The sequence below is a fragment of the Gordionus sp. m RMFG-2023 genome, chromosome 2 (genome assembly GCF_954871325.1).
Source record: "Gordionus sp. m RMFG-2023 chromosome 2, tfGorSpeb1-WG-v2, whole genome shotgun sequence".
In the NCBI taxonomy this organism is placed as follows: Eukaryota; Metazoa; Nematomorpha; class Gordioida; order Chordodea; family Parachordodidae; genus Gordionus; species Gordionus sp. m RMFG-2023.
Window position 1 is genome coordinate 13,389,151 of NC_088776.1, and position 60,948 is coordinate 13,450,098.

General features: G+C 26.5%; 4 protein-coding genes across 5 annotated transcripts in view; 3 read left to right on the forward strand and 1 right to left on the reverse strand.

Moving 5' to 3' along the window:
- The window catches only part of LOC135925495 (lysophosphatidylcholine acyltransferase 1-like), a 20,116-nt gene extending 1,447 nt beyond the window's left edge, over positions 1 to 18,669 (forward strand). The window contains exons 4-13 of one of the 2 annotated variants that reach the window (XM_065460854.1): positions 7,243 to 7,434; positions 14,136 to 14,194; positions 14,252 to 14,286; positions 14,403 to 14,457; positions 14,521 to 14,603; positions 16,969 to 17,127; positions 17,628 to 17,892; positions 18,172 to 18,249; positions 18,294 to 18,408; positions 18,453 to 18,662. In XM_065460854.1, the coding sequence (XP_065316926.1) occupies positions 7,243 to 7,434; positions 14,136 to 14,194; positions 14,252 to 14,286; positions 14,403 to 14,457; positions 14,521 to 14,603; positions 16,969 to 17,127; positions 17,628 to 17,892; positions 18,172 to 18,249; positions 18,294 to 18,408; positions 18,453 to 18,550 (1,139 nt within the window). In that variant the 3' untranslated portion in view covers positions 18,551 to 18,662. Of the gene's footprint in view, positions 1 to 7,242; positions 7,435 to 14,135; positions 14,195 to 14,251; positions 14,287 to 14,402; positions 14,458 to 14,520; positions 14,604 to 16,968; positions 17,128 to 17,627; positions 17,893 to 18,171; positions 18,250 to 18,293; positions 18,409 to 18,452 lie in introns of both variants that reach the window. The other variant, XM_065460855.1, reaches the window with a different exon arrangement.
- Positions 18,670 to 30,372: 11,703 nt separating this feature from the next.
- LOC135924649 (all trans-polyprenyl-diphosphate synthase PDSS2-like) lies at positions 30,373 to 36,099 on the forward strand. The gene is made up of 5 exons (XM_065459740.1): positions 30,373 to 30,559; positions 30,599 to 30,733; positions 30,770 to 30,956; positions 30,998 to 31,228; positions 35,701 to 36,099. The coding sequence occupies exons 1-5, from the start codon at positions 30,393 to 30,395 to the stop codon at positions 35,926 to 35,928; spliced, it is 948 nt and encodes a 315-aa protein (XP_065315812.1). The 5' UTR covers positions 30,373 to 30,392; the 3' UTR covers positions 35,929 to 36,099.
- A 1,872-nt stretch (positions 36,100 to 37,971) lies between these two features.
- Positions 37,972 to 38,979, forward strand: LOC135924088 (all trans-polyprenyl-diphosphate synthase PDSS2-like). Its single transcript, XM_065459136.1, has 4 exons — positions 37,972 to 38,093; positions 38,308 to 38,485; positions 38,545 to 38,760; positions 38,962 to 38,979. The coding sequence occupies exons 1-4, from the start codon at positions 37,972 to 37,974 to the stop codon at positions 38,977 to 38,979; spliced, it is 534 nt and encodes a 177-aa protein (XP_065315208.1).
- Positions 38,980 to 46,786: 7,807 nt separating this feature from the next.
- Positions 46,787 to 57,045, reverse strand: LOC135923542 (17S U2 SnRNP complex component HTATSF1-like). The gene is made up of 7 exons (XM_065458342.1): positions 56,869 to 57,045; positions 56,314 to 56,824; positions 56,067 to 56,269; positions 55,837 to 56,024; positions 48,241 to 48,337; positions 48,094 to 48,183; positions 46,787 to 47,157 (listed from the first exon to the last, which is right to left on the reverse strand). The coding sequence occupies exons 1-7, from the start codon at positions 57,037 to 57,039 to the stop codon at positions 46,951 to 46,953; spliced, it is 1,467 nt and encodes a 488-aa protein (XP_065314414.1). The 5' UTR covers positions 57,040 to 57,045; the 3' UTR covers positions 46,787 to 46,950.
- Positions 57,046 to 60,948: the final 3,903 nt, after the last annotated feature.

Consider the following 60,948-nt stretch of genomic DNA (forward strand, 5'->3'; position numbering starts at 1 on the left):
CCACCTTCTCATCATTAGCATGAAAGGAATCTGCCAAACCTGTCACATACTTATTAATATAAAAAAAGATGACCATCTATACAAACATGGCCCTCCCTTGCTCTTGTTCTAATACACTTTGCACAAAACTAATAGAACCCCCAATCAATACCAAACACATACAAGTAAATAACAAATCACTAGAAGAATTTATATTTATTAAAAAAATACCAACAATAAAACACATCCTATCTAGTGTTAATTACCAAATCAATGACCATCTTACTAATTTATTTGATAATATTAACAAAGATTTGTCAAATTTAAATCATTGGAATAATCTCTTCACATTCCCTTTCAAATGCCTCTCAATCCCAAAAGATAACAAATTTATCAAACTACCTAACCTAATAAAAGACAGACTCAAAAATTTGGAAAAACACTATTAGAATATGTTAAAAATCCCAATAATTCTAATGAAAGTTTCAGTAATACCTGCAACAAAATTTCCAAAAAAATAAATGAAGGTGACATATGTGGTGCACAAAAATTAATCTCTTTACAAACAAAACTCGCCCCATCTAACAACGAGACCCTTAACAATCTAAAATCCCTTCATCCACATGCCTCTTATACTGGCTTACCAAACCCACCACTCAATATTCCCCCATTCATAATTATAAACGAAGATATTCGTGATACATTAAGTGAATTTAATAAATTTTCAGCAGCAGGCCCGGATGGCTATAGACCTTCTTACTTCCAAACATTTTAAAAATCTCATAATTCCAATATATTTTTTAACTCACTTACCACCTTCCTTAATAATATAACTACTAAAGATATTCCCACATTAGCTCATCAAATTATATTTGGAGCTAACTTGATAGCTTTTGAAAAACCTAATGGTGGCATCCACCCAATCGCAATCGTTTCATTTTTCAGACGCCTGATAGCTAAAATTATAGCAAAAAAATAAAATCCGATACTCATTCCCTGCTAAGCAAATGCCAATTAGGATGCGTAACTAAAGGAGGCCTAGATATAGGCTCTCACTGCCTACGAATCTACCTCCAACATCCACCAATAAACTCCGTTTTATGTAAAATTGATTTTAAGAATGCTTTCAATACAATCTCTCGTTCCTCGGCACTTGAATCTTTTTTCGATAATTTCCCTCAATACTCGTGCTTCATAGACATCTGCTATAACAATAGCACTCCCCTCATCTTGGTAGCGTTATATACTCTGAAGAGGGAGTACAACAGGGCAACCCCCTCGGCCCAATTCTTTTCTGCTTAGCTATCTATAATATGATGAATCTTAAATCTGATTTTGATCTCGACCTAAACCTATGGTACCTTGATGATGGCACCCTTTGCGGTAATCCACATTAAATAAGTAAAGCCCTTAACTACCTTGAAAGAAAATGCTCTAAAATAGGATTAGAATTAAATAAAACTGAAACTGAAATTTGCTTCCTCAACCCCGTGATTCCCTTAGATTTATTAAAGAATACACTATTATCGGAAAAGAAGATATCCAACTATTAGGCACCTCATTACTTAATATAATAATAATATATCCGAAAAAATTATCGATAAAACTTTTTCTGAGATGCAATACTAGGAGTAGTTTATCAACCACATTCCATCACACCAGCTTTTTTACTTATTAAAAAAGTGTTTATATCTTCACAAAATCTCACATATCTTCCACTCATCTTCCTCATTCACCTCCTCAAAATTTTTCATTCAACATAATATTCGCTTAAAGACCTTTATAGAAAGGATCCTCAACTTTTCATTATAGCCAAATTACCCGCCAAACTAAGTATCGACTTGATCCCCTTAGAACTTCTTTCCCTTTCTCTATATCAAATCGCCTACGCTCAATTCTGCGATCTCATTATTCATCGCTCCCCATGATGATCTTCTATCAGTAGCAATAGAAAGATGGAATCTCCTAACCCCAGACGGTTATACATTTTTATACCGAAATCTCTAACAAATCAATCATCGAACCCCTAATAAAAAAATTACAAAATAGTCTTAACCCTACTGAAATCAGCAATATACAACTATTACATAATAACGATAAATACGGCGGGCATGAATGGCTCGAAGCACTTCCAAGCCAAACTTTAGATAATCTCTTAACCAATGACCAACTAATAGTTACTATAGGCTTTAGACTTGGATGCTCGCTTACACATTCACACTCTTGCCACCAATGCAGCCTACCCATTCAACCTAACGCCAGATACGGTCTAAACTACACCCGCAGCCAAGGACGCCATTTCCGGCATAAAGCAATTAATAAAATCATACATAACGATTTTAATAAGGCTAAAATACCCAACCTCCTTGAACCTACCAACCTCTCATTACAAGACGGCCTCAGACCCGAGGGCTTAACCTGCACCCCCTGGTCCAATGGGAAATCCCTTATTTGGGATGCAACCTGCGTATCATCCTTTCCTTCATCAATTAATACAAACCCTCTTACTTGTTGGGGAAAATAAAAAAATTAATAAATATTCAAAATTAAATAACTTTATATTTCAGCCAATAGTCATTTCAACTAACTGCAATTTTTCAGTCTACATATATTTTTTTAAAAACTTTATCGCTAAAATTTTTTAGCATAACAAAAGAAAATCGTGAATCCTTATAAACAAAAACTTCAATTGGAAATTTTTAAACACAATTATACTTGCTTTTTAGGTACATTTTCATTATTAAATTAAGCTCTTTTAGAGCCTTCGATACTATTAATATATATTTTTATTTAGTAATTTTATATATTTTTATAGAGTTGTTTTAATATTTTAGTATTTTATCTTCTTATTTTAAAAATTATACCAATATCAATATTATCAAAATAAAATATTAAAAATACACATGATGTATAATAGATACACGTATATTTTATTTATTTCTATAGTTAATTTTGTCAAAAATGAAAGTCAGCTATCAATATAAAAATTCTAAAATACATAGTTTACAACTTTTAAATAGTTGCATTTTTTCCTTTTTTAAATTATGTCAATTCTCTTGTACAAATTTTTAGAACAGGAAATTAAAAATCCTATTAAATAAAGGTAAAAGAAATGTTTTATATATAAATAGATTGTTATATTCATTAATAGTGTTTAAAATTTAAATTTTAAGGTAAGTATCCAGATACATAATGCGCTCAAACTCAATATGAATTTAAGCTTTTTTGATTATTTTTTTTATATTATTAAATGTTCTTTATTTGCTATCCATAGTCAAAATGTACTGTATTCCATAATAGTTCTGATTCTAACCTTAGTGGTTCATTAGTTGAGGAAATTCTTGATTAAAGATCAGCAGATGTTGATTCTAGCGGAAATGCGTATTTCAACAATCAGTACCACTAATTTCAATTTTAAATTGTGTTATGATAATTGGTTTTGACTTTAAGTATCACTCGCCCAAAAGGGAGTATTGCTACAGCGAGATATATAATTTATAATTGCCAGTTTCCAACTGAAAAAGAATTCTAAAAGATGGAGTATGGGTTGATATAAGATCACATAAATTGTATCACCGTATAGTATTCCATATACTTGATATGATGCTAAATCTTGGTTAATGTATGGGCTAGATTTTGTAGCTTTAAAGGTGCCGGTAAAAGAACAGATGCCATTATTAACATTTAAAATTTCAATTGCATATACTCTGTAAATGTAACAAAATATGAGTGCTAGCGTAAAAAAACGAATATCAATTGACACCAAATATAAAGAAAAATCTAGCAAGGGACCGACAAGTCTTATTACGCACAAAGAAATAAGACAGGATATAGCACATTGGCTAAAATATAGTAAAAAGTCTCTATGCAAAAACCCTGGATGTAAATTGGTTACGGAAGTGATTTGTACCAAACTATGGTGTATCATTATGTTTTACTAAAAAAACGATTTTTTAAAATTATTTCATGAAAATTAATAAAATTATATTTCTTTATTTTGTAATAGGTTTGAATTTGAAAAATATGATACTTTTTACACGCATTGTGTATTTAAATACACACACTTAAATTTAGGGATGTACCGATATTTTTATCGGATCGATCGGGCCAATATTTTACTCATTTTAAAATATCGGTTATCGGCCAATATTATAAAATTTTCCGATCCGATCCTATATAAAATGGCATTTTTAACAAAAATAAAATGTTATAAAATTTTTTAAAAAAGTTATATCTAAAATCATTTATTTATATAAATAAAATCGAAATCCATTTTTATGTTAATTTTTAAAATAATAGTAATTAATTAATAAAAATTTGCCATATTGTTATTTTTTTGCGCATTCTGTTTATAAAAGTGGACAATAATCTCTTCAGAATCTGGTTTTAGTGAAGCTGGATATTGTCAGTTACCATCGCCGCAAGCTGACCTCTGATAAATTGGAAATTTTGGTATTTCTAAAAAGAAATCAATATTATTTTAAATATTTATTTCAAATTTCATAATATAGTTGTTTATTACATATTATAAAAGTGATTTAACAATGAAAATATTTTATATACTTTTAGAATTGCAATTGAAGTGAATATAAACTATAACTGATCATTATAATATATTTAAATGACATAAGTTATGGTATAGTTAAATTATAGATGTTACACTAATAAAAAGTATATTAAAAATTAAAACCATTGGTATCTTTACAGAATACTTAAATAGATATGATATTGGATCGGTAATCGGCTGATATCAATTCAATAGCCGGAATATCGGATCGGATCAACCTCCAAAAAGTGGTATCGGTACACCCGTACTGAAATTGTTTTTATGGTTTAAAAAAATTTTCTTTTAAAATTATTTTTAGTTTATTAAGAGCCCTTTAAAGACAAAAATAAGTTTTTTTTAAAAAATTATATCATTTATTGATATGTCGCGCAATAGAGGGTTCACAGCACCATTCTTTTTTTTATCAGTTAATATTTTTAATTATTTTATAAATTCATGTAATAATTTTGACTAAAATTTTATTTATAATTTGGGAAGGTTAATTATTTTTGTTGATATTCGATATAGGTAAAATTTAAAGTAGTGCATCTCTAAAATCAATGGCCATTTTTGGTTTTTCTACTTTAAATTCAAAATAAGCTAATTTTATTATTTTTTGTTTTGCCATTACAGGTATTTTGTATTCAGTAAAAGACATATAATGGTGTAATGGATTATTCTTACGTTATATTATAATTTCACGGGTTCACAGCACCATTCTTTTTTTTATCAGTTAATATTTTTATATAATTATTTTATAAATTCATGTAATAATTTTGACTAAAATTTTATTTATAATTTGGGAAGGTTAATTATTTTTGTTGATATTCGATATAGGTAAAATTTAAAATAGTGCATCTCTAAAATCAATGGCCATTTTTGGTTTTTCTACTTTAAATTCAAAATAAGCTAATTTTATTATTTTTTGTTTTGCCATTACAGGTATTTTGTATTCAGTAAAAGACATATAATGGTGTAGTGGATTATTCTTACGTTATATTATAATTTCACTTTGTAATCGGAAAAATTTATAAAGTTTCATTTGTTTCTCATAGTCTTTAATAATCAAATTATAACCCTTAATCTATTTAAATTCGTCCTATAAGTTTACTACTCATGAAGAACTTCTTTATACTACAGATGATAAAAAAATATTATTATCATATATAACAAAATATCGTTAAGATATCGGTAATTTAGAAAACTAGATATCATTAATTTAGAAAACTAACAGTCAATAGAGTATTAATCTTTTTTTCTTAAAAATAATTATATAATTACCTCTCTACTCAGCAGTCATTCGTCAGATGATCGTAGATTAACTTTAGAATAGTTTTAAAAGTTATCTGCAGAAGCCACTTAATGAATTCCCAGGATAAGTCTATCTCCGCTATTGATCTGGTTATCCTGCCGAACCAACTATTTTTATGTTAGAAATGATTTAAGGGATGGCTCCTCTGGGGATACTTTGACGAGTGCTTGATATATAGGATTGTTTGGGGCTTGCCTAAAAATATGGCCTACTAGTTCAATTTTCCTATATTCTATCATTCTATATAATGGGAGTGTGTCGCATTTGGCCCATGTGTTTTGTTCAAAGGTAAGAAAGTTTTCGTGATAGATCTTAGACATTTGTTAATAAATATTTTTGTCTTTTTGTAATCCTATTTTGTATCGTTACATGTATCAGTACCATAATCTAGGAAAGCGAGTATTAGAATTTTAAAAAGTCGGATCTTTAGCAGAATAGATATTTGGTTGGATAGCCATATTTTCATAAAGGACCTATATTTGGGTTTGGTTTTATTTAATTAACCATTAAATTTTGTTTGGTCTTTCCTTTCCTATCTAGAATTACTCCTAGATAATTTAGTTGTTGTACTTCTGCAATCGTCTTCTCTTGTATCTTTAGGTTCAAGTGTTGTGGGGCGTAGAAATGAAGTCATCATCTTTGTTTTATCAATAATATTTTTAAACCAAAAAAACCAGCTTCTACGATAATACTGTCCATTAGGAATTGAAGATCTGGTATTGATTCCAATCAGGCAAAGGTCGTCAGGAAACGTAAGAATATTTAGATTTCCAATGGCCAACCATTTCGAGCATAATATTTTAACTTTTTTTATAATATAATTCGTATAAAATTAAATAGTAGAGGAGATAAAACTCATCTCTGTTTCAGTCCAATTTTTACAGGAATTTTCGAGTAGTTATTATAGATATTTTTTATAATTTTTAGCAAATATTTTTTTAACTCACTTCGAAATTTGAATTTTAACAATAGAATCCTAAAATAAGCATTATGCACACCTTACATAATTAGAATAACAATTGTATTTGTATCGAGATGCATTTCTAAAAATGTATCTATATGCGATGTATCTGTATAGAGAGAGATCCATTTGAAAAGTATCTTTTAACAACGGATAGTTATTTTAAATAATAAGTTAATTCAACATCAAAAAATTGGAAACAACACACTTTAAGGTAGCCCCCCCCCCCGATCCCATTTCCAATTTTATATTATTCCCTACTCTCTTCTATGCGACTACATATAGAAGTAAATATCTTCAGTTCATGTAACACTGGTGTTAATAATACTCAATTTATGACATTTAAAATTAAATGTATATTATTTCTAAAACCTTTTTAATGTAATTATATTCTTTTAAGTTGTCATTTAATTTACTCTTAAATTTTTTTTACAACACTTTAAGCTTTGGTTAGCTTCCTTCAGCCAATTTGGGTTGAGAGAGATGAATTGAATTCACGAAGAAATGCCATTCAAGGAATTATTAACCGAATGAATGACGGTGACAATGTTGGGACACTCAATCAATGGCCTCAAATATGTATATTCCCTGAAGGGACTTGTACTAATAGGAAAGCCCTTATATATTTCAAAAAAGGTTTAGTTTTTCTATTTATTTGTGACTTATAATAATTTACAATTTTTATAGGTGATATATGTAAAATGTTATTTTTATTGAAAATATAAAATTGTTGCACTGATATTAATGTCAATATCAGATTGGCACGAATATTGACCATTTGAAGAAAAAATCAGATTAACTATATATGTTAAAAATCAATCCCATAAAACAATTTATAAAATTCAGCCAAAATTAGGATTGGCCGAATTAAATTATTTGTTTTACATAGCGATTTAAATTAATTTGTTTTAAATCGCGATTTCAATCACCCCGATTTTAAAAAAAAACTATTTAAATCAAAATTTAAAATAGTGAAAGGATTTATATAAGCAAAATCTAAATTAAATAACTAAACTGCACCACTTGTTAGACAAAAAAGTTTATTTTCTATTTCAATTTTTGACATAGTAGAAAAATAACTGCTGATCCTAATCGCAATATTGAAAAATTATTTAATATTCTAAATATAAAACGAAACTAATATAAAAAATCTACAAATATTTTAAATTTTTTTTATTTCCTTAAAAAATGATAAATTTGTAAAATTAAGAAGAAATATATATTAAAAATCACACTACCCATCGACATTGTTATTAGAGTTTAATTGCTTAAATATAAAAAACTAATTTTCCTGCCTTTTCTGCTCCTAACCGAATCCTGAGCTTCGAGTGAACAACTCCAAAAGATGAGAATACCCTATCGGTTTAAGTTTATGATGAAGATGCAGTAAATAGTTCTTTTATTATTTTTAGAATATTTACATCCTTCCTCAAATTTTCAGGCCACCTACCTTTCAGGTCTACTTTATTACTATATTATCCGAAAACATAGTTTTAGTAAAGGTTCTGATCTTGCTTGAAACTTTACCAAGATAGATAAAATCTCAGTGTTTGGATACAGAAGTTCTCCATATTTCATTGCGTAAACGTGATAAAGTGCATTCGCCCTCTCAACGTTGTAGATACAACAAAGCTATGTTAGGTATTTCTCATTTCCATCTAATTGGATTTATATAGAGGGGGAAAAGATGAGAAGCCCTTTAAACGTTTTTGGGCAAGCTGCACATATTTGTACGCACAATAGTCCGAGGACTATTTTTTAAACATCTGTGGGCTGATTAAGAGGGAAATGACCAAAAATAGACAGCCCTATTTGCATTTGAAAGTAAAAATGACAGAGGAAGGTTTTTTAATTAACGTTTACAGAATCTTAAAATAAATATGATAATTAAATAATGAACTTGTATTCTTGTTGAAGGTATCTGAGTAGTTGAAGAAAGGAGACACTGAGTGACGATAGAGGGGATATTATTTTAGTGTTGGATTGCTTCCAATTTATGTTCAGGTCAGCCACATCTTTCAGTACTAGGTAAAACCAAAGTGTCTTATATCTACTGAACGACTTTCCTTAGCATGTGAAGAGCCATGTTAGAGCATCGTGGACTAAGTTGCAGTTGGGGTGTCCCAGTATATGAGCTAGGAATTGGATGCGTTTTTTCTTTAATAAGATGTGAATTGAGGTATGTTTCGATTGTTTCCATAATTTAACGTTTGATATTAGTTTGGGGTAGAAAACGCCTTTTATAATCCTTAAACACTTGTTAATAAACGGACATTTCCTGTTATCCGCTTAGGTTTCACAGCCGTATAACAGTATAGGGATCACAGTGGAGTTAGATTCGCAATCTTGTAAAGGTCGATATCTCCCCTGTCTTCCTAAATTTGAAGTACTTGTAGAAGTCTACCCAAGCTTTTTGTATCCTTAACTTGAGTTCTTCCTTGCAGCCCACTCTATTGTCTATGGTAATTCCGAGATATTTTATGGTGACTACCTTGATCACTTCCGATCCAATTACAATACTCTATGGAAGTGTGTGTCTAGCTAAAAGGATCATTGTCTATTTGTAATTAATTTCCAGCCCAACTTTCATACTTATAGATTTCAGTATGTGGATAAGATTATGTTTCTTCCAGGTTCTTGGTAATCATCCGCATAAGATATAATCCTGTTCTCTAGATGGTACATATTGTCTGGAACAGAGATGAGCTCCAGTAGATTAGCAGCATCTAAGGCATCTTTTAAAATTTTGTTCATTACGATGTTAAAGAGAATCGGGGAAAGGACACATCCTTGTTTAACTCCTTTCTTTATCCTGAAAGGCAGAGAGGTTTTGTTATTAATTCTGCACGAGGAGAGCAGATTGTTATAATGGTTCCTTAATATCTTAATTATGTTTGTATCAATCCAACCTCTGATATAATTTCCCAGAGAGCATCATGATTTACGTTATCAAACCTCGTTTAATAAAAGTAAAGAGAAAGAGTAGTTTATCTATCGCATTTTGGATAATAATTTTATGAGTAAGAAATGGCTGCATAATATTTTTACCTGAGCGATAAGCACAGATATATTTTACGAAAAGGTTTTGCGACGTTTGTAGAATACAAATCTTAAGGAGAACCATAAAGATCTTGGACAGTCGAAATGAGTGCTATTGCCCTATAGTCACAGAAATTAGTAGGGTTAGAGGTCTTCGGGAAATTGCAAAGGGTAGATAAATTCCAGTCCTTAGGTGTATCCCTGAAGACCAGATTTTATTAAAGATGATTAGCAGGAAGCGTGGTACAGCGTCTTATGTCGCTTTAAGATGTCCAGTAATGTTATCTGTGCCGGGAGCTTTGTGATTCTTGAGTTTCTTAAGAGAGTAAATCGGTTAGTGAAAATTGGGAGGTAGATTGTTGCTTATATAGTATCCTCGCTGGTTTCATTGATTTAAAAATATTCATGTAATGATCTATCAAAAGTGCCATCTGATCGTCCTGGTCAATTATAACATTATTGTTCTCCAATTGAATGGCAGGGGATTTTAAATTTACATAAATATTTAACCATAAGTGTCAAAAAGCCTATAACCTCTCATATCTGCATCAATCTCGTATACTTTCCTAACCGTGAATATTCTTCTATCACTCCTTAGTGATCTTTGAATAGTTTTTCAAAGTTCCCTGTCAAAGTGACCACTTGAATGGAGCTCCTCAAATTTTAGCATAGTCGTCATTGATATCCACTCATTTCTTACGAGAGGATTGTTACTTCCTAGAACCTTACTTGCTTCCTCTCTTAAAAATCGCCCAGCATTCTTCATCTGTTTTGGATCGGGATATATTTTCAAAACTTATTGTTCACAAAGTCTATGATCGAATAGCTCTCTAATCTCAGGTATTTGTAAATTGTTGATATTTTTTCTTCTAAGAATGTTTAGTTGATTAGATAAATTCCTAACCATGATCTTGGTTTTGATCATTCTATGGTCGAATAAATTAATATTCATCATACCCATTACATCTCCAGCCATGAACATTTGAAATGAAAAAATCAATCTGATTTATGATTTCCTCTTCTGAAGGTGAAGGTATTTGCCTCTCCATGAGAGTAAAAGGTGTTTTCAATTTTGAGATTATTGCTACCACATAAATCAAATATTTTCCTACTGTCATCTCCATTAGGTTATGCGAGGGCTGCATTACCAATAATGTTCCTTCTTTTATAGATTTCCTCTAATCTAATCCTGGTGTTTAAATCACCCATCAAAATTATATTATACCTCCTAGGTAAGGCATTAATTACGTTTTTTAGATCGTCTAAAAAAAGATAATCTATTTATCAATATAGATTATATATTCTTTTATTTATCAGAAATCCAATGCCAGTCCAACTATTTAAAGTAGTACAAGAGCAATATAAAATGAAGTGATTGAAAGTTGCTGTGATGTTACCATGACTATGGGTTTCTTGTAAAGCAATTATTTCCATTTCTCTTCTGTCATTAGTCTTAGTAGAATGGCGAGTTTATCCCGTAGACCATTTATATTTAGGGAAGATATAAGTAATTGTTCAGTTTGTACATAGGCCCCACTAGATTATACTAACTTGAGTTCGAGGAGATTTTATAAAGATCCAGGTGACGTAATAGGAATTTTATTTGGTTTAACTTGAAGATTTGGAAAGTACCTTGCATAATTAATTGTTTAAACGAACGTTTTATAACGTAAATCATGATGCTCTCTGGGAAATACTATTAGAGGTTGGAGTTGATACAAACATAATTAAGATATTAAGGAACTATTATAACAATCTGCTCATCTCGTTTAATAACAAAGCCTCTCCCCGCCTTTCAGGATAAAGAAAGGAGTTAAACAAGGATGTGTCATTTCTCCTATTCTCTTTAACATAGTAATGAACAAAATTTTAAAAGATACCTTAGATGCTGCTAATCTACTGGAACTCAACTCATTTCCAGACAATAGGTACCATCTAGAGAACAGGATATGCGGATGATATAGTGATTATTACCAAGAACCTAGAAGAAACTTGTAATTTTATCCACTTACTGAAATCTGTAAATATGAAAGTTGGGCTGGAAATTAATTTCAAAAAGACCATGGTCCTTTTAGCTAGACACACACCTCACATAGAGAGTATTGTAATTGGATCTGAAGTGATCAAGGTAGTCACCAAAATAAAATATCTCGGAATTACCATGGACAATAGAGTGGGCTGCAAGGAAGAAATCAAGTTAAGGATACAAAAAGCTAGAGTAGACTTCTACAAGTACTTCAAGCTTTGGAAGACAAAGGAGATACCGGCCTTTACAAGATTACGAATCTAACTCCACTGTGATCCCTATACTGTTATACGGCTGTGAAACATGGGAAGCGGATAACGGGAAATGTCAGACGTTTATTAACAAGTGCTTAAGGATTATAAAAGGCGTTTTCTACCCCAAACTAATATCAAACGTTAAATTATGGAAACAATCGAAACATACCTCACCCACATCATATTAAAGAAAATTCGCATCCAATTCCTAGCTCATATACTGGGACACCCTAACTTCAACTTAGTCCACGATGCTTTAACATGGCTCTTCACTTGCTAAAGAAAGTCGTTCAGTAGATATAAGACACTTTGGTTTTACCTAGTACTGAAAGAGGTGGCTGACCTTTAAATTGGAAACAATTCACAAAATTAAATAACTATAAAAATTCTTTTGCGTCACTCTACTCTCTCCCCTCTTCAACTACTCAAAATACCTCCAACAGGAATACAGGTTCATTACTAATTATCATGTTTATTTTAACTCAGACTCTATAAACGCTAAACTTAACAAATCTTACCCTGTTTCTTTTACTTTTAAATGCAAATAGGGCTGTAGGTATGTGTCTGGGTGTCTATTTTTGGTCCTTTCCCTCTTAATCAGCCTACAGACGTTTGAACAATTCCTCGGACTATTTTGACAAGTACATGCGGCTTGCCCACAAACGTGTAAAGGGCTTATCATCTTTTCCCCCTAATTTCTATATAAATCTAATTAGATGGAAATGAGAAATACCTAGCATATAACTATGAGAGGGCGAATGCGCTTTATCACATATCACGTAATTTGAAAGATATTTCGGGTTTAAATAGGATAAGAAGTGTGCAGGAGTTAAAGCTTGATTGTAACTTTTAGCAAAGAATGAAAGTTGATTACCTCTTATTTTTTATTAGCATGTAAGGTGGAATAGCAATAGCTAATTTTAGTTTGAAAAAATTAAATTTTATTTGGCATTTTTATTTGAATTAGAAAATTTTACAATAAATTTATTTTAGCAAACTATTGATAGTTAAATTTTTTAAAAAATAACTATATTATATATCATCGGCTCTTTGTATGAAAAAAATATCAAATTACAACATATCATTATTTAATTTTTCAACAATTTCTGACTTATTCTCTTGAGCATAGTCCTTTACTTGCAAGATAATATTAAACTGAAATTTAAAAAAAACGATATTTTACCATCTTAGTCCATAATTCTTTAATTAAAATTTGAATTATTTTTATTTGTTTGTAATCGCGATTTAAATCAAAAAATCACGATTTTTGCCAACCCTAGCCAAAATGATTTAAAATCCAGACGGAGCTTTCATTATTAACATTTATATTCTAACACCAATTTAAAATTAATAAATTTTTTAACCTGTAAATTTCTTTATTCAAATAAAACGATTTCAATCTACAAAGTTTTTTAATATACATATTTATATCTCTGTTAATTATATTTACGAAACATTTCTATATAAAAAACATATATGTATAAAAAAAATTATTTCTAAAATTGGACTATAAAATAAAGAAACTAAATAGAAGAAGGAAAAGGTTTGGAGTCATCCAAGGGAGGAATGAATGCTTAGGAAGTTAGAACGGCAGATTTCTAAAGAGATCCTTTGTCGTAGATAAAAACACCACTTCGTTGGTATCTCCCGCATTTATTGTTTTTTTCGAGGCTTTTTTTAATTTGGAAAACCTCGTCCCCAAAGATTCCCGGGTTGTAGGTAACTTTGGGCATACAAATAGTATTATGATTATAATTTTTTATATTTAAATATAATTTATTTTCTTTTTACTTTTTTGTTATTCAAATATAAATATAGTTTTGAAATAAAATGCTTGCAAATTAGTCTTTTTTATATATAGAGAATTAAATTGATTTATATGGTTGGGTTGCATTGCCTTATAAAAATATAAGACCCTTATAAATCAATGTAGATGATGCAGCCCTAAACATAAATAATAAATTCATACATAACCAGAAAGTGATTTAACATAATATTCATTTATCTGTTAAATTTAGGAGCTTTTTATCCAGGATTTCCTGTTCAGCCTGTTTGTATTAGATATCCCAATGATTTTGTAAGATTTTTTTTATGGAATAAATGTATACTTACTATTATTTATTTTTATTAATAGGATTGCTTAACCTGGACATGGGATGGCCCTAACACGTAATAATACACCTTAATTTTATATCTGCCTTTTTTTAGTCATATTTAAACATATAGTTACCTTTTAGAATACAAATTAGACAACGAGTGACTAAAAAAATTTAAAATTTAATTAGGCTTCTCGTTATATGGTGGTCGCTGTGTCAACCATATTTGAAAATCGAAATTGAAGTAAACCACATATACAAATAAATTTTACAAAATAAATATTCAAACTAATCTATAATTCAAAAGTATTTGCCTGTCTACCATCCAAATGAATCTGAGAAAAAAGATGGGTCCCTATTCGCAGAAAATGTTAGGACACTCATGGCTAGGTAAAAATGGTCAGATTTACAAAAAATAATTGAAATATTCTCTGTACGAAACCTTTTTTTAAAATCGATATTTCATATTATTATATTTTTGGGGTGGGGGGGGGGGGGGTAATAATTTTAGGAAAATATGGAAAGAAATTATTTTATAATATTAAAGCTTTCATCAATAAATGTTATTTATTTTATTTTTTGATTTTAGGGTTATTACTAATTAAGGTTGCCAAAATATCTCAAAAATAGACAACATTTATTGATAAAAGTCTTTTTATTATGAAATAAATAGTAGAGTTCAAATATCATTAAAATAATTTTAATCTTGATTAATTAAGTTTAAAATGTCAAAATATTTTATGGAATAATTATCATTTATTACAAAAAAGATTTTTATTATTTGGAAAAAGACACATTAGTATATTGTGGTCATATTCTTATTACTATTATCAAGAAATTTAATTTAATTAACTTTTAATTCCTTGTTTAATTAAACCTCTAGATGTGAATTTCTTCCACTTTATTCCTAACAGAGTGCTGTAACTGACTAGACCCGGTTCTAATTTTTTACTAAGGTCATCCGGTCCGGGTTTTTTATATCCAGAATATATCCTATGGAAAAATATCAAATAAAATAGAGTAGCGTGGTTAAACGGCTCGATTTTTAAAAACGGCTAACCCGATATTTTATCCAAAAATATTACGCGAGTTTGGATATTTTGCTCATAGATGGCAGAAAGGTTTGGACGTCTATTAGTGAAATCTTGAAGCTTGTTTAATTTTTTTGGCAAAAATATTGGATTAGCCATTTTTAGAAATCGAGCCGTTTAACAAAACTAACGAGGAGCTAGCTTCATGATTTTCTTATTATAGCAATAAAAACAAAAACTAGAAAATGGAAAAATATTATGGTAGCACGTCATTTTATCTATGAAATTATGAGGACAATAAAAGTTATCAGAATATTTTTTCCTATTCTCTATTATACGCACCTAGCATCTCCACTTTTTACAAGCTCAGCCCGTTAATTTTTTTGCCTGGCCTAGCGCAAATAAAAAAAATTTAGACGTTATCCAGACCAAGCATTGCAAATCTATTTCATAACCACTATAATTTAATCTAATAACCAATGAGGCACGAGTAATTTGTTATACCTTGTTCAAAATTGGATCTATATTTTCAAAAAAAATGAGACTGAGTAATAGTTTTAGTGAAAAACTAGGTTTAACCAGATAAAAATAACGCGATTGCCCAACTAACTATCTTAGATCTCCTCGCCATTGTATTAGCCCTTTATGGAATTTCACCAAAAAGTTTTAACTAAGAATCATTCAAACAATATCATAGGAGTTTGCGTGAGATTGAGTTAAAATGGTAATATAAGAAGGTGAGACTACATTTAGAGGTTTCACAGTAATTATTTTTTAAAATATTACATTATTTTGAAATATTACATGAAAAAATTATCTCGTTTTGATTATATAAAATATATTAATTAACTAAAATAAATATAATTAAATTATTTATAATTAATAAATTGAAATTAATTTAATAATTTTATTTTATTCAAAATTTTGATAATAACAATTCGAAAAATTACAAAATATTATATATAATATGGGTCAATTCAATTACTATTATACTATTTATATAGGATATCAAATTGTGCGATGATTCAAAAATAAAATATTTATTATTCCTTTCTTCTAGGATTCAAAAAAATTTGCTGTTTTACCCTGCATTCACATTTAGTTTGAAATAGCAGCGAAGTATATAAAATATGCTGTGTTTTTATATAGTTCTCCGCGAATTCGCGTTAACTATGAATGAGGAATTATTCTGTATTAACGATAAATCTTGATAGATTGCCATTTAAAAATTAAACTTGGTTTCCGATCCTCAATGAATTATATTTTAAAGAAAAATCAGGTGCCGGATTCCTCTCAAAAACAAGATTTTAAAATTGCATTTGATAAATAAACTATATGAAGGTGCACACGTGACTATAATATCTTATTATAAATATTAATCTTACTTCTAATATCACGCTTACGCAAACTATGAGAGTCAACCTTCCCCTCTTTATTTGCGTTGTTAAAAAGCTGGATTCGGGTCGATTTTAAAAAACGGCCCGATTAAGATTTTAATTGAAATATTATGTGAGCCTCGAGATTTGGCAAATAAATGTCCAAACATTCTACCATATATGAGCAGAATCTCCACGCTTACTAATATTATTTTGATTACAATCTTAATGGGACCTTTTTAGAAATTAGTCTGGATTTTTAACAATACCACTTACTCTTGGCTTTAACAATATCTAATATCATTATACAGTCATTTTTTAAAAAATCTTAATTTACAAATAATATAGACATTTGAAGATTCCTAAAAGCAACTCGACTTACGAAGATTGCAAGAATGCTTGGAAAATTAACGAAGCAGTGCAAAAATTTCAAACTATACACAAAGCCAAAGAGCCTTCTAAATTATTGAATTCGCTTAATTTCCTGTGTGCAACATTATTAATTAAGTTCATATTTTTGCTACTCTTTTATTAATATGAATGAGATTCAGATTCATGAGTTTTGAAGATGGGAAAGAAAAAAAATACAAATAATATCAATAGAAGTTTAAAACTGGACTAAAAATGGTTCCAATTCTGAATATATTTTTAAAAAATGGTTACAGTTCTCAGAAATAAATTACAACATTTTGAACAATGGTAGTAGAACCTTTGCTAGAACCGGTTCCTAAGAATTTTAAAATGGGTTTTCGTTCATGTTATTAGAAAAAAGGGGGTTCCGGTTCTAAACGCTGATCATGTGATGCAATAATATTTTGAATAGGAAACAATTTTATTTAAATGTAATTTTCTTTTGAATCGCGATTCAAAATTCGATATTATGACACAGCATAATACAGATAAAAATATTCAAATAAATAATTTTTCAAATTTTAATGATATTGCTAGTTATTTATATATTTAACAATAAATTTTTACATACTTTCTCCTTATTTATTCAATACTAGCTATTACAAGACAAAAAATTACACCCAACAAAATTCGACAAATAACTCAAGTGGTCTTAACGAACCACTCATTCGTGATCGTGCCTTATTGGTGACTTCCAATTTTATCTCGTTTCTACAAAATGAATACCAAAAAGATCAAAAACTAAATAAAATATTATCCAAAGAAGAATCCAAATACTTTCAGAATCTAAGTCAATTAGTCAAACCTGGCCAAAGTCACAATACTAATCAAAACAACAATGTGCCTATTATATCCGTGGATGTAACTATATTTTAATTTTTTAATATTTATTATTTTTATTTTTTTTTTCGACAAAATCATTAGTTAACTGCTGATCTATTGCTATAAAATATTTTTGAAAAATGGTTTGAAAATATCTTTAACTGATCATGAAGATAATTTAAAAACTAGGATAAAATTATTCCCATTAAAAGATTTGATTTTTATCAGTTGTTAAATTGTTAATGATTTCATCTTGGCAAACGTTAATATTTTAAAGATCTTTTGTAATATACTTTTCTTATGATATTTTAATCAAAGCTCGAAAATCATACACCCGAAGAACGTATTGACGTGAAGAAAGTTGCAAACCTGTTTTATATTATTAACCATTATGAAGTAATATAAAATATTTTACAAGTAGAATATCGAATATATTAAAGGCAACTCAATTAAAAGCTAATAATATAAAAAGTGTTCTTGATGAATGCAACTTGGAAAGTAATTTGTTCGATGATATATTTGTTGAGAGGATTATAAGTGTTCCTACTTTGAAAGGTATTTTAAAAATATTATCATTTTTCTATCAAATTAATAAATAGATTTATTAAACAAATACCTTACCAAAACTTTGACGAAACACGATGAATCCATGTCCAATATGTTTTACTTCGATGGTTTGAACAAGAAAACGAATTAAACTATAAATAGCTCATATATTTTTTTATATTTGATTTACATAAAAAAAGAAGTCATCCTAATTTATTCGCAAATTTCTAAAAAAAAAAAATTTTAAATATTTGTTGACAGAATTTATTATCAAAATATTTTAGATATTCAAATTTAATATATTTATAGGTTTTAATAAATACTCAATTTTGAATTAATTATTAAGCTTCCTTTACAATTTTTATATCCCATATTTTACAAGAGATTAATAATTTTAATTAAAAATAAACAAAAAAATTTTTATTGAAAAAACTTAAATTTAAACATTTTAAAAAAATATAGATTTTGGTGATAAGAATAAATATAAAACATCTATTTATAGTGCCTAAATATTTTAATTTGAGAAAAGGGTATAAGAATAGAGCTTCGATTAGTGTTGCGTAATAGGCTAATTTTAGGTGAAAAATCGGCTAATTAGGCTTAGATATGAAATCGGTTAAAACTTAATTAGTCAAAAATTCTGCATCGGGTCCGTCAGCGTTCCATAAGATATGCCTAGCATTAATTATTATTTATTTATTTTATTTATATTTAATATTAATATTTTATTATTAACAATAACAACAAATAAACATATGATATGATTTAATATTTTATTTATTTGATGTTTTTTAATAAATAAATATGACATGCTGCTATTGTAATATTATTTTTGTTACAATTTATTAGTGATTTTCACGCCCAAAATTTTAAGCAAATAATATTTTTTGAAGTTCAAAGAGATTTTTGTACATATTTTGATTTGATAAGAATTTTAAAATCTTCCTAAATAATATTTTTTATCATTTTTGTAAATTATCTATTATTTTAAGTGTATTAAAAGAGGTGGTTTTTTCTAGATAAAAATTTTAAAAAATATTTATATTAAACTTTTTTATGTTATTTTGTATGTTCTTTTTAAGGATAATATTTTAATGTGACTTTTTTAGATGCAATTTAATGCCCAATTAATCAAACCAACAAATTAGAACTTTTATTAAAATAAAAGAATCTTGTCATCTATTTATTATTACAATTTACATTGCTTTAACGATTAATAATTGAATATCATAAAAACAATTTCATTTTTTAAACACAAAAATAATAATCAATTTTACATCTGAATATTAAATTAATCATTCTTTTTTTTCAATTTTAAAACCCACAATTCAATATTCAAATTTTTCTTTCATCCCTACTTTACAACACACCTTCCCTTAGATACCTTCATCTAGGGAACTTGATGTGATTCTCCTACAATCAATAACCTGCATGTCTCATTCTGTAACGTCATCGTCTCATTGCTGACCGTTATGTCTTGGTTGGGACAATATTTCATCAGATGATCTCCCCCACAAGTCTAACCCTGCCTGGGTCTAGGCCGATCATATGGATGTATCATTGTTTTGATCATATCTCCCTGGTGTTTCCATTCTCATATCGTTCAACATTTCTCCATATAGCCTTGTTGCCTCTTCTCTGGCCAATCTTAGCCAGTTTCTTGAGATTATAGGTCCATCTATTGGCCTTATATATATACTCACGATGAAATTTCATACTCGTATATATGTAGCCATCTAAAAATAAAATTACTATGCATATAACCTTATTCCTTCCTTTCTTTTATCCTATGTCTTATAGTCTTTTTCAACTTAATGATTTTTCTTAATAGCGTCCTTTAATAACATCAAATTTTGCTTTCATCCCAAAATTTTACTTTTTTATCACATCAAATTTTGTTTTCATCCCAAAATTTCATTTTTTAAATTACTTTCTACTCTCGGTCGTATTGTTTTACATGTCTCGGCCATGTACACCTAGCTGTCCTTCAATTTCTATCTCCACTTTCTTCCTATATTTTTTTTCATTACACCCTTCCCCCATTTAATAGGCCCATTGAACAACATTGCCCAGACAAGATTTCCTACTGGAATTTCTCAATATCTATTTATTCTCTCGGTATCACCTTTTCCTTTAGAAAATCTAATTCCGATCTCGTTTTTCTTCCTAAAAATATTTCAGCTAGAGATATTCTTTTCGACGCCTTCGTATTGTTGTATGCTAAGAACGACCACCATTTTCCTTCTCCATATTTTTCCTTTTTCAACCAACTTTTAACTATCGCTACCATGCTCTCAGCTTACCCATTGCTCCTTGGGTAATAGGGTGGTGAAAATAAATGCTTAATCTTTCATCTATCACAAAATTTATCAAATGCTTTACCTTTAAAAGCTGGATCTCCACTAAGATCTTCATGTATTTACATACAAAATCTTTTATCATATCCAAAGCTACTATCCATTTTGAAGCTGCATCTACCATTATAAAATATCATTTCTTCACGCATTCTAAAAAACTTACATGTATTCTTTTGCACGAAACGTCCGTAACTGGCCATTTATCTTTGTTTCCTGGAACATTAGTCCACATGTTACATATCAACCCTTGGCCACTTCTTCTATTTCGATTTTGGACCCCCAAATATATTCTCATGCCTTATTCTTCATTCTTTCTATGCCTTTGTGTCCGGTATGCACCGCTGCTAAAATCTTTTCTTATAACCAAACGATATCCTCTCATTAGACAATTGTCTTCTATGTTTAATTCATTCTTAACCTTTTAAAACGATTTGTCTTCGCTTTTCCATTCTATATCCTCTTTCAAACATGCTTTAATTCTCATTAATTCTTCATCTTGCTTGGATACCTTATCAACTAGTTAAAAAGTTATCGGCTTTTTTCTTGTATCTACCTTCAAAGATCTTATAATAATATTATTTACTTCATCTTCTGCGAAAAATTGCTCCAAACTACTAGTTCTGGGTTCTATTTTTTCATTTTCTGTTTCCTTTACAAACAACCTTGATAAAATATTTGGTAAACAATTTAGTTTACCCGCTCTGAACTTTATTTCAAAATAGAAACTCCCCGGGGTGAAATCATTAATTCTTTATTGTCCTTTTTAAACAAATACTATCAGATTGTGATCCATATATAATAGAAAGCTTCTTCCAAACAGATATTCTTTGCACTTGGTTAATCCAAACTTAACTGCTAAAGCTTCCTTTTCATTTGTTGAATAATTTCTTTCAGCTCTATTAAATTGTCTAGATAAGAATAAGATCGGTTTCTCAACATTCTCCGTTGCTTGTAATAACGTTCCTCCTATACCTTCATTGGATGCATCCATTGCTAATATAATATCTGAATCCTCGTTAAAACAGTTCAAAATATATTTATTTACCATTCTCATTTTAAGTATTTCAAAACTTTCTTTTTCCCATTCAAATTTTATATTTTTCTTTAACTTGTACAACGGTGTAGCTATTTACGCAAAATTTTGTATAAATCGATGATAATAATTTGTAGCTCCTAAAAAAACTTATAATTCTATCGTATTACTTGGTGCTCTGATGTTCATAATCTTATCTATTACATGTTCTAGGTACCTTACTTCCTTTACTCCAAAAACACTTTTTTTCATATTAGCTCTCAGATAATTTTCTATAATATCTAACACTTTAATTAATCTCGCATTATGTTCTTGTTCAGATATCAAAACATCATCTAAATAATACATGATACCACTTAATCCTTGGAACATAGCAGCCATCGTTCTTTGAAATATTGGAGCCGATACTTTCAACCCAAACGGCAATCGGCAGAATGCAAACAAACCTCCATGCGTTGTAATTTCATATTTTACTTACTTTTGAACTCTTAATTTGTAAGTAGGCATTAGAAAAATAATTTTCGAAAAAATTGTTGCTCCCTTTTAATTAGCCAATATTTTCTCTATTCTATGTAACAGATATTTCACATTCATTATCCAAGGATTTACAGATACCCTATAGTCCATGAATAGTCAACCTGTTATTCCGTTTTCTTATGAGGATGAATGGTGTCACCCATACACTATGAACTATTGGTCTCATTATACCTTCGTTCAGCCATTTGTCTAGTTCTTTATCTATTTTTTTATCAAAGTAAACGGTAATCATATGCCACAAAATTTAGGCTGGTAATTTTCCTCCAATCGTATATCTACCTCAAAATCTTTTAGAGTACATAATTCCTCTTTAAAAACCTCATTCTACCTATTCAATATGTTCTTTATTTCCTTGCTGGAATTATCCTCAACAACATCCAGTTCTACCTTATTAATTCCTCGTTGTTTGACTTCGCTCTTGATACCTTATTCTTTTCTATGTTTTCTATATCTAATCAAACATTCTGGTGTTCGATTTCTCAGTTTATAAAGAACTAAAACTCCTAAACTAAGTAAGTCAGTCTTATCATTATTCTCTCTCCAGTTATATTGTTATTCTCACGGATGTTTTCGAACAAAGATCCAATTATAATCAGGACCTATATTCTTAATGTCATTTCAACCTAAAATAGCATCTTTAATGTTATAATCCATATCGTTATCACCTTATTTATATCTAATTCTATCACATAAAAACCTAAAATCTTCTTTGTCTAATTGTGTAGCTCTTATTCTACTTGCTATGAAATTTTCTTTTGGAAAACATTGATTAAAATCTTTTATGGCCGATATTTCAACATTTTAAAATATCGGTTATCGACCAATATTATAAAATTTTCCGATCCGATATAAAATGGCGTCTTTAACAAAAATAAAATGTTATAAAATTTTTAAAAAAAGTTATATCTAAAATCATTTATTTTTATAAATATAATCGAAATCCATTTTTATGTATATTTTTTTAATAATAATAATTAATAAACATTCTGCCATATTGCTATTTTTTTGTGCATTCTGTTTATAAAAATGTGCGATAATCTCTTCAGAATCTGTTTTTAATGAAGCTGGTGATATTGACAGTTACCATCCCATCAGGCTGACCTCTGATAAATTGGAAATTTTGTTATTTTTAAAAAAGAAATCTTCGATACATTAATGTTAAATATTATTTTAAATTTAATAATATATTTGTTTATCACTTATTATATATAGTTTAATGTTATTACTTATTATAAAAAGTAATTTAAAACTAAAAATGTTTTATATACTTTTAGAATTGCAATTTAATTGAATATAAACTATGATCATTAATATATTTAAATGACATAAGTTATGGTATAGTTAAATTATTGATGTTATACTAATAAAAAGTATATTAAAAATTAAAACCATTGGTATCTTTAGAATACAAAATTAGATATGATATCGGATCGTTAATCGGCCGATATCAATTTAATATCGGATCGGATTGGCCTCCAAAAAGTGGTATCGGTACACCCCTAATCTTTTACACTAATTAAACTAATCTCGGTTCTTGTATCTAATAAAAAGAATGTTTCACTTTTACCTATTCTTAATTTAATCCTCGGGAATTTACTTCTCTCTATCATCTTTTCTAATTCAATTCTACACACATTTTATGTTTCAATTTCTCTTCCGCTAATTTTTCCATAATTAAATTATCTTATTAACATATTTTAAATCAATTATATCTGTTTCATTTATACCTAAATTATAATTAAAAAAATCAGACAACCTATTAATTTTATTATTTATAACATTATTTTTAATCTCATTTAGTCATTTATTACATTTCTCTTGTGAATGCCCTACTTATCCGCATTTAAAACATCTCAAAATAATGTCAAAAAACCCTTTACAATTCGTATCTACGTGTCCATTACGTCCACATTTCGCGCACTTAAGCTCCCTCGTTAATTCGCATTGTCGCGTGTCCTTATTGCCCACAACTAAAACAAATAATTGGTCTGTAATTGTTTATCTATCTTGTCTTATCTTCGTTTCTTGTAATACTCTTAATCTTTTCTACTTTTCTATTTTAAATCCATATATACGTTGTATTTCTTCCTATTGTTAATCCCAATACAAAACTTACAATTATCAACGAAAGTAAAAATATCCTTAAGTTATCAAGTAACAAACTCAACATATTCATCTGCGTGATATACATTATAACGTGCTCAATATAAATCTAATTACAAATAGCTTAAATACTTTCACAACATTAATTGAATATAAAAAATTATATAAACTTAACACTAATATATAAAATATATATAACATATATTAATTGCCTTTTTTTAAACCTTTTTATCCTTTTAGTAATAATAGAATTGGAGCTTTCATTAGACTGTAAATTTTTAAGGAGTGGTTCAGTTAATCAGGTACCAATATTTTAGATGCAATTTAATACCCGATATATCAAAACAAATAAAAAGAACTTTTATTAAAATAAAAAAAATCTTTTATAAAAATACAAAACTTTCACAGAAAAATAAAACTTTTACTGAAATATAACATCTATTTATTATTATAAATTACATTGCTTTTATATCGTTTAATATTTGAATATCACAAAAACAATTTCCTTTTTTTTAAAACACAAAAATAATAATAAACAATTTTCATCTGAATATTAAATTAATCGTTCTTTTTTTTAAATTTAAAACCTCAATTCAATATTCAAATGTGATAATTGTCATATTCGTTATTTTTTAACATTTTTGAAATTTTTTGACACAAGGTAAAAAATATAATTTATATTGTAAAGATTTTAAATTATAAATTCAATGAAGATGTCAAAATGACAATTATCATAATCGGTATTTTTAATATTAAATCTTTTTGACGCTAATGGGCAAAATATGTATTTTTATTTATAACATGGTAAATTAAAATTAGATGTATCATAGAAAATTGACAATTGTCATAATCGTTATTTTTAAAGTTTTTGAATTTTTTTGTTGATAATGGGTTAAAATAAGTATTGCTAACATGTTTAAATAAAACTTCAGTGAAGATGTACCCTAGATAAGTGACAATTGTCATAATCATTATTTTTAAAGTTTTTGACGCACATAGGTTCAATATAGATTGTAATCTATTTTCACCATATTTTATAAATTCCAAATCTTAACATTAAATTTATAGGATGTTGATTGTATCATATTGATAATAATATTCATATGGTTTCTACATTCTTTTTATAAAAATCTTACCTAGAATTCAGACTCGAATCCAGGAACATTATTCCCCGGAATAAAATCCCCGTTTTTTAAGATAATAAAAATTGCAAAATTAAATAGGAGAAAAATTTCCTTATAAATATCATGGAATAAAAATCCTCAAAATAATATATATCAAAATTTTGAGAAAATTAATTCCGAAGAATTATTTTCCGAAGAATTATTATTGAGGATTTTTTTCCGGGGAATTATTTTCCGCTTACCTTGAGCAAGATATCGCCGTGAGTATACAACAATTTTTGTTAACTGTGAATGCAGGGTCATGCATTTTAATAGATGTTGGATTAAAATTTATAAATTAAGGGAATAAGATTGTGAATCCCTAATATTTTGAAAGTTTAAAATTAATGAGTTACAACCCTTTTTAATAATCTCTTTGCATATTTTTTTATCAAATTTTAAGCAGGATAATAGACAACAATTATGAGCATGAAAATTGACATTTTTTTTATTTCGCCAAAAGGTACCAACATATTTCTTAGAAAAAATAATAGTTAAAGAACGATGATTGTAATAATGGGCACTTTCCGAATTATTTCAATACAAAATATCTTTCTTTGAATGATTTTTTCAAAAAAATATTGGAAAACTTTAAAAGTAACGATTATGACAATTGTCACTTTTCTATGATACATCTTCATGAAATTTTAATTTATCATGTTTTCAATCTATATTATAATCCATTTGCGTCAAAAAAATTCAAAAAACTATAAAAATAACGATTATGACAATTGTCACTTTTATATAGTGCATCTTAATTGAAATTTTAATTTAACATGTTAAAAATACATATTTTTGCCATTAGCATCAAAAAAAATTGAATATGTTTAAAAGTACCGATTATGATAATTGTCATTTTTCCAAAAAACATCTTCATTGAATTTATAACTTAACATTACAATATAAATTATATTTTTACCCTTTATATCAAAAAATTTCAAAAATCTTAAAAAAATATATGAAAATTGTCGCATAAAAATATTATCCTTAAAAAGATCATATAAAATAACATAAAAAAGTTTAATATAAATATTTTTAAAAAAATTATTCAGAAAAAACTATCTATTTATATATTTAAAAAGTGGTTAATTTTTCAAAAATGATAATAAAAAAAACATTATTAAAGATTTCACCTAAAAGATTGTTTATTTATTTATAATAAAATTCACAAAAAATTTCCTCAAAAAAGATTTATTTGCAAAGAAAGAAGATTTAAAATTCTTATCAAATCAAAATATGTTCAAAAATCTTTTTGAACTTCAAAATATATTTTTTGCTTAAAATTCTAACAAAAATAATATTACAATAGCAGCATATCATTTTTTTTATTTAAAAAATATCAAATAAATAAATCCATTTTCATAATTTAATAATATGAATAAAAAATATTAAATCATATCATGTTTATTTGTTGTTAATAATAAAATATATTATTAAAAAATATAAATAAAATATATTATTTTACTAAAAATAATAATAATTAATGCTAGGTATATTGATAATTTAGTTTTAGCCGATTTTTAGACTAAGCCTAATTAAGTTAGGCCGTTTTTTAGGCTAAGCCTAATTAGACCTAGGCGTAGTTTTTAGCCGATTACGTAACACTACTTTCGATCAATAAGAAAAGTTTCAAAAGCTTAGTGTAATCAAACATGTTAACCTCAGTAAATGTAAACTATTTACACTCAATAATAAGCTGTCAAATTGTAGCTGGGGTAATATGATTTATATACTTACAGAGTTTGAAAGTTTTGTTAATTTTTTTCCCCTTAATTTTTTTATATTATAAATAGAATCATTTGATGATATCTGTTGTTTGATTTGCAACAAACTGCATAATGATTAATTTTTTTACATTTGTGACTGGACATCTTTCATCCCGGTTATGACTTAACTCGCATTTATAATATTAAACTTTATTATAAAGTTTAACAAAAGTATTATCATATATGGCTTTATGATATCCCTTATCAAACGTATTATTGTATTTGGCTTTATCAAACGAATTCATTTCAAATGGATGGATATAATTATTATATTTTTTTGTTATTATTTATATTGACAACCGACATGTTTTTATTCCCCATTTTTATTTACTTATAAGTAAATGTCACATCAAAATAAATTGAAAAGTCACTATAGAGCCCGCAAATTCTTTTCCAATTCCGGCATCTCCATGTCAACCATAAACTGATACAAAGCTCGTCAATATCATTAAAATATTGACAACGCTTGCCAATTGTTCAACAAATTAGTTACAGCTTCCGTTGTTCTTCTAAGTCTGTTAAATTTAAATCTAGACACAAAATTCGTTGAAATAGGTATAAATATCTTATAGTATTGGCATGTTCTTCTTTAACGTTTCAATCAAATCTGGATAACATACACGATCTACTAATTCGATATTTTAATTTCCATAAAATTTATTTATATTTAGATTCAATTGGACTTACATTTTTGAAATGAAAACTGGCTTTCCAAATAAAAAAATAACGAGATATTTAGTTCTCCATCGAATTTATCAAATTTAGTGGATGAATCAGCCAGTTTTATCTTTGCTAAATCACCATTTAAGTCACCACCATTTAAGATTAAAATATACATATAAATATATTTTACCTGTTCTTCGACAATACATAACTTAGTTTATTAGCCATTGTTGACTATCTTATACATTCATAGTGTATTTTAATCAAAAACAATATAATAAATTCTACATTTAAGATATAATAATAATTATCATTCTTTTTAGAAGGTTTCTTTTTTCAATTATTAATAAATATTAAAGACTTCTTCATGAAGGTATGTATAAACTTATAATCAAATTACTTATAGTTATAAAGGATTTTAATAAAAATGTTCAAACTAACGTTTCACTTCACTAAATAGTTTATTAAGATGGTTATAAAATATTAATATTAAATAAATTTTATTTTGGTTTAAAGCTACATTTTATTGTAATGGATTAAATATATAAACGATTTTGTTAAGATATAGGTACATTTTTCTCATTTTAGATATATTATATTAATAAACACCACATTATAAACATCACAAGGGTTAAAATTTATTTTTGATATCTTGTACAAATACCTTGATTTAGGTTATATATGTAAATTGATTAGTAGATGGCATATTCATAAATATTTAAGATAACATTATATTACTTTTAATGATAGAAAATTGCATTTGTTTAATAATGAATTGCATTTTTTATTTTTTCTTATCTCCTTTTTATGATTTATATATATATACAATGATAAATAAAAGTTATTTAAGTTAAAATGAATACTTAGTTGATAATAAGAATAATCTTAACGTTTAAAAAGTAATGGTTAATTCATAGGCGTAGCCACGAGGGGGGGGGCTAGGGGAAATTCCACCCCCCCCCCTCTTCAGATATTTATCACTTTTTGTAAATATCATTTTTAACTAATAAAAAAATATCCCCCTTAGTCCTTCCCCCACTCCCTGACCCTCAAATATGTATGCATATATCTTATATAATAATTTAAAAGAAAGAATGTAAAAGTTGATATTTTTTTATAAAACTATTCATCATAATTTATAGATTTTTGAGAAAATAAATTTATAAATATGTAAAATGAACCAAAAATGTTTTTTAATAAATGGAATATAAGCCAAAAATAAGTCTTAAGACAGAAGTGAAATGTATTATAATTATTAATAATAGATCCATAAAATTACTAAATAATATAATATATCAAATATAATTTTTTATAAAGTGAGTAATTTTAAATTATTTATCTTAATAAAAGTAAAATATAATTATAAAACTATTGATAAAATTAAGTCATAAATTAAAAAAATATTAAAGCACAATACAAACAGTGGAATATTATATGTCGTAGATTTACAGTATATCTAATTATCAAATGACAATCAAATAATTTTTACCAATATAGCGAATTATATATTTTACAGAAAACTATAAAATATTGATAAGGACATCAGAAAATATCTTTTAAAGACATTGTGGGATGAAAAATATGAAGATTAAATTTAAATATAATTTTTATTTTAAATATATAGGTGGCGTTAAATAATTAAATGCAAATTGTTGTTATATTTAATATCAAGAGCATTGATTAGTAAAATTTGTTAAATTATTAACTGTAATATATTCTCTAACTGTCAAATATGTCTGTAAAAGTGGAATTTTACCTAGTATAACTAATTCTATATAATAGAGTAAAATCAACTATATGTCTACTTACTTTTTATAAATAAATTTCTTATAATTGTTTGGAATAAATTATTACCATGCTTTTATATTAAGGTATATACAATACAAGTAATTTATTTATATAAACTAATAAAAATATATTTTATATTTGTTCCAGGCTTATTTTATTTATTAAAATTTGTAAAAATATTTCATGACTATATATAGACTAAAGTAACCCGGCCCGCCCCCAGTAATTTTTTAATTCCCCCCCCTTATAATAATCCTGGCTACGCCTATGGTTAATTTAAGGTGTTGAAGAATAATAAATTTAAAGTAAAATAAAGTGAAACATTTCTTAAGGATATATGACAAAAATTTTGAACAATTTAAAAAGAAAGCTAAGATATAACAAATTGATTATATCAACAATATAAAACTTACAGTTTTTATAATTAGAAACCGATAATTTCCATAATTTTTAAAATATTTTAACATTTCATTTTTCAGATGCCCAAAATAACATTTAGCATTAGACAAATGTTGGATTCATTCATTATATTAAAATGATTAAATTTTGGAAATCCCCTAAATTATCTTTTTATTATAAGACCATGTCCTCAGAGTCGTTTAAGAAAATATTATCAAATGTGCAACAAATAGTTGGATACAATCCCTCGTTTTTAAGTATGAGAAACTTATTTAACGATGAAATTTCGAATATGGCTATGAGCTTTATGCAAATCATTAATAGCAAACATCCTTTACTTAAAAATACTAAGTTTATAAATATTTATGCTCTCAATATTTTCTTATATAGGAAACTTATATATGGAGATTATAATATTGTGCAAATGCATGGATTAATCATCCTATTAATTGCAAAATTATTTGGTATACCAAAAAACTTTACTAATACAACATTATCAGAAAATGAACAAGGCATTACACAAAAGTTTACATTATATATTAAATTTATAATATTAATAAGACAGAGATCTCTTTCTGAAGTAACACAGATGATATATTTAGCCAGGATGATACATAAAGGTATACTTGAATTTGAAGATGAAACCTTTGAAAAATCAATAATAATTGGTAATAATTTGGCAATATTAAGTGGAGACTATCTTTTAGCATGTGCTTGCAGGGATTTAGCCAAACTTGAAGATACATCTGTAAATTTTGAAACATATTATTTAAAAATAATTCATTTTAGGTTGTTGAAAAAATGTCTCAAGCCATTGCAGATTTAATGGTCTTAGAGTATAAGGAATATGAAGATATTCAAAATTTTAATAATGTCAATATCATCAATCAATCAATAGATAAAAAGTTTTTTAATTTGCTAGCCTATGGTTCATATTCTACATTGACTTTGGTCAACCATCCTATAAATTTTAAAAAATTGGCATTTGATTTTGGTGATCAACTAGGAACAGCTTTAGAAGTATAACTAAAAATTAGTTATTTTACTAATTTGATAATAGGACTATGCCAATCCATAAATTTTTCACTGATCTGATCTGATATTACCAAAAAATTGATCCGATATTTAGATTTTTTTACCATCTCTTTGTATTAATGCCTTAAAAATATCAATATTTTAAAAAAACCCAACTTTTACAAATGATTATGTGTATTTATTTTTTTCCCCAAAAGTTAAATCTCATTTAAAATATTTACAATGTGTATGGGTGAATGTTATTTTTGATTTTTAAATAGGGCTAAATCAAGATTTTTGCCAAATAATTATCAATTAAGCCTCAAAATTTTGCCAATATAAGATCATATATTTCTGCCATCTATGAGCAAAATCAATAAGCTTATATTTTTAAAAATTAACTAAATACGCCATTTAACATTAGATGAATGTGGCTCATTAGATATTTTGGGCATGACTAAAATACGCGTCCCCGAAAACTACGCGTCCCCGGTCAAACGGGTTTAATTTATATAATATTGATAAAAAATCTTATTTCGCTTTATAAGATGAGTTAAAAAATGTTTTTTATTATATTTAAAAAAAATGATAACTTAGTAAATTTTTTAAAAAATTATTTTTTTACATCAAAAAACTACGCGTCCCCAGTCAGGATACATTTTTTTTAAAAAAATAAAAGCAGATTCATATTTAGCTCATTAAATGAATATAGAAAATGTTTTTTATGATTTAAAAAAAATGATAACTTAGTAAAATTTTTAAAATATTATTTTTTTAAATTAAAAACTACACGTCCCCAGTCAAGATACATTTTTTTTTAAAAAATAAAAGCAGATTCATATTTAGCTCATTAAATGGATATAGAAAATGTTTTTTTTTTATTTAAAAAAAAAGTGGTAACTTAGTAAAATTTTTAAAATACTAATTTTTTACATAAAAAACTAAGCGTCCCTACGCGTCCCCGGTCAAGATACATTTTTTAAAAAAAATTAAAGCAGATTCATATTTAGCTCATTAAATGGATACAGAAAATGTTTTTTTTTATTTAAAAAAAAAGTGGCAACAGTAAAATTTTGAAAAAACACTTTTTTTCTTCATTTTTTGACTAAAATACACGTCCCCGGTCAAGATAGATTATTTTTATAAAAATGAATATAGAATCGTGTATAGTTTTTCAAGGAGATTCCGAAAATGGAATTTATAATTTTTTTTTTTTAATTTTTTTTCGAAAAAATTATTTTTTGACTAAACTACCCGTCCCTACGCGTCCCCGGTCAAGATACATTTTTTTAAAAAAAATAAAAGCAGATTCATATTTAGCTCATTAAATGGATACAGAAAATGTTTTTTTTATTTAAAAAAGGTGGTAACTTAATAAAATTTTGAAAAAACACTTTTTTTTCCATTTTTTGACTAAAATACGCATCCCCGGTCAAGATAGATTATTTTTATAAAAATGAATATAGAATCGAAATTATTAATACCATTTTCGGAATCTCCTCAAAAAACCATACACGATTCTATATTCATTTTTATAAAAATAATCTATCTTGACCGGGGACGCGTATTTTAGTCAAAAAATGAAGAAAAAAAGTGTTTTTTCAAAATTTTACTAAGTTGCCACTTTTTTTTAAATCAAAAAAAATATTTTCTGTATCCATTTAATGAGCTAAATATGAATCTGCTTTTCTTTCTTTTTTTTAAAATGTATCTTGACCGGGGACGCGTAGTTTTTTTATGTAAAAAATTAGTATTTTAAAAATTTTACTAAGTTACCACTTTTTTTTTTAAACCAAAAAAAAACATTTTCTATATCCATTTAATGAGCTAAATATGAATCTGCTTTTATTTTAAAAAAAAATGTATCTTGACTGGGGACGCGTAGTTTTTAATTTAAAAAAATAATTTTTAAAAATTTTACTAAGTTATCATTTTTTTTAAATCATAAAAAACATTTTCTATATTCATTTAATGAGCTAAATATGAATCTGCTTTTATTTTTAAAAAAAAATGTATCTTGACCGGGGACGCGTAGGGACGTGTAGTTTTTTGATGTAAAAAAATAATTTTTTAAAAAATTTACTTAAGTTATCATTTTTTTTTTAAATCATAAAAAACATTTTTTAACTCATCTTATAAAGCTAAATAAGATTTTTAAAAAATAATTTTTTAAAAAATTTACTTAAGTTATCATTTTTTTTTAAATCATAAAAAACATTTTTTAACTCATCTTATAAAGCTAAATAAGATTTTTTATTAATATTATATAAATTAAACCCGTTTGACCGGGGACGCGTGTATCTTGACCGGGGACACGTAGGGACGCGTAGTTTTTTATGTAAAAAATTAGTATTTTAAAAATTTTACTAAGTTACCACTTTTTTTTTAAATAAAAAAAAACATTTTCTATATCCATTTAATGAGCTAATGAATCTGCTTTTATTTTTTAAAAAAAAATGTATCTTGACTGGGGACGTGTAGTTTTTAATTTAAAAAAATAATTTTTTAAAAATTTTACTAAGTTATCATTTTTTTAAATCATAAAAAACATTTTCTATATTCATTTGCTAAATATGAATCTGCTTTTATTTTTTAAAAAAAATGTATCTTGACCGGGGACGCGTAGTTTTTTGATGTAAAAAAATAATTTTTTAAAAAATTTACTAAGTTATCATTTTTTTTAAAAATCATAAAAAACATTTTTTAACTCATCTTATAAAGCTAAATAAGATTTTTTATTAATATTATATAAATTAAACCCGTTTGACCGGGGACAGTTTTCGGGGACGCGTATTTTAGTCATGCCCGATATTTTAAAATCCTTTTTTTTGCTGGAGATAATAATACAAAAAATATTGTAAAATTTTTAACTATATTTTAAGACATTCCAAAAAATAAATAGTATTTGTTTCTTTCATTAATTTATTATATTGAAATTATTGATAAATAAAAAAAATTATATTATTATATATACAATCTTAAAATAACCCCATAACAATGAAAAAAAAATATTGGATCTGTTTTTTAAAAATATTAGCTTGATACATATTTTTTTTGAAAACACTAAATATCGGTGCCAATCTGATCAGATAGTTAATATGAGCTTATCCCTAATAATGAACATACTCAGTGTCATCCTTAAAAAAGAATCTAGATTTGTTAAAAACACAATAAAAGGATGTGCCTTTAGACTTAAAGCATGTTTTATGCCATTCATATCTCTAATTTTTTGATTTATATTCTGATTTCCATTTAGTTTATTTAAAAATGATCAATTTCTTGCCCATTTTTTCCCCAATTTTTTTTTTGTTCCACCATAGGCAATGTCAGTATTATATATTCATAATCCTTTTCAACTGGAGGGAAAGGGGTTCATTTTAATTTTTTTATAAATATCTAAAATAAGCATAAGCTGTTAAAATCTAAAAAATAAAAGAATAGGAAATTGGAAAGTCTAAAAACATATTAAAATTGATCCTTAGTAAAGATCATTTTCCGTGAAAATTTGAAGAAAAGTTTAGATTGGTGTATTTTAATTAGGGATGTACCTATATTTTATATCAGATCGGATCGGGCCGATATTTCGCCCATTTTAAAATATCGATCAGCAAATATAAAATTTCCCAATCCGATAAAAAATGGCACTTTTAACAAAATTTAAAAAAATTTATATCTAAAAAACCATTTATTTTTATAAATAAAATCGAAATATATTTTTATGTTTAATTTTTTTTAATAGTAATAATTAGTTAATAAACATTCTGCAATATAGTTATTTTTTTTAGCATTCTGTTTAAAAAAGTGTTCATTAATCTCTTCAGAATCTGTTTTTAGTGATGTTAGTGATATTAACAGTCCCCATCACCGCAGACCGATCTCTGATAAATTGGAAATTTTGGTATTTCTAAAAAGAAATCTTTGATGTATTAATTTTAAATATTAATTTCAAATTTCATAATATATTTGTTTATTACTAATTATGTAAATAGATTAATATTATTACTTATTATATAAATAATTTTCAATTGAATTGAATATTAACTATAACTGATTATTATAATATATTTAAATGACATGTTATGGTATAGTAAAATTATAGTTGTTGTACTAATAAAAAGTATATTAAAAATTAAAACCGGTATCTTTACAGAATACAAAATTAGATATGATATCGGATCGGTTATCGGCCGATATCAATTTAATATCTGGAATATCGGATCGGCCTCCAAAAAGTGGTATCGTTACACCCCTATAAAATACATTCTAAATTTTAAAAACCTTAGCTGGGTCTTAAGATGATCTAAATCTGAGAAATCTAAATCAGGCCTGGCTCAAAATATATTTAAATATGAGCTGAGCTTGAAAATGTAGATCCATGCTGGGCAAAAAATATGACTTGTCATATAAAGAATGCCCCTATGTAGAATTCAATATTAATTTTCAGCCTAATATGCTTATCTTTATTGTAATTTTTTTAGCTATATGTTAAAATCAAAGAACCTAAACATTTTAATAATGTGCAAAAGTCAGTACTAGTGCAAAATTGTGTTTTTCAATTCCAAAGTGCCTTAAACACATTATCAATTGTCACTTCAATAGAATCCAACATAAAGTCGATATTTAAAGATGTCATTAATTCATTCCTTGATTCTATTAATCAAATCAATACTAATAGAGATATACCAACCATTCATCATGATACATAAACATTTATTTATAAAATCCATAAGACAAAAATTTATATGCAATTTATAAATTATTTAATAATTATTTGTATTTAAATCTATCAAACTTTGTAACAATAATCATATTTATAGCCATACTTCATATAGATATGGATTAAATTAGGCATGGTAATAAGATGTTATGATATACATATAATTTTTGCATTCATTTCTCCAATTTAAAATTTTTTATAAACCGAATTTTAATTATGAAAATGAAAAATTGGGTTGTATCTTAAAAATGTAAATTGCAATATGAATCATAAGTTTATAAACATTGGATTTAAATTGCTATTTTTCTATATCTTATTATTTGTACCAAGGGTAGGCAAGTTGGACAAAAAACAGATATAACCTAATTTTTAGGAAGCTTAGAAAATAGAGAAGATTTAAAAATGCTTTTACAACAAATGTATTTAATTTTATCCAGCCCATATCTCCCATAAATTAAGCGAAATAAAAAAAAATGAATTTAATATTTCTATAACCCTTGTTATCATCAAAAATTAATATTTTAACTCCCCCCCCCCCATTTCTTAGCGTTTTAAAATTTTTCATAAAACTAATTTGCAGAGTAATGTCTTTTTGCAGAAGGATATTTATGTTCCAATGTCGTTTTGTCAGATTACCAAAAATAATATTTTGATAGGAATTCGATATTAGATGTGTAGTCCCCCATTAAGAAATCAGCTAATAACTTAAGGCTTCGAATGCCGCACTAAATATTTTGATTTTACCCAAACTAAAAGGGGCCTCTATATACACTTAAATCGGTTTATAATTATAATTAATAAAAAAAATCAGGATGGAGGCTTACATGTTGGCCCGACAAACTTGGGCCTAAAAAATCAGAGTGGAGGTGTCTAAAATATTTTTAAAATTGGAATAGACTCTTTTTTGAAAATTCTAAAAATTTCTTTTTTTAAAAAATAAAATGATATAGAATTTCTTTGAATTTCAATTAAGTGATTTTTATTGTATTTAACTTTATAAAAATGATTTTTATGCCAACTTCGGAAAATGAATTTTTAAAATCAAAAGTAATATATTAAAAAAATTTATTTTAAAAAATCCGTTTACTATATATTTATTCATAAGGTTGCCAAAACCTGTTTCAAAAATTATAAACTTTAAGAAAACAGTGATAAAGTGTTGAGAATTTCACAAATATATTTCTATTTAAAAAGAAGATCTATTTCGTGTTCTTCGATAAAGTTTTCCTATTAAATTTTTTGATGTGGGCACATAAAAAGTTAAATGCTAGATATTAAAAAAATAATAAATTAAAACAAATGTTTTTAGCTAAAAATAGTGTTGACAGCATTTCGCACCAAAATAATTCCTGTCCACAAAACAAAAATACATACTGTTTTCATTTTTTTTAATTGGGAATAGAAAGTCAACTTTTTCAATTATTTTTTGAAAAAATTAATAAATTCTCTAAAAAATATTTAGTGCAAAATTACATTGAAAAATACTAACCTTTAAAGGGTTCAATGAGTTGGTATTACTAAAAAAAGTTATCGGCCTTTATCGGTATCGGGGCATCTCATATTTTTTTAAAATTCTTCTAGATGAGGTGAATGCGTAATATGAAAAAAAATTCATCTTCCTTAAATTAATAATGTTAAAAAATGGGGTAATTTTGTACATACAGCATTCTAATACAATACCTTATTTCTTTTATTTTTATAATAAAAAACGATTAGGTACTCATTTGATTGCATTATTATTATTTTTAAATATAATTAATGACACTGTATGTACTCAAATTATGAATTAATTTGATAATTATATTTATTCTTAAAATTATTTTACGAAAGACATAAATGCTAGAGGCTATTTGTATAAATATTAATCATTTATTTTATGAGACTCATTTATGTAAATTCAATCTTTCACAAAAATCGGAAATGTGTTCTGCACATCTTAAAATGAGTTTTACAGAAATATCTCAAATTATCAATCAATTCTAAGACCATAACATCAGAGTCGTTTAAGAAAATATTATCAAATGCTCAGCAGATGGTTGAATACAATCCTACATTTCTGAGCATTAAAAACTTATTTAACGACGAGATATCGAATATGGCTCTGAGTTTTATGCAAATCCGTAATAACAAACATCCTTTATTTGAAAAAACAAAGTTTACATTATTTATTTATGAGCTTCATATTCTTATATAGAAAACTTATATCTGGAGACTGCAATATTGTGGAAATGCATGGATTAATTATCTTATTAGTTGCAAAGTTATTTGGTATTCCAAAAAACTTTAGGTATACAACATTATATGAAAAAGAACAAGGCATTACACAAAAGTTTACATTATAATATATAAAGTTTATAATATTAATAAGACAGAGATCTCTCTCTGAAATAACACAGATGATATATTTAATCAGGATGCTACATAAAGGCATATTTGAATTTGAAGATAAAACTTTTGATAAATCAATAATAATGGGCAATAATCTAGCTATAATAAGTGAGGACTATCTTTTAGCATGTGTACACAGGGGTTTAGCTAAACTTGAAGTTACATCTAAATTATAAAATTAATACCATAATAGATTGATTTTATAATTTATTTTAAGGTTTTTGAGATGAATAATGCCATTGCAGATTTGATGGTTTTGGATTTTACAGAATATGGAAATATTCATAATCTTAATATCAATTTCATCAAAGATAAAAAGTTTAATAACTTATTAGCTCACAGTTCATTTTCTACATTGATATTAGTCAATCATCCTACAAATTTAAAAAATTTGGCCTTTGATCTTGGAAATCAATTAGGAACAGCTTTTGAAGTATATATAAATTTAAATATATAACTAAAATATAAATTTATTATTGAATAATTTCATATAATGAATGTTACCGGTAATGTGCAAACTTAATTTAAAATTTTCATTTTTTTATACATATTTTTATTAAATTTTTAACTTAATTTTTGTTCATCTTCGATTTTAATTACAATTATTTAAAATTTTAGTTTTTTTATATCATAGTTCGACATCGAGTATTAAGAATAACCCGTGACTTTTTTTTATTGTTGTCGACACCATGGGGCCGATACCAATTTATTCAACCCTTTAAAAGTTAGTTTAATATTCGATGAAATTTTGCAGTAGAGATATTACATTTTCTCGCAAAATATTTTTAAAACTTATTGTAATTATTTTTAGAACATAATCATTATAAAAATAAGTTTCCCTGTTTCTCTAGACTGATATTTTTACAAAATGCTGGTTGGGGTTTTTCCATAGAAAGAAAACCAATCACAATTCGAGATAAAAATATTAGATTCTTACATTTTATTTTTAAATTACCATTCCTCGGTATGTTATACAAAACGACTAAAGAGGTCGTTATAGAAAAGACATCTGGCCTAAAAAACTTGTGTGCAGCATAATAGAGAATGGGGGATTTGATTTTGAGATTGGGTACCTGGAATGTAGGTTAGATGTTGTTGAGGCTTTAGGCAAACATGAACTTGACATATGTTGGATATAAGAAACATGATGGAAAAGACGTGGTAAATAAACGATAAGAATATTGGCAAGGATCAATAAGGGAGAGTCTGGAGTTGGAATTAACATTCACGAAAGACGAATAGATTCCATCATTGATGTCAAAGAATCTTACGAAATACCCTTTTATATTATCTATGTATGCCCCACAGTCAAGTAGAAGCGAATAGGATACGGTATTCTTTTAGCATCAACTTGCTAAAACAGTATATGTTATTCTACCTAATTAATTTGCATTCCTAGGAAAGAATTTGAACGACCACTTAAGAAATATGACTAAAGATATCAAGGTCATTGACGATACAGGCGCTCATAACCCAGAGGGTAAAATTATATTGGAGTTTTGTGACTTGAAGATTATACTATGTATCGTAATGTTTAGAAAAAGAGAACATTACGAAAATCAGGGGAGGGTTACCATAGTTGATTACATGCTAATAAGATCCGATTAGGGTTGGGCAAATTTCCAGAAAATTGTATTCGGATACAGATACTTTATAAAATTTTGTATTTCAGATACTAGATACTTTAGAAAAATTTCAATAAGATACAAGATACTTGTATTTTTTAAAAAAAGTATCTAAGATACAAGATACTTTTTTAAAAAACTTTAAATAGTCAAATAATATAAATTTATAAAAAAATATTTAAAATAAACTGTAGAAAATAACAAATTTATTATAAAAGATAATGCGATATTCCATTTAATAATTATATAATTGGTAAATAATAATAAATTAGCATCATAAATCAGCATTATTTTTTAATATTATTAATTTTTCAAATAATTTATCGTTCAATCTTTGACGATTTGGTCTATTAACCATATTAGCAAAACATAATCTTTCAACGGGGGCTGAGAAGGGTAATTGTGTGTTATATTTAATAAATATTTCTTTTATATATTTATAACTATTAAACATATTTATACTCCACCTGTCATCTTTCATATAATTTAGGACCTCTATTTCAATATCATTTATTGAATTATTAGAATTGGATGTGGTACTTTTAAAGCAAAAGTAATCATCATCTTCATCAATTGAAGATTTTGCTGAAGTATTAATTTCAATATTATTTTTAAAAACAATTAAAACTTCATGTAATAACAAATCCTGAAGGTATTTTTTTTCTTTTTCACCATCAATCCAACGATTTTTAAAATAGGGGTGAGAAATAGTTGCCAAAAATGCACTTCTAAAATTGTTATCAAAATCATATATATTTTTAAATCTTTTATTTAAAGAATTTTCTATGGCAGTAGCTAATGGTTTGCAAAATTGTAGATTGGTTTGAATTAAATTTGTAATTTTTTTTTAACGACATTTAAAATTGGAGCTCATTCTCCATAATAGCAGTTGATTTCACTCTGTATTTTGTCAATCGCTATAGCCAATGGGGCTATTATATTGCAATATTCTTCTAAATATTGAATTTCAATATCTCTTAATTTAGGAAATTCTAATTTTTGATATAATTTAGGAAGTTCCCCTTTAAATTTTAATAAACTATGAAGACTATCATACAAACTATTCCATCTAGTGCAACAAGGTGTAACTAATTGTTTTCCTAAAACATCTTTGATAAGTTCTGCAGTTTTAGGCCTATTATTTGCATTCCATAGCTTAGTACATTTAGCTATTGCAGGATGATGAATTTTAGAAATGTTAGGAGAATCCTTAATAGCTCTCTCGACATCTGTTGTGGCAATTAGACTTATCGTATGGCACAAACAACGAATTTGTTGAGGCAATGTTATTGAGGCTTCTTTAGACCCTTAAATAAACAAATAAATAATTTTATTTGAATAAAATTTTTTACTAAATTTACAATATCATAATAAATTTTAAAGAAGTATTAAATAATACTTTCAATGATTTCGAATTCTATACATTCATCATCATTGATGTCAAAGTCATTCTCTACAGCTTCCATAGAATATCCAAACTCCTTGAAAGCTTTCTTAAAGTTAGAGCCGTTATCTGTAACAGTTGCTATAACTTTTTCGTCAATACCAAAGTCACGATGAATTTCATCAACTAATTCTGCCAGTTTATCATAGGTGTGGCTTCCTGAAAATCTTCTCACAACAAGGGCCTGAGATTGTCTTTGTAAACTATCACTTGAGAACTTATTTAAATATTTATTTAATTGAATTTATAAATAAAATAGCATATTATTTCATTACCCAGTGACAAGTCATTCCAAGAAAGCTTCTAGTCTTAGTAGACCAAATATCTGCAGTAGTGCAGATGTATGTCTGAGCTTTCAATAACTGTTTTAAATTATCAGTTTCATGTATGAAGCTTTCATCAATTTTTCTTTGCAAAGATCTTCGAGAAAAATTTTTAATTGGATTTCCAATACAGGATAATATTTCTAATAAATTGACAAGTAGAAGAAATAAGGATAAGAAAAAAAAAATTGAATTTACCTTCCATCATTTTGACAAATTCCTTTTGCTCAACTATGGATAATGGATTGAAGTTAATAAATTATTAAATTTATCTTGAGATATTTTTTTCTTATTATCATTTGAAAATTCTAAGTTTTTTTGAGTTAATGATGTAGTTTTCACTATTTCTTTTTGTTTTTTCTGTTTGTGTGATATTTTATGATGGGTCATATAATTTTTATATGATTCCAGATGACGTCTCTATAAGTGAAACAAATAATAAAATATTTTATATTAGATATTTACTAATTTTTTTGTAAAAAATTCTACTTTTAATGATAAAATTAGATGAAATATATTTATATTAAAATATTTATGAAATTTTTGTCTTATTTATAAATAATAATTAATACCCATTAAAATTTTATAAATAATTTTTGTAAAATCATTAAAAAAATACATTTGTAAGAATTTTTTTAAAAATAATTTTTTAAAAAATTATATATTTTAAGCATATGTGTAAAAATTAAAAAAAAACTTATGGTGGATTAAATATTGCTAAGTACTATCTATCATATAAATATGGTGCCCCAAATATTTGGATTATATTTTGGCCTAGTGTTCAAATTAACAACCTCTTTTTTTATCAATATTAGTTTTCTTATATGTTTCATAAATGATTTTTATCAATAATATGAAAATTTATTTTAAAATACTTCTAAATTTAGCAACAGATATGGAATATGAAATGATAATGAATATGATTATAAATGTGATTCATTATATATTTATATATTATACTTTTAGATGCTTGACAAAATTTGATGACGAATCCGCAGAACCATTTATAGGTTTGTGGCATTCTTTACATTATGCAGTAACTTTATTATGATCATCTTGAAGTACTTCCAAAAATTTGCCATTAATTATGCTTAGTTTAAATTTATTGTTATAATTTTCGCTTGAAGAATCATCTGAAGACGAAGATAAACATATTATTCTATTTTCTTCTTCCATAATTTTAAAATAGACAGATATAAAACGATTCAAATATGGTAGTTCTAATTGTTAGCAAATTGCTATATGACGACCAACGTTATATATCAAAAATTATCATAAAATCCTGCCCCCCCCCCAAAGCCAATCTAAATTTTGATTAAATTTTTCATTTAAATCTTAAAACAATATCATTTTAAATTTTAATACTATTTAAATTAACCAATACAAATTTTTTTAAAGTATCTGTATCTTTTTGAAAATAAAGTTGGTTAAGATACAAATACTTTTAAATAATATGTATCTTAGATACTGAATACAAGATACATTCCAAAATTTTAAAAAAGATACAAGATATTAGATAAAATATCCGCGATACTGCCCAACCCTGGATCCAATGACTGCAAACATATTAAATATAACGATCACGATCTTTTCAAAAAAAGAGGATCGAAATCCAGAATCGACCTTTTTTTTAAAAAAATGATAGTATTTAAATTTCTAATCGATGCAAAATTAACTAATATAAAAAATAAATAAATATGGTATATATTTACTGTAATTGAATAATATAATATAAGTATAACAATTAGAATATATTTATTCATAATTAAATTAGCCTTTAATAATAAAAATTTTTCTAAATTATCATCATTTAAACAACCACGTTTTTCATTAAGTACATGTTTAGCTTTACTAAACAAGCGCTCCACAGGAGCGCTTGATGGTAAAGGTGTGTTATATTCATTAAAGAGCGCTTGATGGTAAAGGTGTGTTATATTCAATAAATGTTTTTTTTAATTAACATAATTATTAAAAATATTCACTGAATCATCATTAGAATAAAAAAAATTATTAATGGCAAGAGCATTTTGTGACGAGTTTTTCCCCAAAAAGGTATCGAACCATGCTTTCATTTGAAGGATCTGCATATGGTTGACCCTGTATGTTTTCTAAATGGGCTGTGGCAGATTAATAAAAGGCCAACTGAGCTTAATTTTTGGGTAAATTATTGATGCCAATATATTACTGTCATCATATAGTGAAGGAAATCCAATAATTTTTATTATATGCATATTGTTAGATCTTCACAAATAATAAAAATTGTATTTTTAAAAGAATTAATTACTTCTAAATGCCTCTTTAGGTTTGAACTTCTAATCTTTGAAGAAGGTATTTAGGACATTATTAAAACCTAGAATTTATATTATAATATAATTAATAAATAAATATAACTTGTTCTTACAAAAAATTTGGGAAATTGTTGAAATATAAAATCTGGTGGAGGTGGTTGATAAAATATGATGTAGATAGATATTTTTTTAAAATAATATGTTAATTTAATTTTCAAAATTTTTATTTTATTTATTGCTTTTTAAGTAATAAAAAATTTTTTAAAAGGATCGGGATCGAATATTTAAAAATATGATCTCGATCACGATCCACAATTTAAGGTCAGGATCTTAAATCCGAGAAAATTGACAAATTTAGGATCGAATCCAGGATCGGCGATCTATTGATTCTATCCTTTAACAACTCTAGGTGAAGCCTAGTTTTATCGTCAAAGCAGAAATTTTGACGGCTAAAAAATATGAAACATTATAAAGCAGTTGATATGATATATTAAATATGTATCTGAGACGTGAAAAGCAGCTCAAATGGTGTAATTCCAAAAAATTGTGAAAAAAAGATACCCTGCTAATTGTGGTTCTTGCCTTCTAATAAATTTATCCAGCGTTAAAATGAGAGCGGAGAAATGGCAGATGCCATTTACGTCCTAATACCTGTGCCACAAAGTAGCGGAGATATTTAGAAAAAAACTAAAGATGATAAGTAAAAAAAAGTTATAAAAAAACATTGAAGGGTTTCTCTCAGCTTACTATATTGCTAAACTTAATATGTCTTTTTTTTATTATAAATTTAATTACAAAAAAAATAACCCATCGATTTGAGTCTTATTTTGTTATTGCCTGCAGAAAGTATAATTGAAGCCTAGGAGCTTTATCCTTAATGATTTTAATTATTTACAATCAAATTTAAAGCAAATGTAGTGACAGGATAGCATTTTGAAGTACACGCTTAAGCAGTAAAACCCCATTCTATTATAGTGGCATTGCTTAAAACGCATTTTAAGTTTGTGCTGATATAAGATTTAAACTGGCAGTGAAATCTATAAAAAAAATTAATTCTGGCGCCCTTTACAGAAAATCACATAAAAATTATAAATCTCCTAAGCATTCGAGGAGTAGTGGCGTACAAACAGTTTAAGAGGTATAGAATGACTTTAAATGAAGTCGACTAAAGATGTGTTATTCAAAAATTATTTAAAATTAATTGTTTTTAAAAGGTATGTGGCTACCCGATTAGCAAATCCTGATTATCATTTCGGATTTACCTATGGTATGGTGCCCTTAGAGAATTCGGTGTAATTGCAATATATTACCATGTACAAAACACAAGAGCCGCCAAAGAAAGCATAAGTTATTAATTCCTTTTAAAGATATACCTTATAAGCAATATTCTAAATTTTTATAATTTAAATACTTGACTTCATATTTCTCTCGAGCATTTAAAAAAAAATCTAAAACTTGTAAGATTGGATACAAATCTATTTATAACAACACCATTGAAAACGAGTTTATTAAAACTTGAATAAAGTTTAACAAAATTATATTTGTTTCAGAAATTATTTCTGATATTCTTCATCCCAAAATAAAATTGGACGATAACCCTAGCCATATGATTTGGTGAAAATCTAATTGAGGAATTAAGATTCAAATTAAACTAAGATGAAACATTTGCTGGGCATAGAATATATTAATGAGAATTTTCCTTCTTAAAACTTTAAAAAATTCTTTGACTGTGTGGATATTTTATCTTGCAGTACTATTGAATTTGAAAGTTGCCGTTGATTCGTGAATTTGATAATCGGAAAAATTTTAAAATATGGCAAATTAGATGTCCATTTAGGGGGCTTTGGAACACTGTTTTTTTTATTCATACATGAAAGCACGGGGAAACACTATTTAAAAGCTAACAAAAAAAATTTAGCCTAGAACATGATTTATGGAAAACTTTTTGATTTATATTTGTATATAATAATTTCATTCTTTCCTCCCGCAAGTTTTCAAGCAATACATCACTGTTTACAAGGTAAAATGATATATTAATATTTTAAGAAATTTACAATTAATCCAATCCTAACCATCTCACTATACTAACTCAGTTGTATTGAGTTAAAATAAAACAGATGGTAACTCAAAATTTATAAGTTTTTGCTGAAATTACATAAATAATATTTGTTAAAAAATATAATCACCGAGTCCATACATAGTTTGGATAAAATATGCAAATACTTATAGGCAATTTATCTAAGGTATCAATTTCATTTTTAAAAATAATATGGATGGATATTGGGTATAAACAGGTAATCACATTTTAACACATTTAAATGTTCAACAAATAAGTAATTCAGGTATATTCTACAAAATGTCATATTACTAAAAAATCGCACGTAAACAAAAAATTATTAGTCTGCAAAATAGCTAGCCATTATCTAAATTTGCACATTAGCTCTGGTTTTAAGTTCAAATTTACGTTGTAAAAAAACCTTTGTTTATGTAATTTGTTATAATTGTTTATTAAGTCAATAGTATTATTTTCATAATAATTAATTTTTTCAGCTATATGACAAAATCAACGAACCCGCACATTTAACTAATTTACAACAATCATTACTGGTACCTAATTGCGCCTTCCATTTCCAAAATGCCTTAAATACCTTATCAATAATAAACCCAATAAAATCTGATATTAAGTTTATATTTAAAGATGTCATTAATTCATTTCTTGCTTCGATTAATACTAATAATAAACATTAAATAATAGTGAAATATATATTGAAATAAAAAAAATATATATGACAAGAGTTTCATTTATGCAGCTTAAAATATATTCAATAATTATTCATTTACGAATAAACTTGTAAATTTAAATGCATACAATTATCATAATCATACAAAATATAATATACAAATTTGAAACGACCTATAACACATTAGATATTAAAAAAAGTTTTAATCATCCTCCAAAAATTGTCCCCATCTTTCTAATCTCTGCACCTTTTCAGCCTCGGTCTCTTCGATCTTGAACTTGGTTTTACCATCCCATCTTTCGGCTTCAATTTTTCTACCAGCGTAAAATCGGCCATTCATAGTACCCAGGCAGGCATCCGCCTCTTCAAATTCGTTAAATGTGACTGATGCTACACCCTCCGGATGCCTCTGTAATTATAAGTAATAAGTATTTATATAAATGCCGTTATATTTAAAAAAACTAACAATTCACTTTTTTAAGAGAACTTATACAGCGTTAGATGTCTAAAATTATTAATTTATTTGAAGGAAATAGTTTGTATATAATTCATCAAAAAAAATATTCGATTTCAATTTTTTAATATTAATATGTTTATATTAAAGTATTAACATTATTCATCTTTTTGTTTAATTTATATATAAATACATTAGATAAATTAGTAAAGTGTACCATTTTTTTAACAAACAGACGGTTTAACATATTTAATATTATTAAATAAATAATTAACTCCAGAAATAAAGTGCCAATTCAAGTCATATCAGTTAAAAATTATTCAATTCATTCATTATTCATGTCTGTTCTAGCTATACCTTGAGCAATTTTTTTTAAACACCACGCGGTCTTGTTATAAATATAGATATATATTTTCTTACGCCAAAAAAATAATATCTATAAAATTAATCTATGAGATTTTAACCAAAAATCTAGTTAAAAAATTAATAATAATCAAGGAACGAACCGTGTTAGTACTATTTAATATAATAAATAATAAAATTTAACAAAAAAAAATTGAATAAAATATACAATCCTTTAAAAGCAAATCAAATCGGTTAGTTACAATGGGATGAAGATTTAAAAAAAAATTAGGTAACCGAAATCAATGGAGATCAATTAAGATGCTTCATAAACTACACAAAATTTTCTGATTTATTCCTTGTTAAAATATTTTTAAAGAGTTACCCAATCACTACCAATCCGGTGGGTAAAATTTGTGGTCTCTAATCGTTATTAAAATTTAATAATCTTAATAAATATAGTTTTTGATTTAAGCGATAGGGGGTGGGGGTTTGAAATTTCGCCCAAACAATATAATGTGTATCTTACAAATTATTATTTTTACTCACATCGTATATCTTGACCTTTTTGACTAACCCAAACTTGGCACACTCTTCTCTTAGTTCCTTTTGATATTCGATAATTAATGCGGCATCTTCCTAATATAAAATAAAAAAAATAATATAATAAAAATTAAGTAATAAGTATTTGTTTACATCGAAGGTTTTAGGATCAAACATATTTTTCAAAATTATAGTTTTTTCTTTACTAAGTCTTTGACCAACTATGGGATCTGGTTTCCACGCCAATAATCTTAAATATTTAAATTTTAAACATAAAAATGTTTATAAATAAGTGCATATTCTAACATATCGTCGACCGAGTATCACGGCTTTGTTAGCTAGGTGCTTTGAGTGATAAATAATCTCCTTTTTAAAATAAGCACCATTTTTGAAAAATGGATAAGCACCCTATTTTTTTAACCCTTTAATCCAACTTTTTAAGAAATAAAATCTTTATTTATACTCCTTAGATGGAAAATTTCTAGTTTAAATTAAATTTTACGATGTATTTATAAAAGATTCCATATGGCGTCTATTGGCGCCTATATACAAATGATATGTTCTTTAGAATAAAAATGCTGGCATTATGATAAATATAGTCAGAATCTATGTGTAACCCACTAGTTAAAGAAAGTATATCATAAAAACTAAACGTAATAGAAGGTTTATAATTTGATCAAAATCGAAACATAAAAATGAGGAAAAGTAAAAACATAATAAAATACAAGCAAAAGGCTATGTTAGCCTGAGAATTAATAAAATAAGATTGAATTTATTATATAATTATGTTATGAATGTCAAATTAAATCATTAAGCTTTCTTAGTGCTTATAAAATAACAAGGTTGAAGATGTAAAGTTAGCTCGCATGACTAAAGGGTATTAGCACCCATTTAAACAAATATTTTATTTAAATAGTTTTCTTAGAAATTTTAAAGCTTATTTTAAATAAATATTATTTTCACAAAATGTTGAAATATCAAGATAGTATATCATATCAATTATTGTATAAATATTATATTATTAGATGATCTTATACATCAAAATAAAAAAACCTAGACATAGAATACGTTAAGGTTATTTAAATTCAATATACATCTTTTTTGTGCTAATTTTTGAACATTCAAAAAGTTGTGCTTATTTTCCAATTATTCTCATTTTGATTCCACTAAAATGAAAATCAAAAAAATGAAATTGGTAGAAATATTCTGATAAGAAAATCTAAAAGGTAAAAATTTTTAGATTGGAGTCATAATTTTGATTGGTTATGAAGGTAAGGCATTTGAATAAGCACTGACATTATTTTAATTAGAGAATACATGTATATTTATTATAATTAAATAGTAGGAAATATAAACATATAAAGATAAACCCGGACGAAAGTCGGACAAAAGGTATGTCAAAGGGGCAGAGTTGTTAAAGTAGCGCGGTATCTTTTTTGGTAGCTATAGCTAATAGCCGCTACTTTTAAAAAATATAATGAATGTAAGTATAAACATGAAAATTTAAATATAATATCATAATTAATTATAATTTTTATAATTTATTATTTAATTTTGAAATTTAAATATATATTCAATTTTTAATTTATATTTTCAATCTGTGTTAATAATCTAAAATGGCATCGCCCATGGATATCCAAATCCTTGAAAGTGATTCAGACATGGAAGATTCGATGGAAGAAAATGTACTTAATAGCTCTAATAACGATTTCCCATTCCCTAGATTTGAAAAATTTTTTAAAATAAATATTAAAACAAAATCTGGATTCAAATTCCTGTGCTTAAAATGTAAAAAAAATATATCATCAAATCAATCGAGTAGCTATAACCTGAAGAAACACCTAATGGTAAATTGTTATTATTACATTATAATATTATTTATTTTATTAGACTGTTCACGGCAATTGCTATAAGGAAATAGAGAAACATATAAAAAATTTTGGTATAAGAGAATCTTCATTCAAAAAGACAAATACTATCCAAACCAAATTAACTGATAATAAACATGCCAATATTTCACAAAAATTGGCTGATAAAGTAATTGTTGATTTTATTATTGACACAGTTCAGCCATTGTCCTTGGTTGATAATCCATCATTTACTATGATGATTAAAACTTTATCCCCTGGCACAACAGTTTTATGTCGCCAGACACTTATGAATAAAATAGCCGACAACTTCAAAGTGATGAAAGATGCTCTAATAGTAGAGTTATCAGATATATCTTATGTATGCACACCGGCAGATAGTTGGACACATAACAGAAGGTAAAAACTTATTTATATTTATAACTTGATCTGATTAAATATTTTTAGAGCTTCCTTGCCCTCAAGTGCTAGCGTCGAGAGATTATTTAGCAAAGCAAAGCTTATACTTTCTGATCGTCGCTCTAGACTTGGGGATGATAATATTGAAATGATATTATTATTAAAATGCAACAAATTAAAATAAATATTTATTTATATTGCTTATTTTTTTATAATCTAAACTAAATATATTTTTATATTTATAAATGTTGATTTTTATATATTATTTATTATACATTTACATTATAAGCAAAAAAAAAATTGTTTCATTTGTTTCTAAAATTTTTTTTATAAAAAGTAGCTAATAGCGCGCTACTTTTTTTGACAAATAGCGAAAGCAGTAGCGCGCTACTTTTTTTGACAAATAGCTATAGCGGTAGCGCGCTACTTTTAAAAATAGCGTTTAACAACTCTGCAAAGGGGGTATGGAGGTAAAGCTCACCCCCTTATAATATATAAAAATAGTTTTAAAAAAAATTATGGAAACTTTTAAAAATAAATTATCACTTTAGCACTCTCTTTTCAAAATAGCTAATGACGCCCCTGAGAGTGATGCTGATGTTTATTCATAATATAAAATATTAGCGATCAGACTGAGTAAAATGACGTAAGGAATCAGAACAAGAATGCTATATTTTTTTCCCATCATCGATGGAGATTTTTGTAAAAAGAGAAAATGCGAACTTTCTTCTAAGGTTAGTTTTATCCTGCATTCATAGTTGAGCATGAATGCAAAGGAAAAAATATAGCCTATTATACAAAACATTCATAGTTAGATTTCGTTTTGCAAATAATTATTCCAGCACAAATACAAATTTATTTATAATTTCCATGTTGGTCTAGCAAAATTATAATATTCATATTTGATAAACATATTAGCAAGAAAAATAAAATATGGGCGTTAGTCAAATATTTGACAGATCAGGATATTTAAACTGAATGGTTAGGTGAATAAATATTATAAAGTTTTAAAATAAATATCTTTATATTTTCTATATTTAAACTTTGTTAGAAACCAATAAATCTAAAAGTTTGAAGAGTGGCTCTGGGTGTGAAGACCCTAACTCATGGATTCATTAGAATTGTTTAAAGATCACAAATTTCATCCTTGGATACTAGATAATTTCAATTTTGAAATATCTATAGTTGAAGGTGATTAATAACCTTAAGCTCTTAATTAGTAAAATAAATAATATGATATAGATCTATCAAGTGTACTGCATATGCTAAATTTTTTATTAAGATGAAGGTAATATCTACTATTTTTTTATTAATTTGTTTGCAGCATTTCAAAATTTGATATTTTTGTGGAATTAGTTTTATAAATAATAAAAATTGGTTCGAATGAGGACTTGCAAATTTTTTATTAATATTTGACCTGTCGCCGACAAAAGTATCGGCAGCTAGCGCGAGTTTTTAAAATCTAAGCGGCCGACGGCCCACCGCTTTTAAGCCGAGCTGTCAAAATAGGCAGCGTAAATTGGATGACCAACATAAAATTATATTTATTTTAAATTGCAAATTGAATTTTTTTTAAAATTTCATTCAAAAGGAAGCAATTTAGAAATTTTAACTCAATTTTGTAGTTAACATATATAAAAATAATTTTATTTGAATATGATGGACATAAAGGTGATCCCTTGAATTCAAGCCAAAATAGAGATAGGAAGCCCTTTCACTAGGTGAACAAGCAGAGCCCAAAGAATATTTCTAGCTACCTCAGAGATCCTACTTTCTCTCCAAAAAATTTATAATATGGAAATCTTGCGAATAGCGTTTTTGGAGAAGAATATGGCAACCTTTTCATAACAGAAAGAGGAAACATAATTTGTGATAATTGTATAATTTTCATTTTCTTAATCTTGTCAAATCTGTTGATATTTCCTCTTTCAAACTCTATATTCACTAATAAAATTACTCTATAAGTTTAGGAATTTAATTTAAAAAAAATCAGATGTGCAATTTTGCTCTTTTACATATTTTGATATAATTTTAAAATATTTTATTGGGTATAGAATAGATCCTCAACACCTAGATACATTTTGAAATAAGAGAGATCTGCAAAAGTAGGCCCCGCCCGTACCCGGTCTAAACGGGCCGTGTTAATTTTTTAAAAACAATCGGGTTCGGGCGGGTCGGGCCTAATATTTTTTAAAGAAAATTGTGGCCGGGTACAGGGTTGCCAGGTCAAAATTTTCAAATTGTGGGAGAAATTAGGTATTTTGTGGGAGAAATATAAAAATTGTGGGAGAAATTGCTAAAAAAATTTTTTTGCAGGCCTTCGGCCTGCAAAGGACCGGGATTTAGAATTGACTTAGTTATCCACTTATTATTTTTTATAAATATAAAATCTAATCTATTTTCCAAAATAAAATAGGTAATTATTTTTCAAAATAAAATAGCTAACTTTTTTTAAAATAAAATAGCTAACTTTTTTTCAAAATAAAATAGCCAACTATTTTTCAAAATAAAATAGCCAACTATTTTTCAAAATAAAATATCCAACTCTTTTTCAAAATAAAATAGCCTAACTATTTTTCAAAATAAAATATCCAACTCTTTTTCAAAATAAAATAGTTAACTATTTTCCAAAATAAAATACCCAACTATTTTTCAAAATAGGTAATTACTGTACGACACAAAATTTCTTAGAGTACTATCTTTATTATTAAAAAAACATATTGATTTATTATAATATATTAATTTTGTTTAAAAATAATAACCAACGATCTTTTTTAAATACAAAAAAATGTAAACAAGATAAAATTTTATAAAAAATTGTAATTTTACAATGTAAAAAAATAAATGGGGGAAGGGAATATGATATTTTGAGGTATCAAAAATCTTCAAAGCATAAATCAGTACAGGGCATTCTATCAACATCTATTTCAAAACAAAAATATTCTTCAAAAATAAGAAATAATATAGATGCAACTACAGTTGCGGAAATGGTAAATACCTATCATGCAGTACAACATTCAGAGAGTTACTCAACATCTCAATGTTGGTAGAATCTTTCCCCATAATATTTAACGACTAATATAAATGAATAGAATATTTTGTAGAACACAAAATGAGCAAGGCTATCAACAATGTTTTAGGATATAAATCCAGAAGGTCAATTCTTGACGATTTGAAAGATGTGCAAACATATGCAATTCTAACAGATGCATCTAATAAGGAGATATCAAAACATTTCCCTTGATCCTCCCCTATTTCAACAAAATTAATGTCATTTTAATAAAACTATTAAAAAATTTTTCTCCAGATATGAAATATCCAAAGACATAGCTAACCATATATAATGGTAAATATGGCAGATTTGGCATTACCAATGAATTGCATGGTAGCTTTCTGATCTGATAATTCCTCAGTAAATTTGGCAAAAACCAGAGTGTATTTACAGAATTGAGTCAGCATAATGTTGGTTGACAGGTTCCTCCTAATACGCGCCATCTAAGAATTTTAAAATACAAACCTTTAAAAAATAAATAGATTATAAAAGCTGTCCTATTTGAAAATAATTTTCAAAAATAAATGGCAGAAGTATATTTAGGAATTTTACATATAGGAAATCTACTATATGCTGTTAATATGCAGTTGCAATCAGAAGAATATAATTTAATAAAGGCTCACTAAATTATGCTGCAGAAATACCAAAGTAAGAATATTACTATTATCGGATAATTATTAATAAGATTTAATATGATGTCATGTTTGAGGAGATTGTAATGCTTCTTTATTTTTATGATTTGCCAAAATATTCAAAATATTAATTTTACAATGTAAAAAATAAATTTATTTGATTTTATGCAAATGTATAAATAAGATTTTATAAAATATAGAAAGTCAAATAGTTATAGTTAATTATATTTTATATGAGATTTAAATAATGGAACTAAACGTTTTTCCGTCGTTATTAAGATATTAAAAATCCTGGCATGACATTTTATAATTTTGTTTAACCATTAACTCGGCCTCTTAGGATATCTTAAGCTTAGATTAAAGATGATTAGGATAATAATATTTTCTAAGATGAGTTCCACCTTCATTGCTAATTTTTAAAAATATTACTTCTAATATTAATAATATATTTTTTAATATATAATAGTACATAAGCAGTTTATATTGAAAATAATTTTTCTTTTTATATATTTAATTATAACATTTTATTGTCCAAAAAACAACATCAGTATTGGAAACTAGTGCTTTAACCTCAAAACAATCTAAATCTCACCTAGAAGATAACTATCATGGTATATATAAATAAAAATATTAAAAAAGCACTAGTTTCACATACTATTCTAACTTCAAATTTTGAAAATGTCGAATGGATTGGATTGGATGGAGAATTTAAAATTAGCGGAAAAATAAAATAAAAGAACTAGACATATTTTTCGAATAAATATTTAAAATTTATTTTAAAAATATAAAAATAATCAAATAATGTCTCTCAAAATTATTATTTATATATTAAAAACATTAAAATGCTAAAAAAAAAATTGTGGGAGAAATTAAAAAATTGTGGGAGATTTTTGTGGGAGATTTCTAATTGTGGGAGTTTTGTGGGAGTGAGATGTATGTGGGTAAACTAAAAAATTGTGGGAGACTCCCACTGATGGGGGGAGGCATGGCAACCCTGGCCGGGTAGGGTCGGGCCGTATAAATTTTTTTATATATCAAAATTATGTTGAGTTTTTTATGTAAAATAAAAATATTTGATTTTATTTATAAAAACTAGACGTCATATAACATATATCGTTTATTTTGAGTAATTATAAAAATTAATTATTTAAATAAATTCGGGCAGAGCCTGTAAATTTTTTTTAAAAAAAATTTGGGATGGGCCAGGCTTGAAAAAATAGGCCCAATGCAGATCACTAATAAGAAGTATATAAATATAAAAGTTATATAATATTACTTTGGTATCACAAATAGAAATTGCAATAAAAAATTTTTAAACATATTATCTTTAAGTGCAATAATTTGGATCAGTGCTATAAAGATCTAGCATCATCCGATGTTAGATCTATTGTATTTGGACACTTTTTCTTATGACACATTGAATAATTACAAATTGATGTTGAACAATTATAAGAATAGGAATGTATAAAATATGAAATATATTTTTTTTTAAATTTATGTGCCAGTGTGATTTTTATAAACAGTGGTGTTTTGGCATGATCAAAAATATCGGCAGGTGATCAGAGTTTGGCCAATATGCAGGTCTAGGTAATATTGGAATTTGCAATGGAAGAAAAAACTGGAATTGTAAATCTCTGCTCAAAAAGCAATTTTTCTTAATCATGCAATGTACATGTCTGCTCAAATTTTTTAAAATTTAGGTCTGAGTCAGTCTACCCCAAATTTGAAGTAGGCTACTCAGAACTCTACTTTGTACGATGTTCAATTTAGAAATAAACATAGTAAATATAAATATTACTTTTCTTGCCCTTTTAATAATGTAGGATCTTTTTCTTTTGGATTTTTATCATTTACTTTTAATTTTTTAGGTTTAAGTTTAGGATCATATTCACCCTTTAAAGTAAATTTAGCTCTTTCAACTTTAACAATTTTATCTTTCATTAAAAAACCATCTAGAATTTGTAAAGCTAATTGAACAGATTCAACCTAAATTAATTTTTCAAAGGATAAAATAAATTTTCAAATAACTTTTAAATAGCAACATCTTCCATCACCTTTGAAATTTCCCTGAGAATCAGTATATAATTTAACTTTAGGTTTTCTTGTAATTGGATCTTCCATAATAATACCACATTTTGACATAAAAGTTATATATTCTTCTAAGGTAATATTTTCAGGCAAATTTGAAACATAAACATTTGTATTTTTATCTTCATCCATTTCAAACCATTCTGTTTTATATTTATAAATTAAACAAAACATAAAAATATCTTACCGGCTGGCTTCTGTATTTTGGGTGCACCTTTTTCTAACATAGTTAACTTTCTTTTCTTATTAAATTTAATATTATTATTAATGTTTATATCTTGAGATAACTCTTTAAGATCTTGTAAATTATGAGTACTATCATCGTCATTTTTAGGCAGTATCCATTGTTCCTTTGATTGATCCCATTCATATAAATATTTACCTGTGGTTGGATCTTTATACATGTAGCATCTTTTGCTGAAATTGAACTCAACATTAGGATCTGACAATTTAGAATCATTTTCAACTGCTTTTATATTATTGTTATTATTGGTTATTTCATTTTTTTTATTGTCTACAGTTATATTTTCTGAGGAATATAAAACAGGTACATTAGTATCTTGATAATACCATTGCTTTGTTTCCTCTTTCCAATATAATTTACGTTTAGAATTAGGATCAATATATGTATATTGACCCCTATCATTCTGAGAAACCCCATAACTTGCCTGATACATGGCAATAAAGTCATCTGTTACCTGTTTATTTTTAACATTCATTTATTAGTTGTATAACTATATACTTTGGGGACATATGCTTTTTGTTTTTCATCCCATTCATATTCTGTCCCATCCTTATCAGTATATTTTTTGACCTCTTCATTTGTGGTATTTAGATTAAGCTTACCTTCCCTCTCTAACTGGTGTAATCTGATTTGTTCTTCGAAATCCGCATCATCATCTGTGTCAGACATTTTAAAATTAATTACCGATTAATGAAAAGTGGAATTAATGAAAATCAATACTTAACACATAGACTTGTATATATATAATATAAAGTCAATTAATAAGGTACCTATATCCCCAAAGTATGTGAAGCAGAGCACCTTCTAAACCCCCTTAATTTCATGCCCAGCTGAAAGATATAATGAAAAATTGTTTTTATTAATAATTTTGAATAGAATATAACTAAATTTTAATTTATTTAAACATTTTTTGAAGAGATTCTGAAGAAAATTATATTTTTTAAATAATAAGGTTAAATATAAGAGCAAGCAAATTGATACATTTTTTAAGGTGGGTCAAAATTCAGACAAATAAATAAGGGGATTAAGAATTAGAGCTTAACGACAGTACATATGATGTTAAAATGCGTACATGTTCCAGATTAATATCAAATATAACATGCGATATGGAACTTACCAAATTTAATACGATCAATATAACCATTGTTTATTATAACATTTATAAAAAATAGTAACTTCCAAAAAGCTTATGGTCTAGTTTGTTTCGTGCATTTATCTTTTCGATAATTCTGGGCTCGAATCTAGCAAAAACCATATTCTTTTCTGAAATCAACTAGTTAGTCTCTTTCTTTTGGAGATTATATGTAATATTAGAATCGAGCGAATTTCGTTTCTTGAAAAAAAAATGTGTCTTATAGCCAGGAAGCCAAACCTAACTATTAAACCGCTAAAAACCTGTATTTTTTATCAAACCTAAACCGAACCTGAACCGCTAAAAAATTTCTAGCCGAACCTGAACCGAACCGCTAAATTCCCCTGAACCGGTTCAAGTCTCATATTTTATGTTTATAAAAAAATGTGTAAGTTATTACTAGTATATTTAAATTTTTTTAATTATATTCGAATTGTTTTAAAGATTATTATCAATCACATTTGATTGATAAGTGTAAGTCATATTTTTTATAAACTTTAGTATATTGCCATTTTACAAGATTTTTTAAATATTTTAAGCTTATAAATTATAATGCCTAGAGAAAAATTAAATCCAATATATAAATTATTTACATAGTGTATTATAAATGACATATCAAATCTGATATAATACTGTTAGTGCCGGCTACCCAAATTAGTGTGGAAAGATGTTTTCCAACAATTAAATCTATTGTATCTTCTTATAGATGTAATATGAGTGAGACGAATTTTGAAAATATATTAATTGTACGGCTTAATAAAAAAATATATAAATAATTGCTCACATTAAAATTAATCATTGATATTTATTTGTTATATTTATAAATTAAATATTATTTTTTAATGTGCAATAAATAAAAATGAAGGTTTATGTATGTGTTTTGTATTTTATTATAAAATAAAAAAAAATTCTTCCTTATAAATAATTCGAATGTAGGTTTTAATATAAAAGTGTTCAAACCGGTTTTTAGATGTTCAAACCCAACCAATATTTTTATTTTTTGCGAACCGAACCTGAATCTTGAACCGTTATTTTTATCCGAACCTGAACCGAACCGATATTTGTTACTGTTTGGATCCCTGTTATAGCATTTTTGAAAAATTTAATTTTTGTCCAGCACATATGGTTATTGTTTAGTAAAATAAATAACTATCAGGTGACGCGATATTCAACATTTACTATATTTTAATTATTTTTTTGAGCTTTACCCACCCTTAAAATGGTATATATATATATATAATATAAAAAATAATATTAGAAATATTTTGAAAAAAAGAAATGAAAAGGGAATGACAAAATTGTAAGAAAATAGATTAAATGTTTTTCCTTATAATTAAATTAATCATTTCGATAAATTAATGAAAGAGAGAAAGTGCAACCGCATTTATAACATTATTCCAATTTTGTTAAAGGGTTCTTTCTTAAAAGAAAGTATTTTAGATTTAAGAAACTATTTAAATTACTTCTTTTTTAAATCAAATTTATTACTATTTTTCTATATCTAAAAACATAGTATATATATAAAAAAAAGTTAATTGAACATATTAAATAATCAACTTAAATAGTTAATATATAAAATAAACAATATTCAAATTTATTTAATCAATCAACATTCCCCCTCTTCTACAAAGAACTAATCTTCTTCTCAGCAGTAATCGAGAGCTTGTTGTCCCAGAAGTTTTTTTCCGTTTCGATTGTACTCGGTTTTATCTTGGTTAGCACATAAGTCTCAAATGTTCTCGTAAGCTTGATTCTATCACGTAGGTTTGATAAAATCGTTTATTAGAGTTGCGTGAGTTTGTACGTTTTTTGTAGGCTTGATATCCATATCGTATGTTGTTCACATTTCTCAAAATTGTTATTATCATTTTTCATAATTAATCCAGTCGAATATTGGAATTTGGAATAAATCGGAATATGTAATTTGGAATAGTTGATCAAATGTATGAATAATATGCACAAATAAAATTTTGAATTTCGGAACAATAATAAGGAATGATAATTTATGGAATAAGGAATAAAATTTTAATCCAGAATAAGGAATGATAAATTATTATATTATTTTTTAGGTGTTAAGTTAATCATAGCGTTTTATACTTTTAGCGTTTTATGCGTTTTATATTTTTAGCGTTTTATATTTTTTGCGTTTTACATTTTTTAGCGTTTCCATATTTAATTAGTAGCGTTTTAATACTTTTTATTTTTATTTATTTTCAATCTCCGAGGTTAAAATATGCAAATATTATGCACATTTCCCTCTCTTAAAAAAAAATTTAAATTTCACACAATATTTTTCTAAAATAATGATGTTTAAATTTTACATAACCTTTTGTCTTCAAAAGCTTTATTTCAAAAACATTTTTATCATATTAAGTATTACTTATAAAGGTTATTTAAATCAATCCCTTTTAATTCATATGTTTTAATTACACTTTAATATCATTGGTCTCACAAAATAGAATTCATAACCTATCGTTCAACTTCCATATCAGTTCTTCCTAGGTTGTCACATTAGGTTAGGTGCTGGTTATCATATTCCAGTCCAACATCCAGAGCCGGGACACCATGAAGAAAGAAGCTTTTTGCATGAAAGAACGTGCTAACATCTCCATAGATTAGGCATTGGTCATATCAATAGATTAGGCAGTCACAATAAATAAGGTAGTCATAATAGATAGTCATCTCCATAGGTTAAGCAGTCTCCATAGGTTAGATAGTCATCTCAGTAGATTAGGTAGTCACAATAGATAAGGTAGTCATAATAGGTAGTCATCTCCATAGGTTAAGCAGTCTCCGGTTACGCAGTCTCCATAGGTTACGCAGTCTCCATAGGTTACGCAGTCTCCATAGGTTACGCAGTCTCCATAGGTTAGATAGTCATCTCAGTAGGTAGTCATATAAATAGAGTCATCTCAATGGATTAAGCTAAATCGTCCACAATAGGTAGTCATATAAATAGAGTCATCTCAATGGATTAAGCAATCGTCACAATAGGTAGTCAAATCAATAAATAAGGTAGTCATCAATTTCAAATTTAATTTAATTTATACTTTTTTATTTTAATTTTAGGCAAATTTTCTATATTTTATTCTTTTTTTTTTTTACAAAAACGTAACAGGGCGCCATAAAAGAAACAAGAAGTTAACAAATATTTATTCTAAATAAAATTTTTTTACCTTTTATAATTTTGTAAATTTGAATAAAATTTTGACTATCGAAAAGAAAAGTCAAAAAAATTTTATTTGTCCTTATATCATCTCCAATATCGAACGACGAATTTGATAAGTAATTCGTTTACTTTTTATTTTTACTAAAGAATTCAAGGTAAGGATATTTTTTAATTTTTTTTTAAAACTTTTATCATTTAACTTTAATTTAAAACGAAAAACGTACCACCGTAACCGGGGCACCATAAATGAAAGTGTTTTGGATTTACGAAACTATTT

Bases quoted from the DNA above. Each gene is read 5' to 3' on its own strand.
- LOC135924649 (XM_065459740.1), top strand. From the start codon at position 30,393: ATGTCCTCAGAGTCGTTTAAGAAAATATTATCAAATGTGCAACAAATA. The intron at 30,734-30,769 runs GTTTACATTATA...AATATTAATAAG, and splicing joins GAACAAGGCATTACACAAAA to ACAGAGATCTCTTTCTGAAG. The intron at 31,229-35,700 runs GTATAACTAAAA...TAATTTTTTTAG, and splicing joins AACTAGGAACAGCTTTAGAA to CTATATGTTAAAATCAAAGA.
- LOC135924088 (XM_065459136.1), top strand. From the start codon at position 37,972: ATGGTTGAATACAATCCTACATTTCTGAGCATTAAAAACTTATTTAAC. The intron at 38,094-38,307 runs GTTTACATTATT...AATATTAATAAG, and splicing joins CCTTTATTTGAAAAAACAAA to ACAGAGATCTCTCTCTGAAA. The intron at 38,486-38,544 runs GTTACATCTAAA...ATTTATTTTAAG, and splicing joins GGGGTTTAGCTAAACTTGAA to GTTTTTGAGATGAATAATGC.
- LOC135923542 (XM_065458342.1), bottom strand. From the start codon at position 57,039: ATGTCTGACACAGATGATGATGCGGATTTCGAAGAACAAATCAGATTA. The intron at 48,338-55,836 runs GTAATATTTATA...TAAATATTTAAG, and splicing joins TTATTAAAAGGGCAAGAAAA to ATTATTGGCGTGGAAACCAG. The intron at 48,184-48,240 runs GTAAACAAATAC...ATTTTATATTAG, and splicing joins TTGATCCTAAAACCTTCGAT to GAAGATGCCGCATTAATTAT.